This window comes from Oncorhynchus tshawytscha, linkage group LG22, assembly GCF_018296145.1.
Source record: "Oncorhynchus tshawytscha isolate Ot180627B linkage group LG22, Otsh_v2.0, whole genome shotgun sequence".
NCBI lineage: Eukaryota > Metazoa > Chordata > Actinopteri > Salmoniformes > Salmonidae > Oncorhynchus > Oncorhynchus tshawytscha.
Window position 1 is genome coordinate 25,185,761 of NC_056450.1, and position 66,938 is coordinate 25,252,698.

Here is a 66,938-nt window from a genome sequence, read left to right on the forward strand (position 1 = left end):
AGAACTCCGACTTTCCGACCTCACTGACGTCATGATTTGTTCTAGTTTTTCTGAGTTCCCAGTTATTTTGAACGAGGCATCTATAGGGATTTCTGGGTTTTAGGACTACAACATAGATGTTCTCATTGTTATATCTGTGACTACAAGCTGTCGAGCTCTATGTCGAAAGATGGTGTTTAGATGGCAAATAGATATGGCTAGATCGTGCACACATACGGACGGAACTGCTTAATTTGCATTTTTTTTGTAATTTGGGGAGAATTGTAGGATTTTAACCAACTCTACCCCAAACCATTTTCCTAACCATAACCAAATTCTCCTAACCTAATACGTGAATTATCCTAACCTGCTGCGTAAGTTCTCCTAACCTGCCATGAAAAGTAAATTCTGTCCGTAGCTGTATACCATCTAGTCTTGACCAGTTAAAAGGCCTGGTGACTGGTTGAACCACAGCTAGAACTACGTTGGGTTGAACAGGTGGATTGGAAAGCTGAATTATTTAGCACTAGAGGAAATTGTTACATAAGCAAATACACTGAACAAAGATATACATTTAACATGCAACAATTTCTAAGATTTTACTGAATTACAGTTCATATAAGGAAATCGGTCAATTGAAAGAAATTCATTAGGCCCTAATCGATGGATTTTACATGACTGGAAATACAGATATGGGACATTTTCAGCTTCCAGGAATTGTGTACAGAGCCTTGTGACATGGGGCTACGCATTATCATGCTGAAACATGAGGTGATGGTGGCAGATGAATGGCACGACAATGGGCCTCAGGATCTCGTCACGGTATCTCTGTGCATTCAAATTGCCATCGATAAAATGCATTTGTGTTTGGTGTCCATAGCTTATGCCTGCCCATACCATAACCCAATTCCGCCACCACCATGGGGCACTCTGTTCACAACGTTGATATCAGCAAACCGGTCGCCCACGCAACCCCATACATGCTGTCTGCCGTCTGCCCATCTGCCCGGTACAGTTGAAACCACACTTCTCTAGCGTGCTAGTGGTCATCGAAGGTGAGCATTTGCCCACTGAAGTCGGTTACGACGACGAACGCAGACAGGTCAAGACCCTGGTGAGGATGATGAGCATGCAGATTAGCTTCCCTGAGATTGTTTCTGAGAGTTTGTGCAGAAATTCTTTGGTTGTGTAAACCCAGTTTCATCAGCTGTCCGGGTGGCTGGTCACAGACCATCCCGCAGGTGAAGAAGCCGGATGTGGAGTCCCTGGGCTGGTGTGGTTACATGTGGTCTGCGGTTGTGAGGCCGGTTGGACGTACAGCTATATTTTCAAAAACTAAGTTGGATGCGGCTTATGGTAGAGAAATTAACATTAAATTCTCTGGCAACAGCTCTGGTGTACATTCCTGCAGTCAGCATGTCAATTGCACACTCCCTCAAAACATGAGACATCTGTGGCATTGGATTGTATGACCAAACTGCACATTTTAGAATGGCCTTTTATTGTCCCCAGCACAAAGTGCACCTGTTTAATCAGCTACTTGATTATGCCACACCTGTCAGGTGGATTGATTATCTTGGAAAAGGATAAAGGCTCACTAACAGTGATGTAAACATATTTGTGCAATTTCTTTTTGATAAATACGCTTTTTGTGAGTCTGTACATTTCTGGGATCTTTTATTTCAGCTCATGAAACATGGGACCAACATTTTTTGTTTTATTTTGTTAATTTAACATTTATTTAATTAGGCAAGTCAGTTAAGAACAAACCAAACCCTAAACCGGATGACGCTGGGCCAATTGTGTGCCGCCCTGTGGGACTCCCAATCACGGCCGGTTGTGATATAGCCTGGAATCAAACCAGGGTCTGTAGTGACGCCTCTAGCATTGAAATGCAGTGTCTTATTAGACTGCTGCGCCACTTATTTTTGTTCAGTATAATTAACATCGTTGAATGTTTGATTTACTAGCATTTAATGATGGGAGCAGTCAAGCAAGTTACCAAATCTCAAAAAATATTTTAGAACAACTTTCATGGACACTGACAGCAGAGGCTCTGTTTTTGAGCCAATGAAAATGCCTGACGTCAGTTGCCACCCAAGTTATTTTCTAATCACGTTCGCTCTCTTGTCTGTCTGTCAAAGTCGGTTGGTAAAATTCTAAACACGAGCCTGTTTTAAGACGACGATTTTGATAAATTAATGAACTTATAATTGAAGACTATTTTAAATACAAATATATCCATCTATTCAGGTAGTTATCAAATGTTTAATTGAGACAATTGTAAGGGTGGTGACTTTTCAGTCAGTGAATTATTGGAAAAGTTTCTGGCTACAGTAACTAACTTTAACTAGCTAACATCTGCTAGCTAACATTACCGCATATTTGTACGTTTACTCTTTTTAAGTTGACCAAATAGTACAATTTCAAAAAGCTATTTAGTTGGATAGCTAGCTATTTCACTTATTTCAGTAAGAATAAGTGTAGCTCGTTAACTGTATTTTTATTTACAATGACGGCCTAGGAACAGTGGGTTAGGTTAATTGCCTTGTTCAACAGATTTTTACCTTGCCAGCTCGGGGATTCGATCTAGCAGCCTTTCGGTTTCTGGCCCAACGGTCTAACCACTAGGCTGCCTGCAGTGTGAAGTGAGTTGACATATAGTAGCTGGAGTGTAACGTTAGCGCAGTTTAGATTAAGACGCGCGAGCTGGATTGATCGATCAGAGCGGGAAAAGTATCTTGCTAGTTAGCCAGAGATCAGCCCATTGATTTAGCTAAGGTTATAGACCCCGGTAACAGACAGATAGATAGCTATGGTGAACATGAAAGTAGTGTTCTTGTTCTAAGCTGACATTAAGCATATGTTTCTCTCAACAGGATGTCGATGTCCGTGGCATGTAAAACCATTAATGTGTCACCTGCTTGTAAAACCATTCATGTGTCACCTGCATTGGGGCAGTACAACCCAGATTCTGTTGAGGTGATCATGAGCCAAAACGGGTGTGTTCCAAATGATCAAAGCCAGATTTTGGGCACTGAGCTCAACCTGATGGAGATGACAGAAGTGGAGTACACCCACCTTCAGCACATAATCCAGTCACACATGGAGGCACAAGCGGCTGGTCCAGAGGGATCAGGAGATGCCCGGTTCAACACTACCGTATTCACCGTGGAAAACTCTGCACCCCAACCTACAAACTGCGAAGCAGAATACCCAGCCAAGTCTCCCCCGAACACTCCACCTGATGCTATGTCAACTTCAACTGATGAGCAGCAGTACATTCTCGGCGGCTTGAACCAGGGTGGACAGGTTGACATCAAGGAAATTAAAATGGTATTGGTCAGTGACGGGAACGTTATACCTGGAGAACGGACCCCCACCACTTGCGGTGAAGTCCCCGGCTCCGTGTTGGCTAAAATCAGGAGTGCAGTGGATGCGACCCAAGAACGTGGCTTGGAAGCATACAACAACGGTAGCACACAGCTATTGTCCAGGCCCAACCCACCCGCCCGAGTTCGCTTGGAGAAGAGGTTCAACTGCACCCCCTGTGACATCCCCAGACAACAGGATGTGCAATCAGCAGCTCTTAGCAAGTACGTTTTATCCCTACATTTTGCGTGACGATAATGTAGGCCTATACTAGCCATACTTTGTTTACAGCTGTAAATTCTCTACTACACTACTAAAAACACATTGTCATAGAAGTACTGAGTTACTCAACATTTGTCTTTCTTTTACAGTTTTTTGACAATGCTTCATCAATCTAATGAGGCGCAAGAAGCAGCAATGCATTCACAACCACAGAAGTGGGTGAGGTCAGATCGGGGCAACCCTATTGAGCTGTCATACCCATATGGAAGCATGTTCAACCCCATCGCTGGCGCCCGTCAAGTATGAGCAACATACTACTGATGTAACTAAATCATAAAAATGTAATTGTTTTATATTGTTACAAGGAAGGGATTCAGTGCTATGTTTTGACATGTCTTCTATTCTTAGGGATTTGGGAATGTCCCTCATATGCTTGACCCCAATAAGCATCAAGGGTTGATCATTCCAAAGAACTTCACATTCAGCTATCGGCAAGACAAGATGCCTGACAAAGTTCCATGCGTCAACAGCCCCAACCCAACAGAGGAGAAAGTTTGGGTGAAGGTGGAAGGTATGTATGTTCACTGTTCAGCTTGATTTGGAGGGCACTCATAACACAACTTAATGTACAGTCTTTCTCCAGCTTATTTTGTACATGTATTGTAGTATTGCTGAACATAACATCCAACTTTTTTTGTAACTCTTAACACCCTCTTTATCTCTTTCAGATGATGCTGTGGCGAAGCCTGCTAAACGCGGTAGGACCCGTGGAACGTGTGCTGTCAAGACCTCTGGCGTTGTCACAGACTCAGTGGAGGGAAGAGCAACTGGAGCAACTGGAGGAGCAGGCGCAAAAAAGAGAGGAGGGCCACCAGTGGAAAGTAGCCAGCGCAGAGAGAGACACAACAGCAAGGAGCGGGACCGCAGGTAATCAGACCCACACTTGTGCTTACACTTGTTAGGTTTTAGTTATCAGACTAAGAATTTGACGGACACTATGAAAGCTTAGACCAGGTTTATTCTTCCCAAAGAATCGAACAGCTGAATCGACAAAAAACATGTTTACAATAGTGGTGGTATATGTACCCCACTTTGGGTGGAGTCTCCTCCTTCTCGCTAAACATTTTCCTGCCTAGCAATAAAGATACAAAGTGATACAGGCAATAAATGGTTCCTCTTCCCTTAATCTTACCTGACCTCGCCCTCTTATCCACAGCTCCCTCCCTTTATCAGTACTGCCACATGTGATTGTTTTCCCTGCACTCATCACATTCTAAGCTTAATTGCACCCACCATAACCCTTCCTCCTACAGATAACCATTAACTCCTGGGTTAGACCCTCGACTATGGCACCCCTCATGTCTCTAGCATAACTAATGATTAATAATATTCAACGTTTTTAGAAATCTGAACCCATCACACTTATACTCATACACACAAACTGTTGCTTGTTTTACTCTCTTGGGCACGTTATTACTTTTGCTCATTAGCATTCACACTTTTACATGGTACATTTGTCAAAAAGGGCTTCACAGCACAGCAAACCATACCTAAACCATAAAAGAAAAAAACACACTGACACTTAGTACACACCTCAAACAGAAGCTCCTGTCAGTGACACCTTTTACTCTAGGAGGAGGATCCGCTTCTGCTGTGATGAGCTGAATGTGCTGGCGCCATTCTGTAACCACGAGACGGACAAAGCCACCACCCTGCAATGGACCACCGCCTTCCTCAAGTACGTCAGAGAGGTGTACGGGGACTCCATCAAACAGGTGAGTGCCTGAACTAAGTTGATAGTCCCTACGTGGCTATGACCTCACTAACAGACATATTGCAATGTTGTAGTGTCCTGATGCACAGGTATTCCTAAAGTGGTGACTGACTCTGCCCTCTTCCTCAGGAGTTCCAGGGCACGTTCTGTGGCAAGACTGGTCAGAGGCTCAAGCCCAGCAGTGCCTCAGGCCAGGTCATGGTCCGCCAGGAGACAGCAGAGCCATCTAGCACCCTACAGGCATCGGAGCAGTAAATACACACACCTATTTAATAATTATTCTATTTATTAATTTATTTTACCCTCAAGAGTAGCTGTGATCCATCGGGTTTGGCTTTGGAATGTTAGCTGTCACAAAAGCATCAGGTATTGCCAGAGGGACAGACATCCGTTTGATTGTTTTTTTTCAGGGGAGAAAAGGGATTTTGGTGTTCTGTTTATTGCTTTATTTCTCCTCTGATTATTATCCCCCTTGACAGAGCATGTACTCCAACATGTAATTTTCCATCTTGATCAATTTGGGCACAGTTTTTGTATCAAGAGATTTCATAAATGTTTATTTTTGCTTAAGTGTTCAAGTTTGACTAATATTTGAAACGAGCTTCCCTTCCAAACCTCATGATTGACAATAATTAAAATGGGTGAAGGTTTTAAGTTTGACCATGGAAGTAACATTCCAATGTGGTTTTGAGGGTCTTGATTGTACAATGCAAGTTTAACTGCACTCCAGGACTCCTATGGATCAGGTTAGTGTGTATGATGAGGAAGGAGAGATGTTTTTTTATACAACTTTACATAATTGTGATTCTTTGAGCCAACAAACCTTTTTATTAAAAAAATGCTTTACTGAAAGTCATGCACAGGAGGCACTGTTTCTCTAGGATAGGAGTTGAACATGATCTACTGACTAGATTTCAGTTTAGTTAACAGATGTTATATAGTTCCATTTTTAATCATACGTGCATCTATCTGCAATTGTAATTTATTTTGAATGTGTTTTATACAGGGTTTTTTGGTACTTGTGGCAACAGTAAACCACATTAACAAATGCAGCCTTCTAAATGTATATTGTTCAGTGTTGCTCCACTCTGTATATACAACTCTGGAAAAAGTTCAGTTTCCGTGACAGTTTTTCATATTACCTTAATATTAGATATTTAAAATAAATGTGACTTAATGTACTTGCCTTTGTGTTTATCTCCTGATTGTTTGATTGCATAAACATTCAGTTGGTTAACTTGATATGTAGAAAAGAGTAATGTTTTACTGAAAAGTGGCTTTATTTGTTATTTCTTACAACATGGTGCTGTAGCAACTTACTGTACATACAACAGTCACCCACAAATAATAAATAGTATTTAAAGTCATGTATATTTAATAGTTACAGCACCGGTACAAAGTGGATGTGGTCATTGCAAAATAAAAAAGAAAGCACAAATTGTTAATGAGTTATTCTACAATTACAATTTCTGATGCATCCACATTTTTTTATTTTCAACTTAATGGAAGAGATTTTTAAATCAAACATGTAATCATGAAATGTGAAAAAAGGAAACGGGCAACAAATAAACTTGACAACATAAAAAAAACACTAGTCTAGCAAGAGTTGGAAAATAACGTGGTTGCATCAATATACAAAATCGGGGCACATAGGTTTCTTCATTGCCTGTTACAGTACACCCAAAGCTCCTTGGCAGAGACTTCATTTTGCTCACTGGCACATATCTTCTTATTTTACATTTTGTAAGCTTGTCCTGTGAGGGAACACTCGGGTCTAAGCAGAAAGGACCTTGACACATGCACATTCACTGCAAGGACAATCACAGTTTTAGTGTTGGAGAGTTATCTTCCAGACAGGGGGTGAAACAACTAAAGTACATATTTTTACACAAATGTTTTTGAAAATAATGGCCTATAAGCACTTTTCCAGTAAAGTTATTTTTCAGTTTTTTTGTTAAATTGTAATTTACTTTCAATGGTATTTGACACGATTGCATGTGTTCTCTAGTGCTCTTGTGAAACGTTTAATCAGCTTTGTCCACTTCATAGATGGATGGATTCTACATTTTTGTCTTTGTTTCTTCTTTGTTTTCCCAAACTGCTCTTTTCCTCTTGGGATGTCCTCTTCCTCTCAAAATAAATCTCACATCTGTTGTTACTGTTCCCGTCTTGTTTTAAATACATTCAAGAGGAAACTGTGACTTGTCTTCTCTCCTCTCCTTCTCTTCCTCTTTTTCACCTCCCGGGGGGGCTAGTTCCAGGATGAGGGAAGTAATGTTTAATGGTTCTTGGGATTGGAGGTTTTCCCATGGACATTTGCCCCCTGGCAGGCGGTAGTGTCACAGATTCCTGGGGAGCCCGAGTGCCCAGTCCTTCCTGTCCTACCTGCCTCTCCAGGCTCACCTGGATCTCCTGGGGATCCGTCACGCCCGTCTTTGACGATTCCAAGCACTCCTGGGATACCTACGGGCACAATGTAGGGAATGAGCCAAGTTTCCCAACAGGGATACATTGATTTAAACAGGGAAACCGGCACTACTCTCCAATATAGGTTCAGGTGTCCCACAAAAGGGTTTATACACAGGCAGAGACAGTATACTGATGCAACTCCCCAAACCACTCACTGTGAATGCACAGTGTATAAACTGTCATACCTTGGTATCCTTGGTCTCCAATGGGCCCTTCGATGGCCTTTCCGATGGGTCCCTTGTCACCCTGTTCACCAAGATCACCTGTTGAAGAGACAGAAAACAAATGTTACTAAAAGAAGGTAATCTATTGGCGCTACAAATTGCAATAGGCCCAACATAGAGATGGTCACACTTGTCTGTACACTTCTTATGAGATATACAGTATGTTCTATGCTGCAAAGTTACTATCTGTAAGTCCATTGCTCTGTGCTTAACAGAAAGGCAGACATTTTGAGTATGTTCTTGACATGGACCTGTGTATCTCCTGTTACTTACCTCTGGGACCGGGGTCTCCCAGGTCTCCAGGCAGTCCTCTGTAGCCAGGAGGTCCACGGGAGCCAGGGTGACCGATAGACCCAGTCTCTCCTACTTTCCCTGGAAGTCCGGCAGCACCGGGGCGACCCACTTGGCCAGGGGACAGGGGCCTTCTGAGGTTGGCAGCCAGCTGTGCAATCTGATCTGAGGAAGGACAGAGGAAGATACATTTGCAAACACATTCCTGTAAAAAAAATAAACTAATGTCCTTTTTTGGTCATTTAGACAAGGACACTACAGCCCTTTTGATCTCCAAAATCCTCACCATCAATCATAGATCCACACAATTCTCTAATGTGCTGTTCACTTGCCAGTTTACCCTGAAAACAGATGCAGAAAAGACAGACATTTCATTCAGCAGGTGTCATCAATCCGAGGCATTCTTGGCGCAGGGACACCAAGTTTACAGGGATCGAGGTATTATCCCTGGTTACTCACGGGAACACCAATCTTGCCAGCGATTCCAGGCAGACCCTGTTCACCCTGGAAGCCCATTAGGCCTGGTTTCCCAGGAACCCCTCTGGCTCCGAGCTCTCCCTGTGGTCCCACAACACCTTTAGGTCCCAGCTCGCCACGCTTCCCAGACTGTAAACACAAACAAACAAAAATCGTATCTACAGCTCTTGCGTTCACTCAGTAAATGTCAAACAGATGTTCAGTTGTGAGGAATGAAAGTGTTGATCTATTGCACTCTGTGGAAAAATTAACTTCTCCGACATCTTGATCTGAGGGAATCAGACAGCTCAATTGTTCCCTTCGCCTCAGAGCTGGTTCAGCAGTTAATTTTAGGTGACCCTGGAAAAAGAAACTACCTGACTTGTCAAAAGCTTTCTATGAAGTAAAAACTGTAGGCCTGGCCATTTCCTCCCACAATAATAAATAAAGTTGTGCAGTCCCTTGAGAACATCAGTGTGGGAGTGTATATGGCGTTGTATCACTTGATAATTAATCTAATGAACACAACAATAGCTCATAAGTGTCAGAGTTACTGTAGCTAGTTAGCACCATGGAGAGTTGTTGACCCACATCAGCGCCTTGGCTGTAATTACATTAATTGTAAGGCAAACTGTGCTGCAGATTAGCGTAGCTTCCTTCTCTTCTGTGGGGATGGCAGAGAGTGAGCTAATAACACTAAAGCAACCGTACAGCAAGCCAATTAATCCAGCTAATCCTAAAATGGGAGCTGGGAGGATCCCGTGCAATGAGTTAGTGCGTTGCAGTCTGGCCTGGACACCAGCGCTTAGTAGCAACACCACATCTCTGGCAACACATCAGACATGGCGCAGCAGGCAGAGATGGTCACCTTGCTTTGCGTTCTTAGGAAACTATGCAGTGTTTTTTTTTTTTATGTGTTATTCCTTACACTGTTACCCCAGGAAATCTTAAGTTTTATTACATACAGCCGGGAAGAGCTATTGGATATAAGAGCAACGTCAACTTAACAACATTACGACCAGGAATATGAGTTTCCCGAAGCAGTTCCTCTGTCTGGACCACACAGGATAATGGATCGGATCCCAGTAGGCAACCCAAAACAACGGCACCGCAGAAGGGGCAAACGGAGCGGTCTTCTGGTCAGGCTCCTTAGACGGGCACATCGCTCACCACTCCTGAGTATACTACTCGCCAATGTCCAGTCTCTTGACAACAAAGTTAGACGAAATTCGAGCAAGGGTTGCCTTCCAGAGAGACATCAGAGATTGTAACATTCTCTGTTTCACGGAATCATGGCTCACTTGGGATACGATATCAGAGTCGGTACAGCCATCCGGTTTCTTCCCGCATCGCGCCGACAGAAACAAACACCTCTCTGGTAAGAAGAAGGGCGGAGGTGTTTGCCTTATGATTAACGAGTCGTGGTACGATCATAACAACATACAGGAACTCAAGTCCTGTTGTTCACCTGACCTAGAATTCCTAACAATCAAATGCCGACCGCATTATCTACCAAGAGAATTCTCTTCGATTATAATCACAGCCATGTATATCCCTCCCAAGCGGGCACCTCGACAGCCCTGAAAGAACTTCATTGGACTCTATGTAAACTGGAAACCACATATCCTGAGGCTGCATTTATTGTAGCTGGGGATTTTAAGCTAATCTGAAAACAATGCTCCCTAAATTTTATCAGCATATTGAATGCGCGACCAAGCTGGCAGCATTCTGGATCATTGCTACTCTAACTTTCGCAACGCATACAAAGCCCTCCCTCGCTCTCCTTTCGGCAAATCTGACCACGACTCTATTTTGTTGCTCCCAGCCTGTAGACAGAAACTAAAACAAGAAACGCCTGTGCTCAGGTATGTTCATCGCTGGTCCAACCAATCTGATTCCACGCTTCAAGATTGCTTCGATCACGTAGACTGGGACATGTTCCGGATAGCATCAGACAACAACATACGCTGATTCGGTGAGTGAGTTTATTAGCAAGTGCATCGATGATGTACCCACGGTGACTATTAAAACCTTCCACAACCAGAAACCGTGGATTGATGGCAGCAATCACGCAAAACTAAAAGCGTGAACCACTGCTTTTAATCATGGCAAGGCGACCAGAAACATGACCGAATACAAACAATGCAGCTATTCCCTCTGCAAGGCAATCAAACAAACTAAGCATCAGTATAGAGACAAAGTAGAGTCGCAATTCAACGGCTCTGACACGAGACGTATGTGGCAGAGTCTACAGTCAATCACGGATTACAAAAAGAAAACCAGCCCCATTGCGGACACTGACACCTTGCTCCTAGACAAACTAAACAACTTCTTTGCTCGCTTTGAGGACAATACAGTGCCATTAACACGGCCCGCTATCAAAACCTGCGGGCTCTCCTTCACCGCAGCCAACGTGAGGAAAACATTTAAACGTGTTAACCCTCGCAAAGCTGCCGGCCCAGACAGCATTCCCTAGAAGCGTCCTCAGAGCATGCGCAGACCAGCTGGCTGGCTGGTGTTTACAGACATATTCAATCAATCCCTATCCCAGTCTTCTGTTCCCACATGCTTCAAGAGGGCCACCATTGTTCCTGTTCCCAAGAAAGCTAAGGTAACTGAGCTAAACGACTATCACCCCGTAGCACTCACTTCCGTCATCATGAAGTGCTTTGAGAGACTAGTCAAGGCTCATATCACGCTACCTGACACCCTAGACCCACTCCAATTTGCTTTACCGCCCCAATAGGTCCACAGAGGACGCAATCACACTGCCCTAACCCATCTGGACAAGTGGAATACCTATGTAATAATACTTTTCATCGAATACAGCTCAGCATTTAACACCATTGTACCCTCCAAACTCGTCATTAAGCTCGAGACACTGGGTCACAACCCCACCCTGTGCAACTGGGTCCTGGACTTTCTGACGGGCCACTCCCAGGTGATGAGTGTAGGAAACAACATCTCCATCCCGCTGATCCTCAACACTGGGGCCCCACAAGGGTGCGTTCTCAGCCCTCTCCTGTACTCCCTGTTCACCCACGACTGCGTGGCCATGCACGCCTCCAACTCAATCATCAAGGTTGCAGATGACACTACAGTGGTAGGCTTGATTACCAACAACGATGAGATGGCCTACAGGGAGGAGGTGAGGGCCCTCGAAGTGTGGTGTCTGGAAAATAACTTCACAATCAACGTCAACATAACAAAGGAGATGATCGTGGACTTCAGGAAACAGCAGAGGGAGCACCCCCTATCCTCATCGACGGAACAGTAGTGGAGAATGTGGATTGTTCCTCGGCGTACACTTCACAGACACACTGAAATGGTCCACCCACACAGACAGCGTGGTGAAGAAGGCACAACAGGCTTGTCACTGAAAACACTCAAGCTTTTACAGATGCACAATCGAGAGCATCCTGTCGGGCTGTGTCACCGCCTGGTACGGCAACTGCTCAACCACAACCGTAAGGCTCTCCAGAGGGTAGTGCGGTCTGCACAACGCATCAACGGGGGCAAACTACCCTCCAGGACACCTACACCACCAGATGTCATAGGAAGGCCAAAAAGATCATCAAGGACAACAACCACCCGAGCCACTGCCTGTTCACCCCGTTATCATCCAGAAGGCGAGGTCAGTACAGGTGCATCAAAGCTGGGACCGAGAGACTGAAAAACAGCTTCTATACCAAGGCCATCAGACTGTTAAACAGCCATCACTAACATTGAGGGGCTGCTGCCAACATACTGACTCAAATCTCTAGCCACCTTAATAATAAAAAATTGGATGTAATAAATGTATCACTAGTCACTTTAAACAATGGCACTTTATATAATGTTTACATACCTTACATTACTCATCTTACATGTATGCCACACGGCCATCGCTCATCCATATATTTATATGTACATATTCTTATTCTTTCCTTTACACTTGTGTGTATAAGGTAGTTGTGAAATTGTTAGATTACTTGTTAGATATTACCGCACCGTCGGAACTAGAAGCACAAGCATTTCGCTACACTCGCATTAACATCTGCTAACCATGTGTATGTGACCAATAAAATTTGATTTGAGGGGGAAAAGATAGATGGGAGAGAGGCAATAATAATGGAAAGAGCAGCTAAAGATGTTATGTAAGATAGTGAGAAAGGGACAATGATAGACTGGTCTAGTAAGCCCAACTAAGTAGGGGTTTGGCTATACTCCTAATAAACGAATGTGATTGCAATGTTTTTGGTCGTTATCTACTGTATTAGAGAGACAAAGTTGTCAGTAAAATGTGTCTCAATGTAGAGAGTTGGGAACTAGGACCTATACATTTTACACTGGCAAGGATATACTCCACAGTTTGGATAAAGATGAAAAGATAACTCACCTCTCCTTTTTGGCCAACTGGACCAAATGGACCCTGAGAATGACCAAAAGATTGTTGACGAATAAGACAAAGGAAATTGGATGACATACATGTTTTCATTGATTGAATGTATATTCATTTGACTGAATTTAAAATATGAAGGATAACTTACAGGTTCTCCATTCTCCCCGGGCAAACCATCAGCTCCTGCCATGCCCTAAACAGAAAACACAAGTGAATATTTGAATAACAACAATTAGGTGTGCATGGGAGCTTCCATAGAAAATATAATGTATCGTTATGTGCCTACAAAAGTCAAATATACCCTCACATTATCTTCCAAAATGAGCCCATAAATCCATATCCCCAACTCTATAACCTTTCCCATTATCTTTTTGACAATATTCTCTCTGAAGCCCTTAAGAGACAGAAAATCCCCAATATCAAACTGAATGAAGACAGTGGGAAGAGGGTTACTATGGTATTATCATTCTTAGCTTAATTTGACCCCAAATGTAAGGAGCTACAAGTGTACCATGTCTCCTTTAGGGCCTGATGCTCCAACTGGACCCTGTGAGAGAAACAGAACGAGAGAGTGAGGAGAGAGAGAAAATGGCTATGAGTCCATGGTTGTGAAGTCCAGTAGCAGAGCGCATGGCTCGATAGATGGCAGGCTGTGTGTGCGGAGTGAGATGGAGAGAGGGATGGAGGTGTGGTGGGTTATGGAGTGGAGTGGGGCAGCCTAGGAGCTGGATAAAGCCAGGCTTTGTTCTGCCCTCGGCTCCTGAACAGGAGGCTGGCTATGTTACCTTTCGTTACAGTATGAATACACACTGCCAAGGCTCCACCCTATAATAATGTTCTGATTCTGAGTGAGCCCACACTGCCCAGGTTATAAGCACAAAATGGTCTGCTCTTCATGGGCCTGGCAGGAGGAACTGTGTGTGTGTGTGTGTGACACACGCACGCTGCAGTGTATGTTTCTGTGTAAAAATACAGTTGAAGTCAGAAGTTTACATACACTTAGGTTAGAGTCATTAAAACTCCTTTTTCAACCACTCCACAAATTTATTGTTAACAAACTATAGTTTTGGTAAGTCGGTTAGGACATCTACTGTGCGCATGACACAAGTAATTCAACCGTATATGTACAGTTGAAGTCAGAAGTTTACATCCACCTTAGCCAAATATATTTCAACTCAGTTTTCACAATTCCTGACATTTAATCCTAGTAAAAATTCCCTGTTTTAGGTCAGTTAGGATCACCACTTTATTTTAAGAATGTGAAATGTCAGAATAATAGTAGAGAGAATTATTTATTTATCACATTCCCAGTAGGTCAGAAGTGTACATACACTCAATTTGTATTTGGTAGCATTGCCTTTAAATTGTGTTTAACTTGGGTCAAACGTTTCGGGTAGCCTTCCACAAGCTTCCCACAATAAGTTGGGTGAATTTTGGCCCATTCCTTCTGAGAGCTGGTGTAACTGAGTCAGTTGTGTAGACCTCCTTGCTTGCACACGCTTTTTCAGTTCTGCCCACACATTTTCTATAGGATTGAGGTCAGGGCTTTGTGATGACAACAAAGTCAAGGTATTGGAGTGGCCCTTAAGCCATTTTGCCACAACTTTGGAAGTATGCTTGGGGTCATTGTCCATTTGGAAGACCCATTTGCGAACAAGCTTTAACTTCCTGATTATTGTCTTGAGATGTTGCTTCAATATATCCACATAATTTTCCTGCCTCATGAAGCCATCTATTTTGTGAAGTGCACCAGTCGCTCCTGCAGCAAAGAACCCCCACAACATGATGCTGCCACCCGCGTGCTTCACGGTTGGGATGGTGTTCTTCGGCTTGTAAGCCTCCCCCTTTTTCCTCCAAACATAACGATGGTCATTATGGCCAAACAGTTCTATTTTTGTTTCATCAGACCAGAGGACATTTCTCCAAAAAGTACGATCTTTGTCCCCATGTGCAGTTGCAAACCGTAGTCAGGCTTTTTTATGGCTGTTATGGAGCAGTGGCTTCTTCCTTGCCAAGTGGCCTTTCAGGTTATGTCGGTATAGGACTCGTTTTATATATATAGATAGGATATAGATACTTGTGTACCTGTTTCCGCCAGCATCTTCACAAGGTCCTTTGCTGCTGTTTTGGGATTGATTTGCACTTTTTGCACCAAAGTATGTTCATCTCTAGGAGACAGAACGCATCTCCATCCTGAGCGGTATGATGGCTGCATGGTCCCATCGTGTTTATACTTGCGTACTATTGTTTGTACAGATGAACGTGATACCTTCAGGCGTTGGAAAATTGCTCCCAAGGATGAACCAGACTTGTGGAGGTCTACAATTTTTTTCTGAGGTTTTGGCTGATTTCTTTTGATTCCCCATGATGTCAAGCAAAGAGGCACTGAGTTTGAAGGTAGGCCTTGAAATACATCAACTGGTACACCTCCAATTGACTCAAATGATTTCAAGTAGCCTATCAGAAGCTTCTAAAGCCATGACATAATTTTCTGGAATTTTCCAAGCTGTTTAAAGGCACAGTCAACTTAGTGTATGTAAACTTCTGACCCACTGGAATTGTGATCTGTCTGTAAACAATTGTTGTAAAAATTACTTGTGTCATGCACAAAGTAGATGTCCTAACCGACTTGCCAAAACTATAGTTTGTGAACAAGAATGACTCCAACCTAAGTGTATGTAAACTTCCGACTTCAAATGTAGGTATTGGACTAGGAGTGGTGGGGGGATGCCTTCTAGGGGACATTTTTGTCTTTCAAAGTCCAGTTGGTGTTTGTGTGTAAATGCAGCCTTAACAATCATGCCCTAACATGTTCTGTGTGTGTGTGTGTGTGTGTGTGTGTGTGGGTTAGGTTGTGTGTTAAAGACTCTCTAGTTAAGGGATTTTCATTGACAGAAATGTCTCCAGTGGATGGACTCATTAACTCAAGACAATTTTGGGTCAGTTGGTCAAGAGTTCTAATCAGTAAAAGGCATAGCTACAAGTAAAAGGCCTGGTTTATTCACACAAGGACATCAGTGTAGTTGATAGGGATGTTTGGGCTTGGAACCCGTGGTGAGGGGTTCAAATCTCCACTTTTGGTCACTTCAGAGAGGTCTTTGGCCAGTAAGCATTCTGTTCGGAGTCACACTCACCCTCTCACCAAATCCGCCGCGAATCCCGGTTGGTCCGGGAAGGCCAGGGTCACCAAGAGCCCCCTTTATTCCCTGTTGAATATGACAGACACCATAAGAACACTCCAACATTCAATTGATATTTGGTGGGACACCTCATTCCGTATCCTATCATGCTACTGACCTGGAAGCCTTTGCTGCCCTGAACCCCGATGTTGCCCACTGGTCCGACGCCCCCCTAGGAAACGCACATCATGTTAGCACAATAGGAAGTACACGAGGGCCTAAAGACAATGGAAGTAAATCTTAGCCTGACCTGTGACATTGACCTGCATTCCCTCATCCAATATTATCAAACCTTGCCTTCATGAGACTACAATAAAGCAGGACATGATTGTGTTTATAACTTTGAAAGAGGAGGATATTGCAGTTGTGTGTGATGAAAGAGGCACAAGAGTCATAATTTGTGTAGAAGTTGATAAAATCACTTGTTTGAATATGTCTTATCTGAGGAATGCTTTGAAAGTGACACTGCACCCAGCTGTGATGGGGAAGTGCCACCTGGCTTTAGACCCAAGGATGTATCCTGCATTCCCTCCCTCTGGGGTTCTGATGGGGAACCAAAGACAAAGACCCCTCTGTCTCTGACCCTCTTTCCTCCATCCCCATTTCATACATTCCCGTCTTCCCTACTGCCTCCATCTCACTGGAGGAGAATAGCTGTATATGGGGTGGTATGGGACTATATTTTCCCATGTGTGTAAGAACATGTTGTACGTTACTATGCAACAGTCTCCTAGTTAATCACAAACTATTGTGTTTTATCATTTAACTAATAAGTGGAAGTTTTCATCTTTATCCTCTCTCAATCATCATATATAGCCCCATGAAGATATGAAACAACAGATTTTTCCTACCAGGAGTCTGTTTTAACCATGCGTTTTAATGCTATGTTGACTACTATTCTGATTGGTGTATGGCTCCACTCTACCCACTGGCATCTTAACAGGTGGATGCTGCCATGTTTCCATAGTATTGTACTTTGACCTAGACTACTTACAGCCACTCCTCTGGGTCCCGCCTCGCCCCTCTCTCCTGGAATACCAATGTCACCCTGTGGGAGGAGTCAGATTATGGTGCAGGCAGTTGAGAGGAGCTGATACACCATGACTGCATTGTAACAAAATTACCCACAATACAGAAACCCCTGAAATACCCCACAAGTGCCCCAGAAGCCCATCAGATACATACAGGAATACCTGGCTCTCCAGATGGCCCTGCCTCTCCCATCTCTCCTGGGTCACCCTGGGAAGGAAAGGGGAATGGTTATGTGGTGGCTTATGATCTTTACTGCAATTGGCTAAATGGTTCATCTGATTGTATGATATCATTTATGACATCACTGTCTATATATTTTTCCTGAAAGTGTGATGTAATTTGTGACATCACTGTCTGTATGGTTTCTCTGATTGTATGATACAATTTGTGACATCACTGGCTGTATGACATCCCTGTACATATTTATGACATCACTGGCTGTTTCTCTGATCCTATGATATCAGTTGTGACATCATTAGCTGTATGTGTTAAAACATCCAGCTTCTGTCAGCTGATTCTAGCCATCTTTTATGGTTAGTTCTAGTCAGGCAGCTTAGTCTCCCATTCAGAGGACACCCACTTTTGTTAGTGCCTTACTAGTCAAGGTCACGCCAAATAATTATCACCACATCTCCTTCAGCTTATCAGTGGCCTTGATTCCCAGGACTTCAGTTTCAGTTAGTCTATGACCCCAGCACGCTGTGTGTTCAGAAACGTGCTTTCCCCATCCCGATGAGCACTTCCAAAGTTTTCCCTCGGGCTGAACTTTTTCTCCTTTGGACTGAATCCCTGTATGTCTGATGTTTAATTATGTGTGCATCTAAACGACCACATAGTCAGTTCTCACTGGACATGATTCTCAGTTATCTGAACCATGAGTGGTCAGATGTGTGTGTAAATGTGGACATCTTCTTCCATTAAACTCCCATTAACCTGGACATCCGCCTCATCCTTGTTCTGACCAGAAATTCTAAAGTGGTTGCTTTGCTACCGGCCTTAAGCCAGCACCCAAGGTTTCTTATTACATTCATGGTCCTTTGATTCACTACAATCGTAACCCTACCCCTATTTTTCAGTAGGATTCCATCCTTTCATTACACAATATCAATGTGACATCACTGGCTTTATGACATCACAAAACATTTCTGACATGACCAATGATGTGGCACACCTGTATGACATTATTGCAATGAGTCTTTATGACATTCCTATCTGGATTATGTGCATATGACATCATTGGACATATGACATCACTGTCTGTATGCTGTGCCACAATCTTTTTAACGTCACTGTTTATTCATAGCTGTCACAGTGTGGACTAATGGACATTATTAGGTCCTTCTAGGCATTTATGTTGTGTGTTTGACACCCACTGATTGTGACATTGCTCTTATAACTATGATATCCTTCTCTTTATGGCCTCATTGACATCATATCCCTGTCTTCATGAAATCACTATCTTCATGACTTAGTTATGCATTGTTGCCATACTCACAACTCCTCCTTTGGCGCCCTTTGCGCCAGCCTTTCCTTGTAACCCCTGAAATACAGACATAGAAACATGACTGGAGTAGTGTCCACAGTAGTAATATGATGCCATGGGACTCGGGACTGGTTAACACAAGGTGGGAGACAGAGTTAAGGGCTAGTTAGTATATATTTCTTTAGTCTACTCTGTCCTGTGTTCTTTACTGCAGAGCATAGAGGCACTAACTGTTGTCTATTTGAGATGTGAGAATGTCTATATTTAATTTTTTTACCTTTTATTTAACTAGGCAAGTCAGTTAAGAACAAATTCTTATTGTCAATGGAACAGTGGGTTAACTGCCTGTTCAGGGGCAGAATGACAGATTTGTACCTTGTCAGCTCGGGGATTTGAACTAGCAACCTTTCGGTTACTAGTCCAACTCTCTAACCACTAGGCTACCCTGCCGCCCTATTGAAAATGAAAATCCATACAGAGTACAGAGGTACTAACCAAATGGAAAGCATCTCTGTCTGTGTAGTCATTAGAGTGTGTAAGAGAATCAGTGTGTAAGGGCATCTCCCAGTAGGAGGTACAGTGGGACACTAACCGATAATGGCCAACTAACCCTACACAGTGGGACGCTAGATAATGTAATGCTCGATACTCACAGGAAGGCCGTTGGGTCCTTTCTCACCGGGTACCCCATTCCGTCCAGCGTCTCCCTGGCAACGCAGAGAAACACTGTCACTATGTCATAAAAAAAATTGAGATTGCTGGACAATGTGGAGCTGACAAATGAAAACTATCGCCTGCGTCCACATGACTGTGTTTTGTTGATTGTTCTTAAGGCTCGTACTGAACTAAGGAAAAAAAGCTTTCCAGTTGTCTGTTTTTAAAACTATAGTGCTTTGTGTTTTATGTTATAAGTGTGTTTGCAACTTTGTGTGCTGCTATTTTGGCCATGTCTCCATTGTAAAATAGATTGATCATCTCAATGAGACTAACCTGGTAAAATATAATCAGCCACACCCTCACTGTGGACTCATGGGAAAGAGAGCAGAGAGCATGTTGGGAGAAAAGGGTGCCACTTTACCTTCTCGCCATCCAGTCCCTGGGTGCCATCTTTCCCGTCTCTGCCTGGGATGCCCTGCGGGAGAGAGAAACACTGTTGGTCAGGGGTCCAAGACATCTGTTATCAATAGAGATTTGTATTTTATGACTTACGGGCTCCCCTTTGGGTCCTGCTCCGCCAGAAACTCCCTTTGGGCCAATTTTGCCCTGTTGAGAAATGATGAGAAACAATGTTACAGTACCTGCAATGAACTGTTTGTAGCACAACATTAGATCCTTTAAAATCCCCTGTACTCACACCATTTACAATCATATGACTGTTTAGTCTGCTGTTGGATTAGAAATGACAGTTATCAGACATGTAAATATAAATACAAAAATGTATATGTGTATTATTTACTCACAATCTCTCCCTTTGGCCCTCTAAATCCCTCTGGTCCTTTCTCTCCAGCATCACCCTGGAATTATCAAATGACACACACAGAGCTTTTTATTGATGGGACCAATGGCAGACATCTAACACAATGACAAAGATCAGCACCGAAGTGAGCAGTGTATGCCTTGTGCAGTATGAGTTATACACTCCTCAACAGACAGTACAAACAAGGAGAGACTCACTGTCTTGCCGATGATGCCAGCAGTACCAGGTTTGCCTCGGAAACCTGGTAAACCCTAAAACGAGAGAGACAAAGAGAGATAATGCATTTTAATCAGTAAAACTGAGAGCACATCAAGTTTCCACTGCAGCCCATTGAAGTGCTGGTCTGTAAATTAGAGATCTTGACAAAGACCTTCAGAGGCGTGGTACTCACCCTGTCTCCTACTGCCCCCATTGGGCCCTGAAGTCCCCTCAAACCACGAGGACCCTGGGAAACAACAGCACAGGATGGTTAGGGACCAGCAAAATCAATCATAATCACCATCGGAACCAATCAGAACATTTAACAGTGCATAGCATTCACACATCAGGGCTCAGGCAGAAAGGAATCGACAATGTAAACTGACAGCCAACAGATAGACATGTCCGTGTTTTGAACCACAATAGGTGACAAACCTCACCTGCAGGCCGACAGTGCCGGGAATCCCTGGAGGACCAGGTGGGCCAGCATTACCCTGGGAGAGAGGACACGCAGTTAACAACACATAGTTAACATCTGGATAAAGACTTCAGACGAGTCAAATACTCTGATTTTCACACTTTCAACTCTGATCTCACCTTCTCTCCATCTTTCCCGAGCTCTCCCTTATCTCCTTTGTGACCTGTGTGACCCTAAATAGAGAGAGAGAGGGAATGATGAAAGGAAAGACAGACAGAAGAAGCAAGGCATACATATTTAGAGATGGATGGTGAGATATAGAGAAAGACAGGGGTAGACGGGAGAGGGAGAGATACAACAGTTAGTTTTGCTGACACGTTTGGTAGTGAGTGGTGGAACCGCCAACCAGATGTGTCACATTTATACACCCAGTGAAATATCTGGCTCATTGTTTTGTCCTGTACCCACCTTGAATCCAGGCATTCCTGGAGGGCCAGAGGGGCCAGGAGGACAGATGGCAGGACACTATAAAGGGGACAGACAACACTGCATTAGGTAGTTATGTAGTAAAAATAATGTGACACTGCTGTTGTGCATAGCAGTCAGTACAGTACAGTACAGTACAGTACAGGGTTCATGTCCGTAAATGTGTTGGGTCTAAAAAAAACATTCTGACACTTACCAACAGATCTCCACTGCCATCAGGGAGAGCCCCAGGAAGACCCTTAGAAAGGTAGAGAATGCCATTTAGATTGATATATAAATGAATGAGTAACATTTCCACCTTTTTCTTTAAGTATTTCTTCACCCCACATCTGAGGCCATTCATCTCCATTCCTTGTGAAAACTGCAATTATGCTCTAGAAATCCACTAGGTGGTAGTACATGGATGCACTGACTGATGTCAGTTAAACAATGACAATGGGGGATTTCACTAATGTGAAAAATCAGCAGATAATGTGGATGTTCTGTTCTTACTGGTGGTCCATCAGGGCCGGGAGGCCCGGATAATCCTGGAAGACCCTCAGGGCCCTGGGAGAGAGAGCGAACACACAGGTCAATCAACAGGATTAATTTGCATATAAACTGCACAAAATCAGTGCATAGAATCACATTTCCCCTACCTTCATCATGTTAAACTAAATCAAAGCTGACTCTTCCTTGCTGCACCCCTGGTCAGCAAGGAAGAAACTCAACTGAAATCATGATCACTCCAATCAGTCCTAGTTCTCTCTCCAGGGACCTCTCCCCACAGAGATGAAACCTTATGCTGGGGTAGCCCACTAACAGGACCCCCTCCACTCATGGGCATTCTGATTCTCCCACTTGACTACTGTAAACGGTCATTGTTGGTTGATTCAAGCAGAGGTTTATTTAAAAAGGATTGGACTGAAGAGACATGCCAGTCTTGTCAGAAGTCTCTAGCCTTGGTCCTGGAGTGATCATGCTTCTTTCTGGTACTGCAGTCTTTGTTTCTTTGTCATTCAGTGGTTAAACAGTTAACTCGCCAACTTGATTACTTAATCATGAATTAGCAGCGAGTCCACTAGATATCCAGTAGCGGCAGTCAAAGAGCATATTACACAACTGGTTAAGTGTATATTTCCCTGTTTTCTGGCTGTTTGACATCTTTCTTAAAAATCGGGATTGATTCATTAATTGGTCTTCACTCACCGCTGGTCCCTGTGGCCCGATTCCACCCTCAAGCCCATTGGCTCCAGGTGGCCCCTGGAAACAATAGAAATGGGTTAGGTGAGAGCACACACACACGCAAGCATTCATGCACGCAAACACATGCATAAATGTATAATAAGACACACATATACATGCAAAAAGATCCACACACACACACACACACACACAAAGTGACAACATAAGAAAACTGTTTATAATCATCTGTACTCACTGGAGCTCCTGGTCTCCCTCTGCCCTATGGAAGACAGGGAAAGGCATATTAAGACATACATACACATCAGTTTGTGTACACTCCCACATCGGTGTGTCTCTTGTAGGTAGGGCCCAGCATGTTTCTTGGCCATGTGACCTGACCAGGAAACACTCTGGGCCCTAGTTATGGGTTTAGCTGTAGACAGGTGAGGGGGTGTTCTGATAGGTGACGTTGATGGCATGTAACAGTGGTGGAAGATTTAACAGTACTTACAGGAGGTCCACCTGGCCCAGAAGGTCCAGCGTCGCCCTGTAGAAACACAGAGACAGCCCCTCAGATGACTTCAACAGATAAAATGAAACATGAGACTAGGTGAGAACTAGGTTAAAAACCTAAAACATTAGTTCCATGTTCTTGTGCCAAAATTGTTTCGAGAACTTTGGGAAGGGATGACGTGTCAGCATTGAGTCATGTATCAGTGAGCCAAAACTAGACCAACTGCCTTGGTCCACATAGGTGAGAAACAATTGCAATTATTACATTATTATAAACAAGACCCTGTGCTGCAGTGACACTCATATGACCCACAGCAAGAGCCTAATAAAGATGTACCACCCCCCACTCCATCCGATGCTTTCCTTATTTTATTTCGCTTTTCCTGTCGACACTTTCATTCCCCCCTCACATCCCCTCCTTTGCCCTCCAACCCCTCCTCTGTCCTCCTCAATCCCACTCGATCTCAGCTGTGTTTGGAGTGTCTGTGTGGTGTGAGGGAGAAAAAGACTTACAATCAGACTTAACATAGTGGTGTCACAGCAACCCACACTGCATTCCACCCTGTGTCCGCTGACTTTTCATTTGATGAGTGTAGACCGGTGTACAACTGCACATACTAACACATACACAGTAAGACACTTGCACACACACTCACTCACGCATGTATAGTCACATCACTCATGCACCTGTACACATACGCATGCATATGCACACACATACAGCCACACGCCTGTATGTCTCCTGTGATGTATGGAATGTAATGTATGGTGGTTAGTTTTCCCTTTTCCTCTCTTTACTGTTATTCTCAGTATCTCTGATGTTATCTGCTTGATTTGAACTAAGGTCCATGAAACTACACTAACCTTTGTGCAAAGTGAGGCTGAAGTCGTCACTGCTACAACAAAGCACACATGAATTACTTTAACAGTAAAAATATACAGTATCCTTCCCTACTCTAAGCAGTAAAGACGCTGCATATGGGTGTCAAAGAGCATCGGTGCATCTCATTATCTACTGAATGTTTTGGGGAGGTGGTCGATATGTCTTGACAGAGAAAGGGAGTTCTTCTCTGAAAACAGTTTTAGTCCATATTCCTCAGGGGGAGGGAGAGAACACCCAAGCTTGTCAACCTTCACCCCATTAGTACATGGATGTTAGCCAGGAAATATCAGGCAGGGTTTAAACCAATTGCGGCACGGCACTTTTAATCCAGGTAATTAGGCAGTCAGTTAACACTCACATCCTGATTAATGGGACTAATTAGTTGAATTGCAGAGGGCTGCCTCCACCTTGACAGTGGAGCCATTTATACCCTTCAAGTTGTAATCACAGAACCTTTTTAACACCCTTTAACCTACTATTTAATGCATAACTCCCAACACTTAACCATAACCAGTCCTGTGGTGCTAGATAACATTAGTGTAGTACTTTCATGCCTTCCTCTGAGGATAACGGTATTTCTTTTTTCCAATAGCAACCAAGCTGCAGATCCCTCTATTTCCTACAGTCTGTGCCGGTTTGGTGGGAAGCTGTGCACATTCCGGGTGGGATTAGGGAAGCAGCGGCCAGCGGCAGATAAATCTGACTCAGAATCACCCGATCTCTCATTAAAAACATTCCCACAAAGGGTCAGAGCCTGTTCGACAAATCTGCCCCGACAGGGAGAAAACAGAGGCCTGAGTAGGTACCAGCTTTAGCCCACCAAGGTCTCTCCAAGAAGCACACTGTAACTAACCCCCTTTCTCTCTTTCTGGAGGGTCATACAGTAATGATACATAGAGGAAAGAATGGTACCTTCCTCAGCCTAAGGTCATAATGTGACCAGCTCTCTGTATGTGTTTTGATAAACTGAAGAACCTCGAATGGTTATTGACTTTGTCACTCTGGACCTGTATCTCTGTGCGTTTTTTTTTTTTAGTGGGTGATTGAAATATACACTTAACTGCCCAGAGGGGCAGTCTTCAGTTGAAGAGGTCATTAAAGTCAATGGGGCACATCCAGAGGTAAACAGCCAGGAACCCGGAGAGGGAGAGGCACTTCACTTACCACATCCCCCGGAGGACCGTCTTTCCCAGCAGGCCCATCAGCACCTGTCAATCCCTGAGGAAGAATGACAACATCATGGAAACATTATTAGACATTATATTGTGCTATTTCTGTAAATTGCTATATTCAACTGTTTAGATAGATGGCAGACATATAATGTTCTTATCAAGTTCTCTAACAAGAGGAAGCTATGAGCCAATTGCTCACACTTGTTCTAGAGGACAGGTTACTCGCTCTGTATGCATGAATGCAGGTAATATCAGGACCAGGTTGTGTGTGTGATTTTCTACAGGTCACTTACGTCCACCCCAGGGAGGCCAGGCAGGCCTGGGTTCCCTGGTCCTCCTGCTCTCCCTGCTTTCCCCTTGGGTCCCTGAAACATTGGGACAGCTCAGTGTTATAATAATCACACACCCTACACAATTGGGTTATTGATCCGTTGTTGTAAAAGGCTCTATTCTGTTGTTATACTCACAGCTTTTCCTGAAAGTCCAGCCGGGCCATCTTTGCCCTGTTAATCAAAAGAAACAACATAAAATTCCAAAAGGACACGTTTAAGAGGCATCTGCCTTTGATTTCAGTCTGGAAAATTGGACAGATTTGGAACATACCATGCTCTTAAATAAGTTGTCTGTGAATACAAATCTAGTTACAAATGTTACTCAATTACTGTGTGTGTGTGTGTGTGTGTACATGCATGTGTGTTTAAAGACTAACACCATTTCATCAGAAAGTTGTGAAATATGGACATCCTTCTGGCCATTTTTTTTCTCATAAAATTTAAATCGAAACACAACTGAAATGAAACCCACCCTAGAGCTATAAATGGAATGGCTACCAGTGATAGACCGACTGGTAGCCAGTTGGTTGTAGTAACCCTCTGCCCTAAATCACCCAATGGGCAATGGAGAGAAATAAACAGTGCTAAAATGGACCTGATGGAGCAGAGTGGTCACATGATGAAAGCCTCCAGTTGGTTTGGACAGGGGGTAGGGAGGGGAGGGGGAGGAGGTGTGAGGGGTAACTTTAGATGCTCTCGTAGAGTATGAATGAATGGGTCCTCTGTATGGCTGGCTGGTCTTCCAAGCTGTGGTGAATTGACTTTACTCCACCAAAGCAACACAAGTATTCAATCCCCAAAATATAATAGACAAAATATAATACACACAAAATTGATAGACAAAGATACAGTATGTATATCAAATTTATGGAATTTCTGTTATGATCAGTAAAGTTGTTAACGTATGACATTTTTGTAGAAGTTATTTGTGTTTTTAAGCACATAATCCAATTTCCCCTCTAACATATAGTATAAATATGGACTTGATGTCTGGTTTAAGTTGCGATGTATGGCTTTTCCCATATCTGTCTGTCTGGCCAATAGGAGGCCTGTGTGCAGAGTGTTTAATGATTACCAAATAAATACCTGTGGCACAGGGATTTGACTCTCAGTGGGAGGAGTCAATATGTTATAAACTGGATTACTAGAGTGCATTTGACCACAATTTTACTGCAAGAGCCATATTGAAACACTGCTATCAATGATGGGAAATGTAATATACTTGATCAAACTTGATTAGAAAAAGAATATCAGTCATACTTGGATTTTCAGTCCATTTGATTTAGATAGGGGGGAAAAAAAACTCATATTTTTCTCTAATAAATTGTAGAAACTTAAACTACTTTGATTATTATTAGGATCAAATACAACACCTTCCCTATAAACAATTGGCATAAAGCTTAATGTACTGTAGATCCACGTAGGTAACTGTTCAAATTCGTTGTGACAAGAAAGTGCTAAAGTGACAAGTTTCTTGATTGCCCCAGCCATGACGACAATTTAAATCAGTAATTGGATGGCAAACCTCTGCTCTACTACAACACTCCACTACCTTACAGTGGTAGTGGTCTCAAAACCAATAAGAGAACCCCACATGCATCGGTGTCTGGCTAACTCACATCAGTGCCATCCTTTCCATCGGGTCCCGGGGGTCCTGGCGGTCCGACTGCTCCTCGTGGGCCGGGTCTCTGCAACACAAAACCATGACCTCAAAAATCAATACAACAAAAATTCCCGGAAAACAGTGATCATCGTGCTATAAATGGCCTAAAATCAAACTGCTTATGTCTAGGCTACTGTTAAAATAGACATGGAAGGAATGTGCGCATTAAGGATGAAAACAGACAGGATACAATTACACCAACAACAACAAAAAAGCCTAAAATGCTTTGAAAGTGGTCGAATAAGTGTGAATTGATCGTACATCATTATTCAGAACACAAATAAACACAAATACAAATAAAATGGTCACATTTTGCAGGTTGCAGTAGGCAAGGTTAAAATGCATTTCTCTTAATCTCCTAAACAATAAACTACAACCAAATAAACATACATTTCCCTGATTCCGTTGTAAGAATGTGAAAAATATTAATATGTACTACAAAATATGATGCCAAAGCTATGCGAATCAAATAACCGTTAAACAACCATGCGCACTGGCGCAGAAATGCCCCAAATGACGCATAGACAGTGCGAATCAATCATGGGGTCACAAACTCATAATTTAAGTGTAATAAAAGGATGAACATATCACAAATAATTCATACAAAGAGTGTATTTGATATAAGACTGCAAAAATAAGCTTTCGTTCTTCCTAGAGCTTCCCAGGACCACGGCTGAATGAACAAAGGTGTCATTGTGCACAGGCCACTGGTCTCCAGGTTCTGCATTCCTCAACCTCAAGGAAAACATAACCCCGACTCCAGAAACGTGCAAGTAAATGAAAAAGATTGCTGCAAAGACAGTCCTTCACGGACACCTGTGTACGATTAAATAAACAAATGGATAGTGAGTTTGCTTAATCTGTACAATTTGACCGCATTGCTTCAATCGACACCTTATATATGCTACAACCTTATAAAACAAATACAAACGCAGGAACATAAACGAAATCGTCTATATATCACCGCTGTCTAATGTTCAAATGTTCATGTCAAAATCGATGGTAAATAGCCTAACAAACGTGCAGGTAGCTTCCTTACAGGTAGCCTAATTACTATGGAAGGATTAGACTGTCACATTTACACCCACAGGGTAGCCTAAAGCAGAAACTAGGAACTCAATGAGAATAACCTCATGCTAGTTATCAAATGCCTCTAAATACATCAGGCAGTTTACAAAGTAGCTACTTCCCGCAACTTCGAACACAGGGTAGCGGATGAAAACAGCAGGCATGGATTGATAACGGGCGCCCCAAAGCCACCACTTACCTGGGCTGTGGATGATGTCAAAAGCAGGCACAGCAAGAGCAGCCCGAGAGCTGAAAACATAGCCATGGCTCCCCGCTTGCCCCTCAAATCCGAGTTTACGCGGAAAAAGTCAAACTCCGTTCCCAGTCCTTATCGCTCGCTCTCCCCCAGGTTTCGTGACAGACCGCTCCTTCACTTTACAGCGCGCGGCTCCTGAATGGCTTTGACGTTGATTCCAGATAAACCCGAGCCTCCAGCCGAAGGGGCTGAGCTCAGTCGTACTGTAGAGAGGGATGAGGGAGGGGTGGGGACGATTGATGGAGGGAAGAGCGGGGTAGAGGGGCACGACTTCTGAGCCAGAAAAAGCGCAAAAAGTTTCTTGCAAATCCATGGGGGCCAATGACTGTATATGGGGGCACTACTGCCCAATCCGAAACAGACCTCTACAATCTTATCTCCAAGTTGTGCAGATCTAAAATGTTTGGGTAGGTGAAAGCAACATGGTGGAAACTTCACCCGCCTAGAGGAGCTACACCATATCCAAATCATTGAGAGCAACATGAAGTACCCACCCATAGGGAAGAAGCTACACTAGGTTTTGGAAATGATATTGGACCTGAAATCAGAGACTTCTGGGAGGACTGACCCTTCCTTGATCCACAACTAAGCTTCCCTTCCACCAACATGCAACTTAGGTTTGTAAAGCTTACAGACTGGCTCATCATACCAGGTAGCACATTGGATAAGCAAGCTACTCTGAATACATTCACCATTTTGACAGTATCCATGCCACTGCACTACACTGCTCCTCAGCGGTTAGCATAGTACAGTATTCAGACAAAACAAAGGTTGGAATATGAAGAAATGTATGATTCTAGAATTATTTATTTTTTTAAACAAATTCAAATAAGTTGCACAATCTTTATTTTGTTATTTAACAGGAAAGGGGTAGTTGAGGTTGCATGGACAAAGGAATCTGAAATTCCATCCCTCACCCCACCCAATTGGAGTATATTTCATTAACAACCCTTTCTATACACAATTTCAATACATGTACAATTAATAGGTTAATTCCTTTGCCTAATATTTTAAAATGGAATTCATGACAAAATCTTCACCAGGCTGAAAAACAAAGATGACCCAAACAATCTCAGAGATGGAAGAAATGCCATCCAATTGGTGACAGATTTTCATGCGAATATTAAATCTACATAAAGAAACTTTCAAAAAACACAGACGCATTTTGCATCGAATGCTGCAAAACCCAGCATCATATGATGCAAAATGGGTCATGCTGACATGCAAAACATTTTGGGACTATATTTGTGTGCAATGTCATCACGCACTGATTTTAATGCACAACAATTCAGTTTGGAGGAAACACCAAACTGAAGTCAAGTGTCGATCATCACGCCACCAGAATAAGACCCTCAATATCTATTGGAAATTAGCATCAAGCTCATCAACGTGCACTTTCACCAGCCTGTGAAGTTCATCATAAATAATTTCACAAACATGGTTTCCTGAGTCATTGTGGGAGGACCACACAGCATATTATCGCGCGACTCCTAGTTTACTTCGATATGATGGTTTCCGCTGCCATATCGCGCATAATTAATTTTAGACACAAAAAAGATCCCACCATGTCGAACAAACTTGCACCGGAAGTTCCTGTTTCCATCAAAGCGGTCTTGCTTTTTCTTTTTACTAGCATGCAAACAGGATGGAAACGTGGTTATGTCCCAAACATAACCTCGGAGATGGAAGAAGTGTGGTGTACCATCTCCCACAGGGTTTTCCTGAGTAAAAAGGCATCGGGCAAATCATATAATACATTAGAAAATTAAACAATCAATAAATACAAATATGCTCCAGAACATAAGGAAAGTACACCCACATCCTATTGATGACATATCATCCAACAAAGCAAAAGTTGTTTTACCAAATAGCTACGTCTCATTATTCCAATACTGCCAAGAAGACAATACAATCAACCAGTCAAATGTTATTTTCTTTTTTTGGCAGTCATCTATAGATAATACCTCTCATACTCAAAATAATAATTGTGCAACATTCTTGAAATAAACAAATTACATTACAATCCTGTTCCCATTTCACAGTCTGGGCTTTCAGTAAAAAAATAAAACAATGTCGTCTGACACATGATACAAAGTATATTTCCAAAATGTATTTTTCCCACCTGTGCAAAATTGTAAAGTTGTAACAAGCAAGCAACATTTCACTGTATGATATGGAATTAATCATTTCAATTTCAATGTTAGACTTTCCTTATCAATCTCCTCAGTACAAAGCTCCTAACTAATTGCAATATCAACTATGGAGAACTGATTTTGCAGGCATAATCCCCTCCCCAACACAAATTCAGACACGTGAACAAATAAATTCAGTAATCCATACCAACAAAAATAACATACCCACTCGAAATTGAACACAGAGGACAGTAGATGTGAATATAATACGGCATGAAAAATGTACTGTTAAAATCAGTGGAAACCACCCAGACCTAACATCCTAGGAATCTCTGTAGAAGTCAGAACGTATGCCATTCTGAGAGGATTGGAAAAGTGTAAGCAATATGCAGAGAATTTAATTTGGCGTACAGTAATAGACAGCAATATGAAGTTAACATGGGTATAAAGCCATACGTTATCTGATGGAGTCAATTTTGGGATTGGCCATAAATGTACACAAGTGAACATATGTCCCTTTAGTCCCTTGCATTCTTCCCTCCCTCCCTCCAGGAAGATCCCATGTCTTGGTCTGAACTTGGCTGGTAGGTGGATTCCACATCCATCACCTCCACTTCATTTTTAACTTCTTTTACATTTGTCTGTCCCTTTAAAGCTTTCTCTGTGTTCTCCCCATCCACTGGCACTGCTTTGTTATCAGTCACATCACTAAAGTCAGTCCTTGGGTGTTTTTCACCTCGTTCTGAGGAGTCCGATGGCAAGTGCTTTTTGGGGGAATCCTTTTTGGTCAAATTCTTCTTGGGCGGGATAATGTCACGGACAGGCTCACCTGATTGGAGTGGTGGTGGTTGTTGTTGGGGACAACCGTGCCTTCCTCCAGCCTGTTGCTAGGCACGTCCTTGTGACCTTCCCTTTTCTTCTTGGTCGGTTGCTCCAACTTCTCAGACTCCATTTCAGATGCAGCTGGCTTGACATTGACTGAGTTCTGGACGCTGTCCTCGGCTTGACTGTTCTCTTTGAGTCCTTCCTCCATACTGTGGTCTCCTTTAACAGACTCAGGGCTGCCTGAATGGTCCATGTCAACATTGTCAGTATCATTACAATTCCTGTTTCCCAGCGGTTCAGAGTCCTCTGAGGAGACCGCTAGCCCAGGAGGATCAACAGAAGACCCCTCGGCCTGCTTATCTCAGTCACTACTCACTGCTTCATCAGTGAACTTGGCAGTCTCTGTCACCTCCTCCGTGACATCCTTCTCTTCCTTCTGGGCTCCCCCTGCCTCTCCTCCTCTAGCCTTGGCTCATGGGCAGCCCTCCCTCTCCGTTTCCCTTCTTCAGCTGTTTCTTTCGGGGGCACCACACAAACTTGTCATTGGGCTCGAAGTGCTGGAAGGCGTAGCGCAGCAGCTCTTTGCGCTTCTGCTTGTCGCGCACTGCAAACAGGAAGTAGTCAAACACGCTGCGCTTGATGCTACTCAGGTTCTTTTTGACCAGCGTCTCCTCCAGGAAAAAGCGCACCAGTGGGCTCTGGTAATGCTCAAAGCCTAGCTCCCCCAGGCTCTTCAGGATGCGGAGGTTATTGTGCATGGTCCTGAGGGGGCAAAACAAGAGAAGACAACCAATATTTAGATGGAGGACCCCTATTTACAGTAAACACCACCTACTACTAAGACAAATAAATGTGTTTCTCATTTAGAAATTGGACCAAGAATGGTCATAAGTGGTTCAACATGGCCCCAAGAAACCACACCCTGTAAAATTGGCCAAGACATGACTTCAGCAACTCACCGTTCAAGGTTGGCGAAGCGTTCCTTCCGGTTGTCGGCACGTTTGACCTCGCCTGTGTCTTTATTGACCAGCTGGATGCCATAGAACCACAACATGAGCGCGTAGGACTCTACCAGCCTCTTCTTGGCCTCTTCACTCTCCTGGAAGGCCTGATTACACAGTGGGACAAGAGCACAGAGATCAGATTATAATCATCGCTTTGATGGAGGAGAAGCTCCATTCATATCAGTTTTGTCTGCTTACTGGACCCAAGGGAGTCCTTCGACAAGTCACCCTATACTTACGATTTCATTAAACAACTCATTTTGAGAAAGGAGCATTGATGTGCCCCTAATACACCACAAAGATCAAGCAAAACGTTATGGTGAAGCACTCACCAGGATCTCCTTCTTGGTGAGTTCAGAGGCCATGTAGTTCACTCCAGGCTCCCGCAGTGGAAACAACCTGAGAGCAACAGTAACAATAACTTGAGATGGCTACATATCAAAATTGTATTTGTCACATGTGCCAAATACAACAGGTGTAGGCAGACCTTACCGTTAAATGCTTACTTACAAGCCCTTAACCAACAATGCAGTTAAGAAAATATTGACTAAATAAGAGTAACACAACATATATACACACACACTACCTTTCAAAAGTTTGGGGTCACCTAGAAATGTCCTTTTTTGAAAGGCCAGTTGTATTGCTTTTTAAATCAGAAGAGTTTTCAGCTGTGCTAACAATTGCAAAATAGTTTTCTAAATTGATAAACATGGATTAGCTAACACAACCTGCCATTGGAACACAGGAGTGATGGTTGCTGCTAATGGGCTTCTGTACGCCTATGTACATATTCCATAAAAAAAATCTGCCATTTCCAGCTACAATAGTAATTTACAACATTAACAATGTCTACACTGTATTTCTGATGAAAATCCATCAAATATTGAAAAGGTAGAAAAAGTGTACAATTAGGGGTTGAACAATAATCCTATAAATCTACCCAAATCATGGAACAGGATGACAACGGTCCAGTCATCCTGAACCGTGTGCCAGGCTCCTGGTTAAACCTGCTATGTGTGGTCAGAGTTCTATAATGATTCAAATAGGCTACATGTCCCAAATGATTGCACACTGTTAGCCTAATATGATCCACTAATGCTAGTGACCCTCAGGAACAATTTACAAGGTTGTGACAGAGAAAAGAAACGTAAACAGAATGGAATGATGAAAAAATAAAATGTGGTATTACTGACAGTGGCTCCCAATAGTGGCTAACATTTAACATGATACAAATTGTAAAATAAAAACAGAAAAGCACAAACATATTATCAAAACATTCTAAAAAGGTCATACATCAACCCAGCAGGTTCAGCCCTTCAGAAGCCTATAACTTGAGTCTCTGAATATCATCCACGCAAATTATGAGGGCACACAATTAAATTCAGAATAGCGGCACATTTCATTGTGGAAAAGGGGCCTCAATATATAATATGAGTTTCAGTTTGCTTCCATATGGCTGGTTATACCCTCGTCTCCAAAGAAAATCCAATTTTATTAGTCCCATGAGCTGAATACAACAGATGTAGACATTATAGTGAAATGCTTACTTATGACAATACATTTCAATCGCACTTTGTATGACAAAATCCAAGGGGTATGAATACTTTTGCAAGGCATTGTATATGCTTTTACTCATTACTCACATTTTATAGCCATTGAAAACTGATTAAATAGCAAGTGACCTACCATCAGGGGAGGCGGGGTATTCATTGAGATAATGTTTAATTTAAAATTCTCTTTCTCCTGAGCATTCATCTGTTAGATTCTGCAGAGAGAGAAATAGCACAGTCAGATGTCTAGATGACATCTTTAAGACTATAACAAGATATAAGCAGATGTGTAGGGCCTGGAGTTCTGGTCAGGAAAAACATTAGGTCTTGGTAAGCCCAGGTTATCCTAACTTTTCCTGTCAAGTTCACATGGACAAACTCCAGACCCTATTCCTGTGTAATAACAAGGGCCCTTATACTTACAGGATACCCTCGTCTGTAGTTCTGCATGTCCTTCGCAGCCCTCGTGTTTCTGGAGGACGTGTTTGACCACTGGAAGACATGGTACATCAGAGATACTGGATGTTACATTTGGCAGAAATCTATTGGCATTATTTGTCCCTTTGTGTACCTAAAAAGACTGACCTGGTTGTCAAGTTAATGGAACCCGAAGGGGAGACAATAATCATCCCATAGTTTCCCTGTTTGGCCAGTTGCAGAGAAGGATGACAGTGTAGGGGCAACCTGAACCAGCTCCAAACAGCAGCAGAGTTTGTGCATTCTACACATTCCACTGTCTACCTGTTACATTTCTGCATGGCGCCCTGGTTGGTGGTCACCACTGAGAGACTGGGGGATAATCTCAATTGCATACTCACATCCTTCTCAAAAACCCATTGGATGAGAAAGCCAGAGGACCCTCCCCTCTGATCTTCTCCAATGGGTTTTGAGAAGGAGGCAAGGAGAGAACACGAGGAGTATGCAATTGAGACTCTGGGAGTTCACATATTCACTTCTGATTAGCTAGCTACCTGGGCTAGCAAGCCTTTTAGAGACGTAGTTCAATCTACAGTACAAATCAAGTACACACTACTTCAGGTCACTGGTAGAAAGTTTTTGATATAAACCCATCTTCCCAATAGCTAATGTTAAAGGAGAATTTAACCCCAAATTGTTACCCATCTCCACTGCTGTGGCAGTCAGCTACATAAAATGATACAAAATAATCTCAAATATTTTTAGGTAGGAAAGTACACATTTCTTGACTGAAAACCAATAGTACTTTTGACAAATTGCTGAGTCGGCCTGTAAGCTTTCAATAAAACAATGAATTTGTCCACAGGTCACGAATTTGTGAATCATGCATTCACTGACAATGGAGCAGTGTGAGGCAGGCCTGCAATCAAGCAACATCGCAAGTCACACGACCCGTTTTTGCAGTTGTCTCAAATCTGCTATCCAGGGAGAGGGGGCAAACTCCACTGAACTAGTATCAATATGGAACCACTTGGGAGTTTAGATTTTGGGTCAACTTTTCCTTTAACATTATACAGTGCAGTCTGAAAGTACTCAGACATTACCTTTTCCATATTTTGTTACTTAAAGCATTATTCTAAAACTGATTAAATGGTTCACTATCTACACACAATACCCCATAATGACAAAACAAAAACAAGTTTAGAAATGTTCGTAAGATTTATTAAAATGTTTTAAAAAATACATACCTTATTTACATAAATATTCAGACTATTGAAGGTCCAAGACCTCAGCGGCCTCCATCATTCTTAAATGGAAGACGTTTGGAATCATCAAGACTCTTCCTAGAGCTGGCCGCCCGGGCAAACTGAGCAATCCGGGGAGAAGGGCCTTGGTCAGGGAGGTGACCAAGAACCCGATGGTCACTCTGACAGTGCTCCAGAGTTCCTCTGGAGATGGGAGAACCTTCCAGGAGGACAACCATCTCTGCAGCACGCCACCAATCAGGCCTTTATGGTCGAGTGGCCAGACGGAATCCACTCCTCAGTAAAAGGAACAAGACAGCCCGCTTGGAGTTTGCCAAAATGAACCTAAAGGACGATGATCATGAGAAACTAGATTTTCTGATCTGATGAAACCAAGATTGAACTCTTTGGCTTAATGTTTCCAGAGGAAACCTGACACCATCCCTACAGTGAAGCATGGTGGTGGCAGCATCATGCTGTGGGGATGTTTTTCAGTGGCAGGGAGACTAGTCAGAAGAGGGAAATAGGAATGGAGGAAAGTACAGAAATCCTTGATGAAAACCTGCTCCAATGCTCAGGGTCACAGACTGGGGGCGAAGGTTCACCTTACAACAGGACAACGACCCTAAACACACAGCCAAGACAATGCAGGAGTAGCTTCAGGACAAGTCTCTGAATGTCCTTGAGTGGCCCAGCCAGAACCTGGACTTGAACCCGCGCGAACATCTCTGGAGTAGAGGTCGATCGATTAGTCGGAATGGCCAATTAATTAGGGACAATTTCAAGTTTCATAATCTGTAATCTGCCTTTTTGGACAACGATTAGATTGCAATCCAAGAGGAAACTGCGTAACAGGTGGTAAGCCTGCCACGCGAGTGCAGCGTTAAAAAGGACCTTGTGGCTGCAAGGAGCCAAGGTAAGTTGCTAGCTAGCATTAAACTTACCTTATAAAAAACAATCCATCTTCACATAATCACTAGTTACCCTAGTAATATCAACCATGTGTAGTTAACTAGGTCGTCATTCGTTGCATATAATCAATGCTGTGCCTGTTAATTTATCACAGCCTACTTCAACTTTGCCAAACGGATGATTGAACAAAAGTGCATTCGCGAAACAAGCACATCGTTGCACAAATGTAGCTAACCATGAACATCAATGCCTTAAAATCAACACACAGAAGTATATATTTTTTAAACCTGCATATTTAGTTAAGAAATTAATGTCAGCAGGCAATATTAACTAGGGAAATTGTGTCACTTCTCTTTCATTCAGTGGAAGCAGAGTAAGGGTATATGCATCAGTTTGGGTTGCCTGACTCATTGCGAACTGTGTGACCGTAATTAATTTGCCAAAATTTTACATAATTATGACATAACATTGAAGGTTATGCAATGTAACCGCAATATTTAGACTTGGGGTTGCCACCCGTTCAATAAAATACAGAACGGTTCAGTATTTCACTGAAAGAATAAAAGTTTTGCTTTCCGGATTGACCATATTAATGCCCAGAGACTCGTATTTCTGTGTTCATTATATTATAATTAAGTCTAGGATTTGATATAGCAGTGACTGAGCGGTGGTAGGCAGCAGGCTCATAAGCATTCATTCAAACATTACTGCATTTGCCAGCAGCTCTCAGCAATGCTTGAAGCACAGCGCTGTTTATGACTTCAAGCCTATCAACTCCAGAGATTAGGCTGGCAATACTAAAGTGCCTAAAAGAACATCCAATAGTCAAAGGTATACGAAATACAAATGATATAGAGAGAAATAGTTGACGTGTCATAATTCCTATAATAACTACAACCTAAAACTTCTTAACTGGGAAAATTGAAGACCCATGTTAAAAGGATCCACCAGCTTTCATATGTTCTGAGCAAGGAACTCAAACGGTGGGATTTGGTCAGATCACTATGCAATCTGGTTTCCGAGCTGCTCATTGATGCACCTCAGCCACGCTCAAGGTCCTATACGACATGATAACCGCCATCGATAAGACAATACCATTTTGCTCCTTTGCACCCCAGTAGCTCTACTTGCACATCTATCACTCCAGTGTTTAATTGCTAAATTGTAATTATTTCGACACTACGGCCTATTTATTACCTTACCTCATTTGCACACACTGTATATAGATTTTTTCCTATTGTGTTATTGACTGTACGTTTGTTTATTCCATGTGTAACTCTGTGTTGTTGTTTGTGTCACACTGCTTTGCTTTATCTTGGCCAGGTCGCAGTTGTAAATGAGAACTTGTTCTCAACTGGCCTACCTGGTTAAATAAAAGTTAAATAAAAAATAAATAAAAAAATGTATATATATTTTTTAAATATCAGCATTCGCTTTTTTTGGACCTCCAATAAAATTGGTATGGGCGTTGATAAATCATAATCGGTCAACCTCTACTCTGGAGAGAGCTGAAAATAGCTGTGCAGCAACACTCCCCATCCAACATGACAGAGCTTGAGAGTATCTGCAGAGAAGAATGGGAGAAACTCCAAATACAGGTGTGCCAAGCATATAGCGTCATATCTAAGAAGACTTGAGGCTGTAATTACTGCCAAAGGTGCTTCGACAAAAGTACTGAGCAATGGGTCTGAAAACTTATGTAAATGTGATATTTCAGTTCATTTTCAATACAAATTGCAAAAATGTCTAAAAACGTTCTGCTTTGTCATTATGCAGTATTGTGTGTAGTTTGAGCAACAACAAAAAACAATTGAATCAATTTTAGAATAAGGCTGTAACATGAAAAAAATGTGGATAAAGTCAGGTCTGAATACTTTCCAAACACATTGTAGCTAACTTAGCCATCTAATCAACAGGGCAACAATGGCAAATCTAGCCAGTGAGGATTTATGCTTATGCTTTATAACCTGCTACCATATTACGTAAGATTGAATTGTTTGAACAACAGCTGCTTTTTCTGTGTCTGTGTCTGTGTGTGACAAGAACTGAGCAACATGGTGTGACTTGCATGTTGCAAAACGGTGTACTGTTTGCTACATTTGCCTTGCCTGTCTGTGTGTGTGACAATATTGAGCACATGGTGTGACTTGCTGCATGTTACAAAGTTGTGGTTAATCAGGTATAGGGAGGGGTGGTCATCGCGAGGTTTAACTGAGATGGAAAAATACTTAACACAATAGCAGGAACTGAGCAACTGTTATAACTAGGGTGTGATACCAGAACAATACGAATCTATACATCGACAGAGGGTGGACTCCAAGAAGCGCCAAGAGGCTGGGACTAGCCTGAGCAAGTCTAAACCGGGCTCAGCCTCTACAGTGATAGACATAGGCCAACAGACGGGTTGGAACTATCACAGTATAAGAACAGCTGTTTACTTACATCCTGTCAGTTCTCTGTTCTACCCTGCGTGGTGTTACAGTGAACCCGTATATACGAAAAATTGCATTTGCCATTTATTGCTTGAATTTAATTAAAGATAAATTACGACAGATTGACTTTTATTTTTCCTGATACTGGATTTGAAAGACGCAGCCTCTGACACCAGCTAGCCAATTAGCTATTGCTAGCTATCAACAATTTCTTCCCACCAGACTTTGTCAATACTAGTTAGCTAACATACTTTATGGCAATATTAACGCTAACACGCACATTATTTATCTTTCTAACCATTGTTAGCCAAGGCTGACTAATTATGTACTAACTAATTCAGTTCAAAGGGATGAAAAGCTACTTCCAGTCAGTAATGTTAGCTAGCTAACAGGCTAAAGGCTAGATAGAGTGCTAGCGAGTTGGCATAGTAGCTTTGTAACAAACAAAGATTAGAGCCATTTTAATGAAACAATATTCAAAATCTTTGGAGGTAGCTAGCTAATGTTAGTTGAATTGGCTAGCTAGGTGTCCATTAGCCCTCGATCATGAGTCCGTTCCATTACAAATTAGTGTTATTGGACGAAGGGGGTCTTCTGTACAGTTTTGTTAAGAGCAACGACGCACGGTCTTAATATTAACACACATTACTTGCAGTACAGTTTTGGAAGAAAGAAAGATATATTTTAAAGTTGGTACACACCTTTATAGGTTTTGGTTTCCTACACTGCCATATTACTGCCCTTCACCGAAAACAGTACAACACAAGACTAACGTTACCTGTGCTAATTAGCCATCTGTGTTCTTGTGCTGCCGTTGCTTCCAGAGGCAGTTTGGAACAAAGTAGTGAGTGTTGCAAGTTGATTTTTATGCGCTTCAGCTGTCCCGTTCTGTCAATTTAATACACCTATCAGCAACGGGTGTGGCTGAAATAGCTGAATCAACTAAGTTTAAAGGGTGTCCACATATACTTTTGTATATAGTGTATGCTATATAAATTAATAAGGCTGATGGAACAGATCAGAATATTTAGTTAAAAATTGATAAATTATTATTTCTTCACATTTTAGGTGCAGCAATACACACACACGACAGTAGGGCTGTGTGAACGTTCTAAAATGCTCGCCGCACATGCGAGCGGTTTCATGGACAGAGATGGAAGTATCCATTAGAAACGTAGAACGAGGGGGGATTTAAAGCTGCAACAACCATCATGGGTTGATAATATGACTAGGATAATGTCTTTCAAATCAAAGTTTAAATTGGTCACATACACATGGTTAGCAGATGTTAATGCGAGTGTAGCGAAATGCTTGTGCTTCTAGTTCTGACCATGCAGTAATATCTAACAAGTAATCTAATTTCACAACTACTACCTTATATACACACACGTGCAAAGGAATGAATAAGATTCTTTACATATAAATATATGGATGAGTGATGGCCGTGCAGCTGAGGCAAGATGCAATAGATGGTATAGAGTACAGTATATACATATGAGAAGAGTAATGTAGGGTAACATTTAAAGTGACTAGTGATACATTTATTACATCCAATTTTTTTTATTATTAAAGTAGCTAGAGATTGAGTCAGTATGTTGGCAGCAGCCACTCAATGTTAGTGATGGCTGTTTAACAGTCTGATGGCCTTGAGATTGGCTGCTAGACAATGAAAGAAAGTTTTGAAAAAAACAAAAACGCTTATGAGTAAATCTTTCCCTCCGTGTTTCTATGGTGGGATTTTAGCTATAGGGTACCTTGAAGCAAGGTAAGGCATGCCTCATAATAGGAAGTAAAACATCCAAGTGTCAAATAATTAAGGAATTTTGCTAACTCCATCCCATGTACAATAGAAACACTGTAACCACAGTGCTAAGTGCCTGCACGCTTGAATTAAAAGGAAACTGCACTCAAATGTTCCTGATGTAGTTCAAACATTGCTATGGTATTAGAACATACAATTGTATTTCTGTAAATACAGAAATGGCCTGACTGAAAGACCAATATAAGATAAATGATTTTAGGTCATTCAGAGTGTATGTCACTGTTTTTTTTTTCTTCATAAGTCGCATTTCCATCGCTGTGCGGGCCATTTGGAAATGTTTTGGAAAACATTTATTATGTCCACTTGTCCAGGCACCACTACATCACTGGGGTATAGTAACTATTTGAAAAATGTTTTTGGATGTGATATGAAAGTGAAGGAATTTATATTTATAGAACTGTACTGCAACTGAGAATCGATTCACGTTTAGATTGAGTATTTGGAGCCAAATTGCCCTTTAAACTGATCATGTAACGCTAAAGCCCTTGGACTGAGGGGTAACGTTAAGACTCTTTTAGTCCCAATATTGAGCTTCCATTAGCTAATTTAACATACTGTCAATTTAGCTAATGTTAGCGGCCTGGTGCTAGATTTTGCATACTCGTTTGCCTTGTTAAAGCACCTTTTTTTTTTTATAACTGACGGTAACTAGTTACACAAGATTAAGAAAAAAATAGGAATGCAACGGACTAAACCTGATTTCCAATACGATTTAGTTTTGTCCTGGTTTAAAAGACGCATTTGGTTCTCTCCTGGGTCGTCTCCATCATCACTCTGTGTCCCAGGTTGAATCATACTCGCACACTAAATCGTCGTCCTCCATCATTGAAAAAACAATGTGGGCTTGAGAAAGACTAAAAGCGAAATCTGTTTACATACGACAATTAGACATGAGTTGAGCTTCTAGCTCCAAGTTCGACTATTTACGGCGACCAACCATCCCTCCTTCCGGTCATGCAAATCCATCGTGTTTCGCTAATGTGACCACCAGATGAAATGGCCCGTGCAGTTTGTGCCTATAGGCTCGTTCGACAAAGAGCTCGCCAATTTGTATTCCCAAACCGGAAATGAGTTCTCTCTTGTTTCGTTCATCAATTCCTATCGGGAAATGAATGGGGAAATAATAAGGTTTTGGGATTTTGTAAAATAAAGTCTGAGGTTAACACAGGTTTATGAGATAATAGCAGTCAGTTAACATGACCTTTATGAATTATGAAGCCTTTTATGTGCTTTGCGTAATGGATTTGATGCTTTCGAAAACGGCCAATGCACGTCTACAGGCTGAGCAGCTGTTGAGAATAATGCGTTTTTGGAGGATAGAATAACTTTTTTAATGGGGCTATATCGTGTATATTTCAGTAGCCTTGCTGGGCTTTTTGAGAAATGTCAAAGTCATCATCAACACCGCCATCCTCATCACCACTAATGGCATGTCTTCTCTCAGTGATATTATATTGTACTGAGTTAGAATAGGCTTATGCTTTCTCATGAATCAAAATGCTATTTGGAAAGTTATTTTCAGACTGTCCTGATATCTGTTGTTGATGTAGGCCTACGTTCAGTTGTTTTTATTGTATCCCAAACAAAAATGAATGACAAAAAAATGTAAAATTAAGAAAAGTTGTCATTTTCATTGTCTGTGGCGAGACAATAATTCCTGTATCACTGTATATATCGTCCTCAAAACACACGTCTGCAGTCAAGCATGCACACATTCAGTACCAGTCAAACGTTTGGACACACCCCTACTAATTCCAGGGTTTTCCTTTATTATTTTCTTTAAGACATCAAAACTACGAAATAACACAAATGGAATCATGTAGTAACCAAAAAAGTATTAAACAAATCAAAATATATTTATATTTATATAAAAAAATATTTGATATATTTCAAAGTAGCCAACCTTTGCCTTGATGACAGCTTTGCACACTATTGGCATTCTCTCAACCAACTTCATGAGGTACTCACCTGGAATGCATTTCAATTAACTGGTGTGCCTTGTTAAAAGTTCATTTGTGGAATTTATTTCCTTCTTAATGCGTTTGAGCCAATCAGTTGTGTTGTGACAAGGTAGGGGTGGTGTACAGAAGATAGCCCTATTTGGTAAAATACCAAGTCCATATTATGACAAGAACAGCTCAAATAAGCAAAGAGAAACGACAGTCCATCTTTACTTTAAGACATGACGGTCAGTCAATCCAGAAAATTTTAAGAACTTTGAATTTTTTTTCCAGTGCAGTCGCAAAAACCACCAAGCACTATGATGAAACTGGCTCTCATGAGGACCGCCACAGGATAGGAAGACCCCTGGTTACCTCTACTGCAGAGGATAAAATAATTAGTTACCAGCCTCAGAAATTGCAGCCTAAATAAATGGTTCACAGAGTTCAAGTAACAGACACATCACAACGTCAACACTTCAGAGGAGACAGCGTGAATCAGGCCTTCATGGTCGAATTGCTGCAAAGAAACCTCTACTAAAGGACACCAATAAGAAGAAAATACTTGCTTAGGCCAAGAAACACGAGCAATGGACATTAGAATGATGGAAATCTGTCCTTTGGTATGATGAGTCCAAATTAGAGATTTTTGGTTCCAACTGCCGTGTCTTTGTGAGACTAAGAGTAGGTGAATGGATGATCTCTGCATGTGTGGTTCCCACCGTGAAGCATGGAGGAGGAGGTGTGATGGTGCTTTGCTGGTGACACAGTCACTGATTTATTTAGAATTCAAGGCACACTTAACCAGTATGGTTACCACAGCATTCTGCAGCGATACGCCATCCCATCTAGTTTGCGCTTAGTGGGACTATCATTAGTTTTTAACAGGACAATCAATGACCAACACACCTCCAGGCTGTGTAAGGGCTATTTGACCAATAAGGAGAGTGATTGAATGCTGCATCAGATGACCTGGCCTCCACAATCACCCGACTTCAACCAAATTGAGATGGTTTGGGATGAGTTGGACTGCAGAGTGAAGGAAAAGCAGCCAACAGGTGCTCAGCATATGTGGGAACTCCTTCAAGGCTGTCGGAAAAGCATTCCAAGTGAAGCTAGTTGAGAGAATGCAAAGAGTGTGCAAAGCTGTCAAAGGCAAAGGGTGGCTACCTTTTTGGTTATTACATGATTTGGTTGCAAGTTCAAATCCCCGAGCTGACAAGGTACAAATCTGTCGTTCTGCCCCTGAACAGGCAGTTAACCCACTGTTCCTAGGCTGTCATTGAAAATAAGAATTGCTTCTTAACTGACTTGCCTAGTTAAATTAAGGTAAAATAAAATAAATGATTCCATGTGTGTTATTTCATAGTTTTGATGTCTTAAAAATAAAGAAAAACCCTTGAATGAGTAGGTGTGTCCAACTTGTGACCGGTACTCTACGCGCACACACACATATACACACACACATACACACACACACATACACGCACACTCACACACACACACACACACACACACACACACACACACACACACACACACACACACACACACACACACACACACACACACACACACACACACACACACACACACACACACACACACACACACACACACACACACACACACACACACACACACACATCTGACATATCTCCTTCCCACAACAGAAGATGAATGTTATCACTGTTCTGAGTTACAAAGTATGTCCATGTTTAGTATGCTAGTTAAATTGGGATCTATCCTTGACATTCTGGGATGTGCTCTTCCAAACACAAGGATTGATTGCTCAAAGAGGTGACATTACAGTTTTTTTCGATTGCTAAACGACAGTGGGCACAACTGGAGTCACATGTGCAAAACTCTAACTACAGTCTGCACTACCAACAGTCACCTGAGCTAAACAGTTCACATCACCTGCAAAACTCATTCCAAGCAACACAACTCTTAACACATGGCTCAAAACACGCTCAGTGCAGCCAAACACTATGCACAACCCTCACTGAGATAACACACACTGTCACTCAGAACACACTGAGAGTAAAAACACTAGCATCAAACACCAATACAGAAAATACAAACTTTTCATCTTTACAGTTTGAACAATTTCAGTGACTTCATACAAAGTAATATTTTCTTCAAAGAAAATAGTGACATTCTTTCACATGATTTATTAAAATTTTTAGAACATAACAATTCTTTAAGGTAACTGAAAATTAGCAGTTTGCTTCAATAGTCTGTAGTAATTTACGGAATTACAGTAATGAGAAAAAAGGTAGAAACTAAAAGTACATACTGTAATTCGAACAAATAATTGAGGGGCTAATCCTGCCTCTCTAGCATCAGGCCACAGGTTTTCTTCAACATCACATCTAATGTTTTCTCTTGCCATGCACCTGGGGAAGAACCTTCTGGAGTGCCTTATCCATCCCTGGCAGTCCTCTGGACTCGTGTCCTCACATCCGGCACGCATGGCTTCCAAAAGAGACATTTGGTCATGTGGGTGGTGACCAAACACTTTCTACCTCCAGGCAGAGAAAAACTCCTCTATTGGGTTGAGGAAGGGTGAATATGCAGGCAGGTACAAAACCATAAATCTGTGATGTGCTGCAAACCAATCTGTGACAGCTGCAGAGTGGTGAAAAGCAACGTTATCGCAAACTATGACAAAAACTTGGGGGTTTCTTACTGGCTCCCCTGTTCTGCTGGCACTAGCTGAGCATAGCGCTGTTCTAGGAAAGCTATAAGCCTTTCTGTGTTGTATGGGCCAATGAGTGGTGTGTTGAGAAGCAAACCATCATTGGCCATTGCAGCACACATGGTGATATTTCCCCCCTTTGGCCTGGAACCTCCACAGTGGCCCTTTGACCTATAACATTCCTTCCTCTGCGCCGTGTTTTGGCAAGGTTAAATCCAGCTTCATCGATAAATACAAATGAATGTGGTCTTTCCAGTGCTTCCACCTCCATTACTCTCTGAAAAACAGTAAGTGCACAGTTTTACTGTAGAAATGCTAGTGGTTGTTTTACTGTAAATATTTTGTATAGCTGTGTACGTAACCTCAGACGTCTTACCTGGACATATTGGTATCTTTGCTCTTTTACCCGTTCACTGTTTCTCTCGAACGGTACAGTGTATAACTGTTTCATTGTAACTTGGTGTTTCTTTAGGACTCGAGCAATAGTTGTTGTGCTGACAGAATTAACATTTTCAAATATATCATTATCAGCCAACACTCTATCTTGAATCTCCCGCAGTTTTATTGCATTGTTGACAACAACCATGTCAACAATAGCATTTTCCTGCGCATCTGAAAATATTTTTCCTCTTCCCCCTGTTGGGGGCAGCCTTTGGGTCCTGTTGTAAAAATATATTTTACAGTCAAACTTACTGTAATATATATCTGTGTAAATATTCTATAATTGCAATACAAAATAGATTCCTGTAATGTTTTCATTTACTGTAAGGATGTAACTCTCACCTGTTTGCATGATGGAAAATTCGCATTACAGATGCCACTGTGGATCTTTGCAGATTGGGTTGCACCCTCAACCCTACCTCTCTCAATGAGAGACCATGGTTCACGACATGGTCTATAAGTGTAGCCCTTATTTCATCTGAAATAACAGCTCTTTGTCTTCTTTGTCTTCCTCCACGCATCCGCCCTCTCCCTGTCACCCTTCTCCCTCCACGAACCCATCTTCCTTGTTCCATTTCCAAAATGAGTCTTTCTGAGCTCTACCTATATATACTGTAATATGTGTGTGTGTTCACTAACAAGTCTAAAACAAGACACCTGCTTAGCCTTTCAGCTGAAATTGCAATCAGCAGTGTTTGAAAGGCACAAGGCTGAAATCTATTCCGTTTTGAATGTGTGGTTCACAGTTTTGACAGCAGTGTGTTAGCATTTGAACAAAGTGCTGTAAATCCACAGTGTTGTGCAGGTTGTGGTTAAAGTCATGGGATAAGTGTGTAGAGTTTTGAAAACTGTGTTCAAGCAATGAAAAACGAACTAGAGTTTGGTCCACATGAACTGCTGCTGTGCAGACTGTAGTTAGAGTTTTGCACATGTGACTCCAGTTGTGTCCACTGTCGTTTAGCAATCGAAAAAACTGTAATGTGAACATGTAATTGGATTTACAAAGACTGTGTTCTGCTCATCTTTTTGGCAGTAATTGTAAGCTAGCTGAGGAACGTGTCTGCCTTTCTCACGTGGTACCACACCATTAGAGGATATAAATAGTATCCTGTGCTATCAAGTGGGTATTCTGTGTGTAATGGCCGCTGGTTTGGGTTGCTATTTTTGGTCCCAGTTACTGTGGAAACTGCAGGGCTGTGCCAGCATCCAGCATTTGGAGTTAATTTCACAGATGCTGCTATAGCTGGGACATATTGGATAGATTCAGGAATGATTTAGTTACAAACATACAGTGTACTGTATGTCTCCACCATTTAGCTGCTTGAGCTAAACACTGGAGTTACAGAGAGTTTCAATAGAAAAAAACACATTGATAGTAGTCAGTTAGTTGACTGGTTTGTGTCAAGGGGAAGATGTCACAGGGTTGGCCTGATCAACAGAAAAAATTGTTATGTAAATGGTTTTTAAAAGGAAATGGGTTTATGAAGTTTGCTTCAGAATTTAAGTTGATTATTTCAGAGTACACGCATATGTCATTAAACTACTGTCTCCACAAATGTAGCTGAGGGCTGTAACAGAGATCAGGGGCAGCAGGGGAGTGTGTTGAGGGCACTGGCAGACTTACCATTAGGCAGAAGAGGCAATTGCCTAATTTTAAGGGATGTCCTTTTCTTTTTTGCATGGGCTGCATCTCAATACAAAGCCAATGACAAAGCCAATGTTGGCCTTCCACATCGGCGGTGGAAGGTGGCTGAGCTACCGCAGTGTTTGTCAGACCAGTAGACATCCTGAAAATTGTTCTTCTCACAAAAATGCTTCACACTAATATGACCCATCTATGGAATGATGAGACTCTCACAAATCCGATATTTGTTTAATCAAATATATGTATATTTTTTATACCTACAAGGATTCTAATATTTAAATCAAATCGGCTAAAAGATCAATGGTATGACCTTCTTAAAACACTTCCATATGTTAGTTTAGTAGAAACACACTGGCCCTTAAGCCAGGTTTAAGTGACTCAAATCCATTTTATTTAGCATATTCTGTTCTTTTTCCTACAGTCTGAACTGCCAAAAAGCACATGAATCATATATTTCAAGCCACATTTCAGGTACAAATCTGATTCCTGCCCATACGACTGAATGGTCAAATCTGATTTATTTGCACTCAAGTGGTTGACTGTTTGGAATAACTTGTTGCTTGCTGGCTATTCTGTTGACAGTTTGACAAGAACATCTGGTAGCTAACTAGCATGTTAATTGTTTACAAACAAATTAGTGAATGTGCTAGGAAGCTAAACAGCTCCTTAGCTATGTAGATTACTTATGTGGCTAGACAAAAATGACTGTTTTTGAAAGTTGGATCATGCTTTGAGGCTTTAAAAGTGTTCGTACTCTAGAATTTTTAACATTCAAAGCAATTTTGGAAATGTCCATGGCAGGGATTTAGCTTGCTACGTAACTTCTGAGCGATAGGAAGCAAGAGCACCACCACCACCAATCAGCCTACACCACTGCGCACACAACCCTCATTGCTATGACAACGAGAGTAGCCATGTCAGCAAATGACTGTTGTCCGAACACACAAAATCCAATTTGGTCACTTGTAACATGGACAGTCAGTATCCCAAAATGGATTTGAAAAATAAAACTGATTTGACCATTAAAAACCACTTAAGGATCGGTGTCCCGCTAATGTAAACTCACCCCATTCCGTACAAATGTGCGTAACCGCAACATTCAAACGAGGCTACAAAGAAAACTAATGGGACTGTGGGATGGGATTTTGACTTCAAAATCGGGGGTGTGAACTAGGTTTCTATTCAAGCGTAATGGCTCTATATTATTGGGGAAAAGTTGAAAAAACGGACCCTCCATTACATCTAGACGTGTCATGTCGTAACGTACAGCACGCATAAAGCAACTATTTCTGTCTTACAATCTCTCTCCACCAGGTGTAGCACTTCTCTCATCCTTTAAAAACAAGAAATGGACAGTGACGGGGGTAAGGGGGATACTTCGTCATTTTTGCATCTTCATTGCATGCGATCATCATTCTCAAAGCCGCTGTTTACTTCTAAGATCACTTTAGCACCGCCCTAAAAACCCGATTCAAATTCGACACAAACCTCCAATTAGGTATGTAATGACACATTAAATAAACTCTTTATAGTGTTTTATTTACATTTTAGAGGCGATAAGTTGATAAGTTGGACAGATCGAGTGGAAAAAAAGCTATTTTCCCACACAACATGTCTCCTTCTCACTATCACGCATTAGTTTCGCTTCCCCACCCGCCATTTTTAAAAAGACCCGACGGGGCTCATTGCCTGCTTGAATTATGCAGAAACGGACATGGTTTAGGTCATGTAATTAATTATGTTGGAAAGGGGAGAAATTGTGCTTTTCAATGGTATTGACATTACAGTTGATCTAGAAGGATTACGTTTTGGGGCGCTAAAATAAGGGCAATTGTACGGACCAAGGCGATGTACGAGTTTACGTTAGCAGGACAACTTCCGGGTAAACTGGAGGGCACGCAATTCAAATAAATAATCATAAAAATTATGGATTTTAAACAGGTTTCATACATTCACATATAAAGATGAAATATTCACTTACTTTTTGAAAATCTTCTTCTGATTTATCATCCAAAGGCTCCCAGCTATAACATGTAGTGTTGCATTGTTAGATAAAATCCTTCTTTTTATCCCAAAAAGTCTGTTTAGTTGGCACCATCGATTTGAGTAATCAAACTAGTTCAACTTGCAAAGAAAGAATCCGAAAATCTACCCCTAAACTTTGTTTCAACAGGTCAAAATATGTTTCTATTTACTCCTCGGAAACCCTAAAATGTAATCAAACTATAATATTTCTTTCTGAAAGAAGTATGTTCAATAGGAAACCGATTTTAGCAGGTTCGTAATTCGCGCAAACACGGATTTCCAAAACTGTGTCCTTCTGCTAAAACTGATATTTCTTATTAGTTTTTGAAGTTACAAGCCTGAAACCTTGAACATAGACTGCTGACACCCTGTGGAAGCCATATGAATAGCATCCAGGGAGCTAATTTTCAATATGACCTTTCTCTTGTATTTCTAAGAGGATGGTCTCCTAAAAAAAAAGTATGGTTGGTTTTTCTTTGGAATTTCTCCAACCATATCTATTGTTATATTCTCCTGCATTATTTTAACATTTCTACAAACGGCAAAGTGTTTTCTTTCCAATGGTACCAATTATATGCATATCCTTGCTTCAGGGCCTGAACTAAATGCAGTTTACTTTGGGCACGTCATTCAGACAGGAAGTGGAGAAAAAAGGTTAAGGCCTGCAGTGTGAACAAGGTTTTAGACTCCAGGAGGCTCCGACTGGCCTCTGTTTGGGGCCTCTAAAATCCTTTGGGCCTCTAAAGTCCTAAAAACTAAGTTTAGCACTACTGTACCTGTCAGAACGGATGTGCCAATGTCTTTCTGCAATACATAATTCTAAGTGACCCCAAACTTTTGAACGGTAGTGTATATCACAGAAGACTGAATTATAACACAACTGTTTGACATAGAAACACTGGATTTGAGCTGTTAATTTTTTGTTGAATTCATTAGGAAATTAGGAAAAATATTAATAACATTCCACCCATGCCACTAGAGGGTGATTTGGTCATTTGACTGCAGGAAAGGGCTGACATCACTGATGTGTCAGGTTTTAAAATATCAAATCAAATTTTATTGGTCACATACACATGTTTAGCATATGTTAATGCGAGTGTAACAAAATGCTTGTGCTTCTAGTTCTGACAGTGCAATAATATCTAACAAGTAATCTAACAATTTCACAACAACTACTGTACCTAATACACACGAATCTAAAGGGATGGAATAAGAATATGTACATGTAAATATATGGATGAGCGATGACTGAGCGGCATAGGCAAGATACAGTATATTCATATGAGATGAGTAATGTAAGATATGTAAACATTATGAAAGTGGCAATATTTAAAGTGACTACTGATCCATATATTAAAGTGGCCAATGATTTGAGTCTGTACATTCATTATGGATATGAAAGGAGAAAACAATCCAAGCCACCCTGACTCAGGCCAGGCCTTGGTCTGGGGTTCTGGGGTTCTGGGAACCCGGGACACCTGTGATTGCCTCATAGATGACAGAAAACACACACACACTCTCTCTCTTTCTCTCATACACAGACACATACAGTACATTCACAAAGTATTTAGACCCCTTTTCCACATTTTGTTACATTAAAGCCTTATTCTAAAATGGATTAAATAAAACATTTTCCTCATCAATTTACACACAATACCCCATAATGACAAAGCGAAAAAGTGTTTTGAGAATTGTTTGCTAATTTCTTAAAAATACAAAACAGAAATACCTTATTTACAGAAGTATTCAGACCCTTTGCTATGAGACTCGAAATTGAGCTGTTTCCATTGATCATCCTTGAGATGTTTCTACAACTTGATTGGAGTCCATCTGTGGTAAATTCAATTGATTGGACATAATTTGGAAAGGCACACACCTGTCAATAGTTGACCGTGCATGTCAGAGCAAAAACCAAGCCATGAGGTCAAAGGAATTGTCTGTAGAGCTCTGAGACAGGATTTTGTCAAGGCACAGATCTGGGGATGGGTGCCAAAAAAATTCTGCAGCATTGAAGGTCCCCAAGAACACGTTGACCTCCATCATTCTTAAATGGAAGATGATTGGAACCACCAGGACTCTTCCTAGAGCTGGCCGCCTGGCCAAACTGAACAATTTGGGGAGAAGGGCCTTGGTCAAGGAGGTGACTAAGAACCTGATGGTCACTCTGACAGAGCTCCAGAGTTCCTCTGTGTAGATAGGAAAACCTTCCAGAAGGACAACCATCTCTCCAGCACTCCACCAATTAGGCCTTTATGGTAGAGTGGCCATATGGAAGCCACTCCTCAGTAAAAGGTACATGACAGCCCACTTGAAGATTGCCAAAAGGCACCTAAAGACTCTCAGATCATGAGAAACAAGATTCTCTGGTCTGATGAAACCAAGATTGAACTCTTTGGCCTGAATGCCAAGCGTCACATCTGGAGGAAACCTGGAACCATCCCTACGGTGAAGCATGGTGGTGGCAGCATCATGCTGTGGGGATGTTTAAAAATTTACAAAGCAAAGTACAGGGAGATCCTTGATCAAAATCTGCTCCAGAGTGCTCAGGACCTCAGACTGGACAACAACCCTAAGCACACAGCTAAGACAATGAAGGAGTGGCTTTGGGACAAATCTCTGAATGTCCTTAAATGGCCTAGCCAGAGCCCGGACATGAACGCAATCAAACATCTCTGGAGAGACCTGAAAATAGCTGTGCAGCAATGCTCCCCATCCAACCGAACAGAGCTTGAGAGAATCTGCAGAGAAGAGTGGGAGAAACTACAGAAACCCCAAATATCAAATTCAAATCAAATGTATTTATATAGCCCTTCTTATATCAGCTGATATCTGAAAGTGCTATACAGAAACACAGCCTAAAAGCCCAAACAACAAGCAATGCAGGTGTAGAAGCACGGTGGCTAGGAAAAACTCCTTAGAAAGGCCAAAACCTAGGAAGAAACCTAGAGAGGAACCAGGCTATGAGTGGTGGCCAGTCCTCTTCTGGCTGTGCCGGGTGGAGATTATAACAGAACATGGCCAAGATGTTCAAATGTTCATAAATGACCAGCATGGTCAAATATAATAATCACAGTAGTTGTCGAGGGTGCAGCAAGTCAGCACCTTAGGAGTAAATGTCAGTTGGCTTTTCATAGCCAATCATTAAGAGTATCTCTACCGCTCCTGCTGTCTCTAGAGAGTTGAAAACAGAAGGTCTGGAACATGTAGCACGTCCGGTGAACAGGTCAGGGTTCTATAGCCGCAGGCAGAACAGCTGAAACTGGAGCAGCAGCACGGCCAGGTGGACTGGGGACAGCAAGGAGTCATCATGCCTGGTAGTCCTGAGGCATGGTCCTAGGGCTCAGGTCCTCTGAGAGAGAGAAAGAAAGAGAGAAAGAGAGAATTAGAGAGAGCATATTTAAATTCACACAGGACACCGGGATAAGATAAGGATGAGTCAGATAGAACAAACTAACCCTAGCCCCCCGACACATAAACTACTGCAGCATAAATGCAGGTGTTCCAAGCTTGTAGCGTCATACCCAAGAAGACTCAAGGTTGTAATCGCTGCCAAAGGTGCTTCAAGAAAGTACTGAGTAAAGGGTCTGAATACTTATGTAAAATTGTTGTTTTTTATTTTTTATAAATTAGCCACAACAAAAAAAATCGAAACCAATTTTTGCTTTGTCATTATGGGGTATTGTGTCTAGATTGATGAGGGGGAAAAAACTATTTAATCCATTTTAGAGTAAAGCTTTCACCCAGCAACATGCACTGTATGCACGCACACACACTCTTACTCTTATTGAAATTATCCCAGTACAATAATCTCTGGATAATTTCTAAGAGGCTTTGCCAGAGTTCCATTAGAGACTAGTTAACACAGGGACATGGAGAGTAATTAAGGTTAGTTTCTTTCAAGATCTTAGTGCAAGTGTTTCAGGACTCAGGAGAAGTGTCTAACGTTCCCATAAAAATGCACTCCGCTGAAAGGCAAACTCAACTCAATGCTTTTAACTGAGTTTTGAAAAAGGATAATTAGCAAAGAACATTTGCAGTCTATGGACTAAGCCAGGGATTGAACTCCCAACCTTCCAATTTCAAGGCAGACACTCTTACTACAAGGCCACTGAGTTTGTTAGCAAAAGGAAGAAGCAAGCAACAAAATCTGATGACAGCAATTACTTTAAAATGTAGCCACCTTATTGTAAACAGAGAAAAAAAGTGTGGATTAAGTATCAGATTGAAGCAGACCATATTAACAGGGTATCAATCTCCGTTCTAACGCTGTCCTCACCTCATCTGCCATTCTGTCTTGCTCTCTCTCATGATGAGGGAAGTTATCTTTATAGGCAAAGTAACCTGGTGACGGTTGGTTTACGCCTCTAGAGGGCGTTCTTGTCACAGTGAATCTCCCTCTCTGTGTATCTCTCCACTTATCATCAGTACCAGGGAGAGACTTGAGGGCCCCACTACCTCTCCAGTCTTCCTCATCGTCTCCTGGTCTCCTGTAGCGACATGGCCTCTCTGCGCCAACCAGAAGGATCCTAGTGCATAGAGATTTATGGCAGCACGTTCTGACTCACTGCTTGGTACTCCCTCGCTCCTCTCAAGACATTCAAAGAGGGACACTTGTCCCCTGCCCCACCCCCTCTCCAACAATAACCCATCTGCTTAGGTGACATATGTGCGCAAGCCACATGGAATGCTCATCACTCTCTCCATCATCACGATGTAGCATTTATAAGTCATGAGTCAAGGGAGACATCTGCTAAAGGAGCTTGGTTTACAAGCTCTCACAGTCTCCCTTTTGCCATTTTCATCTGTCTGGGTGTTGGTAGGTAGACCCTCTTGTCTGATCCCTCTGTCTCTCCTTTGGGCTTGTCTCATTATATTATTACTTTTATTCAAACACCTCTCTTATTCCTGTGGTGCCCCATCTCTCTCTGTTCCCCTCATCTCCCTACATGGCACCTCTCTCTCTACTCCTCTCTCCCTCACCTTAGACGTTTATTTATTTCCTAACATTTTACTTATTCTAAGATGATTCATTTTCTAAGCTCTCCGCCGCCGTGCCACATTTACATTTCTCTCCAGGAATTTATGATGGATTAGCTTTGCTGGGTATACAAGGATCTTTCCAGGTTCACAGCCTTCTTTTCACTGCCTGATGTGTGGGAGAATAAAACATTGACAAAGGTTGACACGTTCTCTATGCCTTCACCAACGCTGGGATTCTAGGTTCCAGATGTCTGGTGTAAAAGAGATGTCTGGTGTAAAAGAGATCCAAGGGGGTAAAGTGCGGACTGGGTGGAAGGATGAAACAACCAGGACTTCAATGAGCTGTATTAGCCACTTAAGTTCTGAGTTCTGAGAGGAGGATGCTGCTGGGACCAGAGAGACTAGCAACACAATATAGAACAAACAATCCAGCTGCAATAGTCTGATGCGGCTGTTGGCCATTTCAGTAGACAATGTTTTAACATTCACTTTCCCTTCGCTCCCTTTTCCTATCAAAATATGTAATACTTTGCGGAGGGGGAGAATTTGGGTACATCTCAAGTAGCTCTGTTGTTCAGTGGGATGGATGACATCATTGTGGTGTTGATAAATGAAGGACAGGATCATTGCACTTAATTTGTCAGCTTCAACCTTGGTGAAGGTCCAAGCCTGTGGTGCTGGTCTGAGTTACTATGGTAATCACTATCACCTGTAGGTTTGCACATTCACCCAGCACACACACACATGCACACACACGCACACACACATGATTAATTAAGCAATAAGGCCCGAGGGGATGTGGTATATGGCCAATATACCACGGCTAAGGGCTGTTCTAATGCACGACGCAACGCAGAGTGCCTGGATACAGCCCTTAGCCATGGCATATTGGCCATATACCACAAACCCCAGATGCACCTTATTGCTATTATAAACTGGTTACAAACGTAATTAGAACAGTAAAAATAAATGTCTTGTCATACCCATGGTATACGGTCTCATATACCACCCACGGCTTTCAGACAATCAGCATTCAGAACCACCCAGTTTATAATAATGAGTATTGCCTATTTCAAATATGAATGAATAAGATTTTGGTACAGTAGCCATTATGTATCAAAATGTATTGCAGGGACATCCCATCAGCATGTAACTCCCATACACCACAGCCATTAGGCTATGCATGAGAATGTTGACCAAATTCACTGTGGGAGAAGAGAGGAGTCACTGATGCAGTTTGATACTGGGGAGGATTGTGTGGCTTTGGTAGGGATTTCAGGGGTGATGGTGTAGAATGGAAATGGTCTCAGATAGGCTTGGCATAGCTCTTTGATAGTCTCTAAACTGTCATTTCTTCTGGGCTTGAGCCAAACAAGTCCTTTATCCAACTGAACACACAAAGTCCAACCTGTTTATCTTTAGGCTAAATAACATGTGTGCACATTTAATGAAATAAGCCTATTACATAGTCATCTCATGAAATCAAACCTATTGGCACATAAACACTGCAAGTTCTGGAATGACTGCACTAAAAGACCCAGCATGTTGCCTGTAACGAAATGATAGAGCATCTGCCTTCTTGAACATTTTTTTCTGGGAACAAACACAGTGTGTTTTAATTTGTCTCTTATTGAGCTGAGCGTGTGGGTGGGAAGGGATCACATGGCTATAAAATATATAAAAATGGTACAGGGATATTAATTCTGCTTCCCTGGTGACTGCTGACTTAACTGAATAGTCAATATTTGGTTATTAGTACACTATATAGCAAAGCTATAGAAAGCAATGAGAAAAGTAACACAATGTTGCTAGTGAACCTTAAAAGCTGGTTCTCCTACTTCAATAACCAATGTACTGTTTTCTTACCCTGATCACAGCTGACCCATAGTCTATAGATGCGGACATCACATCGATCCACCAGGTAGGCTACAAAGTGCGCCTCATAAAGAGTAATCTGTGCCAGTGGGGCCGCTCATCACTTGGAATAATGGGCCTACATTATCAGTGTCAGTCTTTCCCGCGCACACGCTTCACAAAGCAAGGCAATCAAAGCAGTGCAAGCGGAAAAGCCACCTGTTTTCTCACCAGCGCCTCTACCAGGGATGGGAGTTGAAGACTAGATGAATAGGTAGTTTTGCTAACACCAGCCTCTCTACGTCCATGTTCTCCATGTAGTCAAGTGGGTCGCAAATTACAAAATGGGGTTATGAAATGTGTTCTTTTAGGAGTTTATCAACACTGAATTTGGTTTCGACTAGTTTAGACAGCCGGGAAGAACTATTGGATATAAGAGAGACGTCAACTTACCAACATTACGACCAGGAATACGACTTTCCCGAAGAGGATCCTCTATTTGGACCACCACCTAGGACAATGGATCTAATCCCAGAAGCCGACCCAAAACAACGGCACCGCAGAGGGGCAGACGGAGCGGCCTCCTGGTCAGGCTCCGAGAGACGTGCACATCGCCCACCGCTCCAGAGTATACTACTTGCCAATGCCCAGTCTCTTGACAACAAGGTAGACGAAATTCGAGCAAGAGTGGCCTTCCAGAGAGAAAGAGATTGTAACATCCTCTGTTTCACCGAAACATGGCTCTCTCGGGATATGTTGTCTGAATCAGTTAAGCCACCGGGTTTCTCCATGCATCGCGCCGACAGAAATAAGCACCTCTCTGGGAAGAGGAAGGGCGGGGGTGTATGCTTCATGATTAATGACTCATGGTGTAATCATATACAGGAACTCAAGTCCTTCTGCTCACCCGACCTAGAATTCCTTACAATCAAATGCAGGCCATATTACTTCCCAAGGGAATTCTCATCAGTTATCATCACAGCTGTGTACATTCCCCCTCAAGCAGACACCAAAACGGCCCTCAAGGAACTTCACTCTATATAAACTGGAAACAATATATCCTGAGGCTGCATTTATTGTAGCTGGGGATTTTAACAAAGCAAATTTGAGAACAAGGATACCTAAATTGTATCAGCATATTGATTGCAGTACTCACGGGGGTAATACACTCGATCACTGCTACTCTAACTTCCGCGATGCGTACAAAGCCCTCCCCAGTCTTCCCTTCGGCAAATCTGACCAATACGCCATCTTGCTCCTACCGTCTTATGGGCAGAAACACAAACAGGATGTACCAGTGACTAGAACCATTCAACGCTGGTCTGTCCAATCGGAATCCACGCTTCAAGATAGTTTTGATCACGCGGTCTGGGATATGTTCCGGTCATAAGGAAGTGCATTGGAGATGTTGAAACCTACCCTAACCATGAACCGTGGATGGATGGATGGCGGCATTCGCGCAAAACTGAAAGAGCGAACCACCGCATTTAACCATGGAAAGAGGTCTGGGAATATGGCTGAATATAAACAGGGTAGTTATTCCCTCCGCAAGGCAATCAATCAAGTGAAATGCCAGTACAGGGACAAAATGGAATCGCAATTCAATGGCTCAGACGAGATGTATGTTGTAGGGTGTACAGGAAATCACAGACTACAAAAAGAAAACCAGCCACATCACGGACACCGACGTCACGCTTCCAGACAAACTAAACACAGCTCAGCATTCAACACCATAGTACCCTCCAAGCTCATCATCAAGCTGGAGGCCCTGGGTCTCAACCCCTCCCTGTGCAATTGGGTCCTGGACTTTGACAGGCCTCCAGTGTTGAGGGTCAGTGAAGTGGAGATGTTGTTTCCTACCTTCACCACCTGGGGGAGGCTAGTCTGAGCCTGTACTCCCATCTTCACCCACGACTGCGTGGCCATGCACGCCTCCAACTCAATCATCAAGTTTGCAGACGACACAACAGTAGTGGGCTTGATTACCAACAACGACGAGACAGCCTACAGGGAGGAGGTGAGGGCACTCAGGTTGTTTTCCTGACACCACACTCTCTCACTCAACATCAACAAAACAAAGGAGATAATCGTGGACTTCAGGAAAGCAGAGGGAGAGGGAGTACCCCCCTATCCACATCGAAGGGACAGCAGTGGAGAAGCTGGAAAGTTTTAAGTTCCTAAGCGTACACATCACAGACAAACTGAAATGGTCCAGCCACAGAGACAGTGTGGTGAAGAAGGCGCAACAATGCCTCTTCAACCTCAGGAGGCTGAAGACATTTGTCTTGTCACTCAAAACCCTGACAAACTTTTACATACAAACTTTTTTGAATCCCACCGTACCTTCTCCGCTCTGCAATCTGGTTTTTGAGCTGGTCACTGGTGCACCTCAGCCATGCTCAAGGTACTAAACGATATCATAACCGCCATCGATAAAAGACAGTACTGTGCAGCCATCTTCATCGACCTGGCCAAGGCTTTCGACTCTGTCAATTTGCGTATTCTTATTGGCAGACTCAACAGCCTTGGTTTCTCAAATGACTGCCTCGCGTGGTTCACCAAATACTTATCAGACAGAGTTCAGTGGGTCAAATCGGAGGGCCTGTTGTCCAGACCTCTGGCAGTCTCTATGGGGGTGCCACAGGGTTCAATTCTTGGGCAGACTCTTTTCTCTGTACATATCAACGATGTCGCTCTTGCTGCGGGTGATTCCCTGATCCACCTCTACGCAGACGACACCATTCTGTATACATCTGGCTCTTCTTTGTACACTGTGTTAACTAACATCCAAATGAGCTTCAATGCCATACAACACTCCTTCCGCGACCTCAAACTGCTCTTAAACGCTAGTAAAACCAAATGCATGCTTTTCAACCATTCGCTGCCCGCAACCGCCTGACTAGCATCACTACTCTGGACGGTTCTGACTTAGAATATGTGGATAACTACAAACACCTAGGTGTCTGGCTAGACTGTAAACTCTCCTTCCAGACTCATATTAAACATCTCCAATCCAAAAATAAATCTAGAATCGGCTTCCTATTTCGCAACAAAGCCTCCTTCACTCACGCCGCCAAACATACCCTCGTAAAACTGACTATTCTACTGATCCTCAACTTCGGCGATGTAATTTACAAAATAGCTTCCAATACTCTACTCAGCAAACTGGATGCAGTCTAACACAGTGTCATCTGTTTTGTCACCAAAGCCCCTTATACCACCCACACAGGTGAAAACGACGCCACTCAAACAAATGCCCCAAAACACAGTGGAACTAAACAGTCCTGAATAACTCACGTACACTAACAACCGTGACTTACAGGCGTGTACACGAGTACACATAAAACAATCCCGCACTCCCAGCAGGCGGGCCGGCTGGATAATAAAGCCCAACTAATTAACCTAACTAAACACAGGTGTAACTAATAAACAGACAAGGAGGGGGAGAAAAACATCAGTGGCAGCTAGTAGGCCGGTGACGACGACCGCCGAGCGCCACCCGAACAGGAAGGGGAGACACCTACGGTAGGAGTCGTGACACCCACTGGCTCCAGATCATCTATAAGTCCATGCTAGGTAAAGCTCTCCCTTATCTCAGCTCACTGGTCACGATAACAACACCCACCCGTAGCACGTGTTCCAGCAGGTATATCTCACTGGTCATCCCCAAAGCCAACACCTCCTTGACCAATGCCTGGAACGAATTGGAAAAATTGCTGAAGCAGGAGACTTATATTTCCCTCACTAACTTGAAACATCATCTATCTGAGCAGCTAACCAATCTCTGCAGCTGTGCATAGCTCATCTGTAAATAGCCCACTCAATCTACCTACCTCATCCCCATATTGTTTTTATTTACTTTTCTGCTCTTTTGCACACCAGTATTTCTACTTGCACATCAACATCTGCTCATCTATCACTCCAGTGTTAATTTGCTAAATTGTAATTACTTCGCCACTATGGCCTATTTATTGCCTTACCTCTTCACGCCATTTGCACACACTGTATATAGACTTTCTTTTTTTTCTATTGTGTTATTGACTGTACGCTTGTTTATTCCATCTGTAACTCTGTGTTGTTGTTTGTGTCGCACTGCTTTTGCTTGATCTTGGCCAGGTCGCAGTTGTAAATGAGAACTTGTTCTCAACTAGCTTACCTGGTTAAATAAAGGTGAAATAAAAAAATAAAATGAATAAAAGATGCATAATTGACAGCATCCTGTCGGGCTGGTACGGCAACTGCACCTCCCTCAGCCGCAATGCTCTCTAGAGGGTGTTGCGGTCTGAACAACGCAAACTACCTGCCCTCCATGACACCTACAGCACCCGATGTCACAGGAAGGCCAAAATGATCAAAGGACAACAACCACCCTAGCCACTGCCTGTTCACACCGCTACCATCCAGAAGGCGAGGTCAGTACAGATGCATCAAAGCTGGGAGCAAGAGACAGAAACTGTTTTTCAGTCTCAAGGCCATCAGACTGCTAAACAGCAATCACTAACTCAAAGAGGCTGCTGCCTACATTGAGACCCAATCACTGGCCACTAATAAATAGATAATTTGTCACTTTAACAATACCACTTTAAATAATGCCACTTTAATATTGTCTACATATCTTACATTACTCATATCATACTGTATTTTATACTATTGCACCTTGCCTGGGCCGCTCGGGACATCTGTATATGTACATAGTCTCATTCAGCCTGAGCAGATGTGTGTATTAGTTAGTTGTTGGGGAATTGTTAGATTACTTGTTAGATATTACTTCACGGTCGGAACTACAAGCACAAGCATTTCGCTACACTCCCATTACCATCTGCTAACCATGTGTATGTGACCAATAACATTTGATTTGATTTGAAGAAAGGAGTTCCAATGCGCAGGTCGCCAATGCTCGCCTCCGCTAGTCGCTATCCATGGTGCTGAATGTTTTCATTCGGAGAGTCAGCACTCTGTCAATATTGAGTGAAAGAGAGAGAGAAAGAGCGGCCATGTGGTCGCGCATTGACTTCGCTTTTTTACATTCCGTGGGCGCTTGGGGATTTATGTAACGTTTTATTATGTGGGCTTATAGGGTTGTGTTGGGACACTTGTTGAATGTGAGTAGGTTTGGATACTCCAATAGAAAACCAGGCGCAACAGTAACCTATGCATTTTGTAGAATAATAAAGTCAGACATTTTTTAATCTAGCCTATAGGCTCTCATATCACGCATGCACAAACTAGATGCAAACGCTGGAGGAACGTATCTTTTGGACAGAATGCGTTGGATCTCAATCATCTCGAGGACAATGATTCTCTCTCAACATTCTACAATATACATGGAAGATATGGTGATTGTAGAGTTTCTAAAAATATTCAGACTCAGTGCTGGACATTTTTATTGAGGGAATAATCGAAATGTAAGCGCACGTTTTTTGGAAGGGGAAAAGAACCCAACGTTGCCTACATTTGAAACCTTCCATACACTTCCTATTTTATCTGTGTGCACCTCCTCCCCACGCTATACCTGCTGTTGGATTGATTCTACGCCACAGCCAGAGAGGCGAGAGCTAAACCACAGTGAGCACCACTCCCACCTGTGAGAGTTTCTCCGCCCCGGGGGCTTGAAGATGAAGAAGCAAAATGTGCGGACCCTGTCTCTTATCCTCTGCATGTTCTCCTACCTGCTGGTGGGCGCTGCGGTGTTCGACGCACTGGAATCCGAGACGGAGAGCTCCCGCCGACGCATCCTTGAGCTGAAGCGCACTGAGATGAAGAAGAAGTACCGCTTCTCCGAGGACGACTACCGAGAGATCGAGCGGGTGGTGCTGCAAGCGGATCCCCACCGCGCCGGGAGACAGTGGAAATTCGCCGGGTCTTTTTACTTTGCCATCACGGTCATCACCACCATTGGCAAGTTTTGCTAGCTTCCCTTAGGCTACTTTTGTCATGGCTGAGTTTAAGTGTTACAGGTGTCAGGAAATGGTTTTATAATACAGTGTCTCTGCAGTGTTCTGCATCGGCAAATAGGCTACTGTACAGAAGAGTCAGCCATTTGCCTATTGTAAAGTCTAATTTAATACATTGCACATCTATACCGAATATCGTAGCATGTTATTCCTTATTCTCGGCATCCCTTAACCTTTGGCTTCAACAGCATCATTATGAGTCTACAATAACACACAGTAAAGAGTAACAGTGTTCCTCTGGGTGGCCATCTATCTCCACAGGCTATGGCCATGCAGCTCCAGGCACAGATTCAGGGAAGGTCTTTTGCATGTTCTATGCCGCGCTGGGCATCCCACTCACCCTGGTCATGTTCCAGAGCCTGGGCGAGAGGATGAACACGTTTGTCTGCTATCTCCTGCGCAGGGTCAAGCAGTGCCTAGGGTTACGGAGGACTGAGGTGTCCATGGAGAACATGGTCTTGGTGGGCTTCCTGTCCTGCATCGGCACCCTGTGTGTTGGGGCAGCAGCCTTCTCCCACTATGAAGCCTGGACCTTCTTCCATGCCTACTACTACTGCTTTATCACGCTCACCACCATTGGGTTTGGGGACTTTGTGGCCCTGCAGAAGAAGGAGGACCTCCAGGAGAAGACACCCTATGTGGCCTTCAGCTTCATGTACATCCTGGTTGGACTGACAGTGATAGGAGCCTTCCTCAACCTGGTAGTGCTGCGCTTCCTCACCATGAACACAGAGGACGAGAGGAGGGACGCCCAGGAGAGGGCCTCCATCAAGAGGGAGAGGGGCCTGCTGACCATGGGGCTCCATGGAGGAGGAGGAGGACCAGGGCAGGGTAGAGGAGTGCTTAGGGTCAGGGAGAGGGAGAGGATGGGGCAGAGCCGCAGTCACATCAATCTTTCCCTGCCCATGGAGGAGGGCACTAGCCGCACCAACCTCATCTCCTCCCCAGCAGAGGAGCAGGAGGATAGGGACAGGGACAGGGGTGCCCCCTGCAGGCAGAGGCTGCATTTACAGCTGCATGGCACTGGCAGACGAAGGCCAGAGTCTCCCCTGGGCTCCTTGTGTTCCTGTATGTGCTACCATCTGGAGGTGTGTGAGAGCCCCCTGCCTTCCCACAGGGAGCACCCTGGGTGCAACATTAACTCGGTCTACTGCAACTCCATCTCTTACAGGATCCAGAGCTGGAGCCCCAGAGACAACACAGGACTCTCGTCCCCAGGGAGCACACTCTCGCTTGGGCACAACTTCAGGGAGTACCCCTGCTGCCGGAGGAAGTCAGTGTAGCACCACATGGGACAGAATCTTTGTTTGTAACGGTTGGATTAATAAAGTATTTTATACATATTTTTATACACTACATAGGCTAGGTGTTGTAGTACACTGTAGATGCACACACTCAATTATAAATAAATTGGTGTAAAGTATTGGCAGAGGCAAGAGAATCTGTTTTATAACAGGAATTTTAGAACCTATTTTCCCTAATGAAATGATTACAATGCTGTATTTATACAGGATGAATTTAAGTTGTTTTTGCATTATAGCCGTCCGCTGGAGATGTATCTTGTGAATCAATTAACTTATTATTGTAATACTCTGTGAGTTATTTGTTTTCTCCCCAATATTTTTTTCCTGCTAGATAGTTTATTATTATTATCTGCATTATAGATTTTTTTTGCATGCAAGTAAGAGTGGAGATGCATGATTGAGATGATACACATGGCATGATAATTATATTAACAAAAATGTAATGATGCAAATGACTATCACTATAGATAATTGGGTATTATGATTGTTTTTTAAGTACACACACACACGCACACACATACACAAGTAAAGCAGGTCCTCAGCGTGATGGTTGCTGCGGATTCTGTGGAAAGTACTTCATATTGCATGCCTTTAATGGAATTCTGTTTTAATGAGGAGATTAATAGATAGGAACGTGAATATGGTAGCAATGGCCTTTAATTAACCATATCAATGACATATATAAATCATCATATTACTTGTCCTTATAGCAGGAGGTTAAAAACAACCCTGCATACATTTCCCTGTACTAATGCACAACACATGAACAGAGACAGTTTGCCTTCTATGTATTGATTTACATTTTATGGATGTAGCACATGCCTGACATGTAGCAAGACCTTTCAGAAATATGTAAGCCTATTTATTTCCATGCTCCATGGGCCTTTAAACCATATTATGTTTTCAGATGAGACAAATCTTGTTTTTCTTGCAACTGTCATTGAAATTTATATCAGGTTTGGTTTTTAATCTTGGGAAGCCCTGTCTTGATGTTGACAAAATATTCTAACATATTTTAAAAATTAAACTAGGGAAGTCAGTTCTTATTTTACATTTGACGGCCTACCCCGGCCAAACCCGGATGACACTGGGCCAATTGTGTGCCGCCCTATAGGACTCCCAATCACGTCTGGATGTGATACAGCCTAGATAAGATGAGAAGAAATCATAAACAAAATGAAAAGAATGCATATTTTTGATGTTTTTCCCCCAATCCCTTAACATTTCTATATAATAAACTCCACAACTAGCTGTCTATCTCTAATAGAGATAACATGCTCCCAGAACCAACACTGAGACCATTTGACTGCTTGAAGGTCATGTGTAGTTTCACACACACACACACACACACACACACACACACACACACACACACACACACACACACACACACACACACACACACACACACACACACACACACACACACACACACACACACACACACACACACACACACACACTCACACACACACACTGGTCGAACAGTTTATCATGGCTCAAAAAAAAAATACATTTAAATGTGACTAACAAGAAAACTGATTCTCCATGGACTTCCCATTTGTGCTGAATAAGACGCTCTGTGCATGAAGTCAATTACCAGATGCTATTGATTCTCTCACTTCACAGAAAAAGTTACTGTATTAATGGCCTTGATGATTTATTGGCTTGAGGGCTGTGCATATACTGTAGATTTGGAAAGTATTCAGACACCTGGATTTTATCCACATTTTGTTGTTACATCCTTATTCTAAAATGGGTTTTAAAAAATCCCTTATCAATCTATACATAATACCACATAATGACAAAGCAAAAACAGGTTTAGACATTTTTGAAAATGTGTATATACACTGCTCAAAAAAATAAAGGGAACACTAAAATAACACATCCTAGATCTGAATGAATGAAATATTCTTATTAAATACTTTTTTCTTTACATAGTTGAATGTGCTGACAACAAAATCACACACAAATTATCAATGGAAATCAAATTTATCAACCCATGGAGGTCTGGATTTAGAGTCACACTCAAAATTAAAGTGGAAAACCACACTACAGGCTGATCCAACTTTGATGTGATGTCCTTAAAACAAGTCAAAATGAGGCTCAGTAGTGTGTGTGGCCTCCATGTGCCTGTATGACCTCCCTACAACGCCTGGGCATGCTCCTGATGAGGTGGCGGATGATCTCCTGAGGGATCTCCTCCCAGACCTGGACTAAAGCATCAGACACATGCACATTTGTGGCCTGCTGGAGGTCATTTTGCAGGGCTCTGGCAGTGCTCCTCCTGCTCCTCCTTGCACAAAGGCGGAGGGTAGCGGTCATGCTGCTGGGTTGTTGCCCTCCTACGGCCTCCTCCACGTCTCCTGATGTACTGGCCTGTCTCCTGGTAGCGCCTCCATGCTCTGGACACTACGCTGACAGACACAGTAAACCTTCTTGCCACAGCTCGCATTGATGTGCCATCCTGGATGAGCTGCACTACCTGACCCACTTGTGTGGGTTGTAGACTCCGTCTCATGCTACCACTAGAGTGAAAGCACCACCAGAATTTCAAAAGTGACCAAAACATCAGCCAGGAAGCATAGGAACTGAGAAGTGGTCTGTGATTACCACCTGCAGAACCACTCCTTTATTGGGGCTGTCTTGCTAATTGCCTATAATTTCCACCTGTTGTCTATTCCATTTGCACAACAGCATGTGAAATTTATTGTCAATCAGTGTTGCTTCCTAAGTGGACAGTTTGATTTCACAGAAGTGTGATTGACTTGGAGTTACATTGTGTTGTTTACGTGTTCTCTTTATTTTTTGAGCAGTGTAAATAGCATTTACATAAGTATTCAGACCCATTATTCAGTACTTTGCACTTACAGATTCCAGTATTCTTTGGTATGACGCTAGAAGTTTGGCACACCTGTATTTGGGGAGTTTCTCCCATTCTTCTCTGCAGATCCTCTCAAGCTCTGTCAGGTTGGATGGGGAGCATTGCTGCACAGCTATTTTCAGGTCTCTCCAGAGATGTTTGATCAGGTAAAAGTCTGGGCTCTGGCTGGGCCACTCAAGGACATTCAGAGACTTGTCCCAAAGCCACTCCTGCATTGTCTTGGCTGTGTGCTTAGGGTCGTTGTCCTGTTGGAAGGTGAATCTTTGCCCCAGTCTGCTATTCTGAGCACTCTGGAGCAGGTTTTCATCAAGGATCTTTCTGTACTTTGCTCCCTTCATCTTTTCCTCGATCCTAACTCCATTCATCTTTCCCTTCATCCT

The 66,938-nt window shown here is 42.5% G+C and overlaps 4 protein-coding genes across 10 annotated transcripts; 2 read left to right on the forward strand and 2 right to left on the reverse strand.

Moving 5' to 3' along the window:
* Window positions 1-2,102: 2,102 nt before the first annotated feature.
* LOC112222170 (transcription factor-like 5 protein) lies at window positions 2,103-7,231 on the forward strand. Of its 3 annotated transcripts, none has more exons than XM_024384831.2 (7): window positions 2,103-2,232; window positions 2,859-3,575; window positions 3,723-3,873; window positions 3,982-4,144; window positions 4,302-4,500; window positions 5,207-5,348; window positions 5,477-7,231. In XM_024384831.2, exons 2-7 carry the CDS (start codon window positions 2,860-2,862, stop codon window positions 5,600-5,602), a joined length of 1,497 nt encoding a protein of 498 aa, XP_024240599.1. In that variant the 5' UTR covers window positions 2,103-2,232; window position 2,859; the 3' UTR covers window positions 5,603-7,231. The 3 variants fall into 3 exon arrangements, with proteins under 3 accessions (XP_024240599.1, XP_042159914.1, XP_042159913.1); XM_042303979.1 differs by having other exon boundaries at window positions 2,107-2,627; XM_042303980.1 differs by lacking the exons at window positions 5,207-5,348; window positions 5,477-7,231 and adding an exon at window positions 4,790-5,187.
* Window positions 6,700-28,773, reverse strand: col9a3 (collagen, type IX, alpha 3). The gene is made up of 32 exons (XM_024384830.2): window positions 28,436-28,773; window positions 27,125-27,193; window positions 25,641-25,676; window positions 25,467-25,538; window positions 25,166-25,219; window positions 23,117-23,152; window positions 22,862-22,885; window positions 22,630-22,683; window positions 21,934-21,987; window positions 21,638-21,679; window positions 21,424-21,480; window positions 21,135-21,188; window positions 20,978-21,031; window positions 20,731-20,784; window positions 20,537-20,590; window positions 20,323-20,376; window positions 20,072-20,125; window positions 19,941-19,994; window positions 19,516-19,569; window positions 18,875-18,919; window positions 17,533-17,586; window positions 17,342-17,395; window positions 16,466-16,519; window positions 16,303-16,374; window positions 13,680-13,715; window positions 13,317-13,361; window positions 13,166-13,198; window positions 8,791-8,937; window positions 8,618-8,672; window positions 8,314-8,496; window positions 8,002-8,079; window positions 6,700-7,810 (listed from the first exon to the last, which is right to left on the reverse strand). The coding sequence occupies exons 1-32, from the start codon at window positions 28,499-28,501 to the stop codon at window positions 7,626-7,628; spliced, it is 2,037 nt and encodes a 678-aa protein (XP_024240598.1). The 5' UTR covers window positions 28,502-28,773; the 3' UTR covers window positions 6,700-7,625.
* A 548-nt stretch (window positions 28,774-29,321) lies between these two features.
* On the reverse strand, window positions 29,322-41,809 carry LOC112222168 (opioid growth factor receptor). Of its 5 annotated transcripts, none has more exons than XM_024384828.2 (6): window positions 41,526-41,809; window positions 34,427-34,495; window positions 34,140-34,218; window positions 32,786-32,852; window positions 32,409-32,557; window positions 29,322-32,211 (listed from the first exon to the last, which is right to left on the reverse strand). In XM_024384828.2, exons 4-6 carry the CDS (start codon window positions 32,816-32,818, stop codon window positions 31,911-31,913), a joined length of 483 nt encoding a protein of 160 aa, XP_024240596.1. In that variant the 5' UTR covers window positions 32,819-32,852; window positions 34,140-34,218; window positions 34,427-34,495; window positions 41,526-41,809; the 3' UTR covers window positions 29,322-31,910. The 5 variants fall into 5 exon arrangements, with proteins under 5 accessions (XP_024240596.1, XP_024240593.1, XP_024240594.1 ...); XM_024384825.2 differs by lacking the exon at window positions 41,526-41,809 and adding an exon at window positions 39,787-39,860; XM_024384826.1 differs by lacking the exon at window positions 41,526-41,809 and adding an exon at window positions 39,710-39,798.
* Window positions 41,810-61,844: 20,035 nt separating this feature from the next.
* On the forward strand, window positions 61,845-65,532 carry kcnk15 (potassium channel, subfamily K, member 15). The gene is made up of 2 exons (XM_024383686.2): window positions 61,845-62,314; window positions 62,632-65,532. Exons 1-2 carry the CDS (start codon window positions 62,032-62,034, stop codon window positions 63,651-63,653), a joined length of 1,305 nt encoding a protein of 434 aa, XP_024239454.1. The 5' UTR covers window positions 61,845-62,031; the 3' UTR covers window positions 63,654-65,532.
* Window positions 65,533-66,938: the final 1,406 nt, after the last annotated feature.

Excerpts from the sequence above, each read along its gene's own strand:
- LOC112222168 (XM_024384828.2), bottom strand. The coding sequence starts at position 32,818 with ATGGCCTCTGAACTCACCAAGAAGGAGATCCTG. Across the intron at positions 32,558-32,785 it reads TCACCAAGAAGGAGATCCTG|GCCTTCCAGGAGAGTGAAGA; the intron begins GTGAGTGCTTCA and ends CTGTGTAATCAG. Across the intron at positions 32,212-32,408 it reads CGCTTCGCCAACCTTGAACG|GACCATGCACAATAACCTCC; the intron begins GTGAGTTGCTGA and ends TTGCCCCCTCAG.
- kcnk15 (XM_024383686.2), top strand. The coding sequence starts at position 62,032 with ATGAAGAAGCAAAATGTGCGGACCCTGTCTCTTATCCTCTGCATGTTC. Across the intron at positions 62,315-62,631 it reads CACGGTCATCACCACCATTG|GCTATGGCCATGCAGCTCCA; the intron begins GCAAGTTTTGCT and ends CTATCTCCACAG.
- LOC112222170 (XM_024384831.2), top strand. The coding sequence starts at position 2,860 with ATGTCGATGTCCGTGGCATGTAAAACCATTAATGTGTCACCTGCTTGT. Across the intron at positions 3,874-3,981 it reads CCATCGCTGGCGCCCGTCAA|GGATTTGGGAATGTCCCTCA; the intron begins GTATGAGCAACA and ends TTCTATTCTTAG. Across the intron at positions 4,145-4,301 it reads AGTTTGGGTGAAGGTGGAAG|ATGATGCTGTGGCGAAGCCT; the intron begins GTATGTATGTTC and ends TATCTCTTTCAG.
- col9a3 (XM_024384830.2), bottom strand. The coding sequence starts at position 28,501 with ATGGCTATGTTTTCAGCTCTCGGGCTGCTCTTGCTGTGCCTGCTTTTG. Across the intron at positions 21,988-22,629 it reads TCGGGCCACAGGGACCAGCG|GGCCCTGAGGGTCTTCCAGG; the intron begins GTGAGTGAAGAC and ends TCTCTCTCCCAG. Across the intron at positions 17,587-18,874 it reads AGGGCGCCAAAGGAGGAGTT|GGTGACCCAGGAGAGATGGG; the intron begins GTGAGTATGGCA and ends TTTCCTTCCCAG.